Genomic DNA, 67675 nt, shown 5'->3' with positions numbered 1-67675 from the left:
TAGTATCACAACAAAAGAGAGTAAAGGAGGGACAGGAGAAAAAGAGAGGGGGAGGTATAATAACACTGTGAGTGTTTCATTTGTATGCAATTGTATAAGTCTGAACACACAGAGAGAAAGGAAGCAATTGCTACTTATGCTTATAAAACATCAACCAGTGCCATCAGGCCTCACCAATCACATAATTTTCTGCTTTCTTGAGGGCATGTGTATTTGAAAGATTAAGTATATGTGAGACCTCTTAGAGGAAAACAAACGTCTTTATGCTCCTTTGGACCATAGGAGGAAACTGGAGAACCTGGAGAAAACCTGTGCCAACATGGGGAGAGAATGCAAACTCCACACATATAAAGCCAGAGTCAGGATTCAAATGCATAACCTTGGAGGCCACTACTCATAATCTTATTTTAATCTGAAATTGAAGATGATTTTATTGTTAGACAGTACATAGACGAAACAATGTTTCTCCAGAACCTGATGCTACATGTAACATCTGAACAATTAAACAATGTTACATACTGACATAAAGTGCACGTGTGCGACACAGACAAACTGGGTAACATAAAGTGCAAATGGGATACAGGCAGTGCAAGATTAACATTTAACGAAAGCATGTAGACAACAATGAGACAGACGGTGCTGCCCCAATCTGATTTAAGAACTAGAATAAATTAGAATCAATAAAACATGGATTTGACTTTCTCTGTAGATTGCAAATTAAGAAATTGCCTTGCATGGATTTTTTTTAAATACCCAATAAATTAATATCTTTAATTGGTGTATTAGCAACAGGGGCAGTGGTGGCCTAGCGTGACCATAATCAGAAGGTTGCCAGTTTGAATCCCAATCCGCCACGCTGACACTGAGGTGCCACTGAGCAAAGCACCGTCCCCACACACTGCTCCCCGGGCGCCGGTCATGGCTGCCCACTGCTCACTCAGGGTGATGGGTTAAATGCAGAGGACAAATTTCACTGTGTGCACCATGTGCTGTCTGCTGGGTATGACAAGTGACAATCACTTCACTTTAGATTAATATTCTACATCTGAAAGCACACACAAGTCCTTCAAAAAATTGTTATTGTGTCAGAATGTCATTGTGTGTGCATGTGTGTGTGTTGCCTTTGTACCCGCGAGATTGTCTGACAGACTATATAAGGGGAGATCTGTTGAGGGGTCTGCAGGGTACAGCAATAGTTTTGGTGGCCTGACTAACACTCCTCCAATCAGAGTACTGTCCTGCAGCAGTCTGGTACTGTTAGAAGACTGCAGCAGACTAGTCCACAGGGCAGTAGGCACACATACACACACTTTCATTTTCAATTTGTCAGATGCAGATCACTTTCTTTCACACACAAAATAAAAGATGTGAGGATGAGGATATTTTCCTGCCTGAATATGACACACACAGATACATTGCCCCAAAGCATACTTAAGGATGTGTGCACTCACACAGACATCACACAGCTATCATCATTTGTCTCTCATTCTTGTGTAAGACCTTTAAAAAAAGCAGATTATAATGAGCTAGATAAAACCAAACTGAGTGCAAAATGTATAGCGTTACACAGGATCTGTGAACCTCTGCTGCCCCCAGTGGTGTGCATTGGTATTTCAAAATAATTTCCTAATGTGTCTGGAATGTATGTGATTTTTAAGAAATTTACCTCTTTGCCAGTGTTTATTACTATGCAAAATTAATGAAGATTCACACCTGTGAACTTTAGTTGTACCAACCATTGTTTTCTGGAGCAATCAATCGTAGCCAAGTGGTTACATCTCTTGTCTGTGGTGCGGGAAACTTTATGTTAGTATGTTACTTTCATAACTGCCCACTGCTCACCAAGGTGATGGATTAAATGCAGAGGACACATTTTGTTGTATACACGGTGTGCTGTGCTGCAGTGTTTTACAATGACAATCATTTGACTTTCACTTTTTTCACTTTATATAAGGTTGTTTGGTACAGTTGTATATGTATTTTGTTTTGTTTTAAGTCAGAGCTAAAATGACATTTTACTCATGAACACAGAGAATCATACCAAGACTCCTTCTGCAAATGGATCTGGAACTTTGGGTCTGTGACACCTGCACAGACACCTGCAGGACATTAAGTGACAGTAGTGGCTCCTCTCAGGGACGCATCTCAGTCCACAGTTGTTGTTACTACTGATGATTTACAACTGTTTTGCACCATTCTTAGTTACCTCTTTCATACAATTTTACATTCTATCTTCAATTAATTATGTAGAAATTGAGAGTTCTTAAGGAATTGCCTTCTACGTTACTGTCAGAAGAAAATTTCTTATTTAAATCTGTCATACACTAGGTGGCGATGTTTGCCAACTTTTACATTGAACTTTTACATTTTGTGAATTTTGTTTTGAATTTACATTTTGTTTACATTTTATGAGAAAAGATATTTAATTGTACAGTCTTTCAGCAGTTTTGCAATTAATTTATTCCTTGAAGTATGAATATAATTTTATCTAATTGCAATGCCTTGACAATAGTGAGGTAAGTACACACTGTCCCAGCAATAACAGCATTGGTACAAAAAATGGCTTAATACTTTCTTTTAATGTGTTTGGTGAAAACTGGATTTTCCATCCTGTTTGAACTGAAAACAAAGCAGCACAACCAAACTGATGTGGTCCCAGATATGAGGTTAAAACTGTCCAGAGTGAACCCAGACATTCATTCACTGATGCATCAGAAAAAGCAGCAGCATTCTTCTTAGTAAGATGCATCAGTTCCAGAGGTAAGACCAGTATTGCATTGGTGATCCTGCTCCTGGTGCTGATCGTTTCCAGTCTTGACCCCTATGAGGTGGAATGAACTTCCCCACAAGGTCAGAACCGAACAGCCACTGAGTATTATCAAACAGCAGTTTGAGACTTTCCTCCAGACTGGAGTTTTATATTCACTTTGCCTTGCGTTTCCTGATTGCACTGGCCATTTTCATCTGTTATTAGTAGTATCTGTTGGTTTTAGTTTCAAGGATAAATGTATCCTTGCTGCGTCCTGTCCGCATTCTGTCATTTGTGATTTAATTGTGTATCACATGGGTGTCTGTGTAAGGGACCCCATGTCTTGCTTATTTATTGAATCCTTGTGTTAGTGGGTCATGCACGTGCATCCTTTTCCTTCCCAGGTTCCTGACAGGCAATGAGGGATAAACTGCCAGTATGACATCCCAGAGTCTACTTCACATGATGTTTTCAAATATGTGAATTAAGGTCTCGTTCATCTTTGTGGATGCATTGATTTGCTAAAATGAGCAGAAAAACTGTCAATATTCATTCTGCGGTCACCTGACACCATTTATCAGACGCCCTTATTCAGAGTGACTTACAATCAGCAGTCACAGTGACAGTCTCTGTGGGGTAGTGGTGGCCTAGCGGTTAAGGAAGCGGCCCCGTAATCAGAAGGTTGCTGGTTCGAATCCCGATCTGATAAGGTACCACTGAGGTGCCACTGAGCAAAGCACCGTCACACTGCACACTGCTCCCTGGGCTGCCCACTGCTTACTCAGGGTGATGGGTTAAATGCAGAGGACAATTTCACTGTGTGCACTGTGTGCTGTGCTGCTGTGTATCACGTGTGACAATCACTTCACTTTCAGTCTCCCTGGAGCAACTCAGGGTTAAGTGTCTTGCTCAGGGACACAATGGTAGTCTGTAAGGTTTGATCCTGGGTCTTCTGGTTCATAGGCGAGTGTGTTACCCAATAAGTTACTAACACCCTACACCAGACACCAGAAAAACACCTGGTTCAGACGTGGCGTCAGGTCAGCATGGACTGAAGTGCTTCAGTTTTTCTCCACACTGGAAGTTCTTGCCATGATTGTGGGGCTCAGCACAAAAAAGCACGGTTTTCTAAACTCCTGATTAGACAATAATGTTGTGTTGCAGATCTCTGGACACTCAGCTTTTCCTCTCTTCTCGCTTTGTGCGTTTCGAAGGGGCAGATTAGCCCACTTTAATTCTATTTATTGCGCAAAAACATTTCTTGTGCCCCGAAATGACAAATTAAAGGAGTTTGAACTACAAATACAAGCTCTCCAGCTGTCAAGTGGTTTTAAACTTTGCAGGATCGGACAAGGACATCCAATTTTACACCAGGTAAATCATAATTAAGGAATTTTGAATCATCTGTTATCCAGAATGTAATTACTTCCGAACAACTGGGCCCATGACTACAAGGTTGATTTACTTCAGATAATCCCTTTAAGTCTTTTCTTCATATAAAACAAATGCAGTAAAAAGTGAGATGATTGACTATGTGTAACTTAATTAGTCTACCAAGACTGACAATGTAATTTTTGTGTGTTTTGTTTGAGTGGTTCCATTCTTATGACCACCTGATGGCATTCTGGAGACTTATTGAGCCAGCAACATCAAGGATCATCTCTGTGACAAAAGAGGCATTGGTCTCTGTGAATAGCACAAAGAATATAAAACAGATCAACTAAGTTGCTGCCCATATAGATGAGTTGTTTCTATTTCTAAAGTATCAACTGGATGCACACAGAGCTTGGCCACCAAATCATCATTACAACCTGGGCCAACTTTTTTTACTGTGTACTGGGCGCTGTGTGTATCTGGATGACACCTGAAGACATAGCAGCCACCAACCTTTTGAGTTCAAGGCATATGCAGACACAGAGCTGTGAAAACTCCATTATTCACTTGTGCTACAGAGTGATGTGTACTCACACTACAAATCGCACTGTACCTTCAAGGCCATGTTTGGCATGGCACCACATGGTCCTCTGACATTTGTTTCTGCGCTATATGTGAGTTCCATCAGTAACCGTGAGCTCTTTAGACTGTCAGGCATTGTTTTTTTACAAACAATACACTGATTCACACCACCTTTGACTTTTATTTTAATTCATAAATTATTTGTTTGAAATATCAACCGTATTTAAATGTCCCTCAAGTGGGCCTGAATAATTGATTATTAGTTTAAAATCTAGCAACACATTGGTGTGGGCTCACCTTTAAGTGGTCAGTGTTAGAACTCTGATTAACTCATATTTCCTGATTAGTAACTTAAATGAAATAAAAACATCCCACCAACAAGAACAAGGCAGTTCTTAGTTCATTGTTTACTAATAGACCTTCAAGGCATGGCACCACATGGTCCTCTGACATTTGTTTCTGCGCTATATGGGAGTTCCAATCAGTAACCATGAGCTCTTTAGACTGTCAGGACTTTCTTTTGGCTCAAAGACAACCCCATCTGGGGATATACCAGGGTGTACGATGAAGCCACAAGTGAAAAGTGAAAAAGTGAAGTGATTGTCAATGTGAAACACAGCACACGGTGCACACCATGAAATGTGTCCTCTGCTTTTAACCCATCACCCTTAGTGAGCAGTGGGCATGAAAGGACTCACTTTCATGACTCACTAAAGTGATAGTGCTGCAGGGTTTCACAATAACTTCACTTTCACTTTTTCGAAGGTGAGGGGTCACAGTGTTTTGGGTGATGAGGTAACGTGACTCCCATAAATTGGCCACTGCCAGCTGCTCAGTCATTGATTGGCATTTGTCAACTTGACTCGGCTCTTTTTCTACTCAAATTAACTAAGCTTTATCCTGTTCATCTCCTCACCTCTCAACTCTTCCATCGCATCCTGTCCCTTCCCCATTTCACCGTACAATGTGAACATCAACATCCGCGTGGTGTTTCGGCTCTCGTTCGCTGATTAAACGGGAGGAAACTTACCTGCCTCTTTGCATCCAATTACACCGGGGTTCCTCGTTTCCTCCAACACGTTTCTGTTATCCCTGCAGAATTCGCCGGTTATGTGATCAGGTGGCCTGGCAAGCTACCATAATTGAACGTTTGTCAGAGGAGGTCAGCCACCTAATGTGATTGTGATTATATGTGATTATATAAGAAATAAATGTTGTTTTTATTTTTGGTTGTAAGAGAAAGTGAAGTGATTGTCATGGTGCACACGGTGCCACAACAAAATGTGTCTTCTGCTTTTAACCCTCCGTAGTGAGCAGTGGGCAGCCATGACAGGCACCCGGGGAGCAGTTTTTTCAATGTTTTCATTTTATTGCCAGTAGTGTGTATAGATTCCTGTTGGAGTTTAGCTTGAGACTCCCTGAAGATTCTGTTATCCTATCCACTTGAAAGTCACTCTCAGAATCATTACAGTTTGCACTCTGTTTCCTTCTCCAGCTGCCTTAACATCAAACGTGCCTTATTACTATTAATTATTCCACTTGAACTAAGCATGTATAACGTGTAAAATGTGATAACTGTGTACATGAGCCGAATGCTTATTCTGTGTCTTTAACTGGGTGGTGTCCCTGCTTGCGTGTTTGGTGTAGCACAAGCTCTCGGTGGGAACTCATCACACTGCATGCCGACCTTCTATTTGTGAAAAAGAAAACCAATCCAACCAACTTTGAACAGGTTTCCTGCCGTGGCAGAGAGTTATTTTTGACGTTTACATTGTGAGGTGTTTTTGTAGTTTACAATGATTAGAACAGCACAAAATACACAAAAGATGGCCGGCAGTGACATCATGTGAAACTCACCTATTGGCATTTAAATGGCAAATATAATATCTGGTTGGTTTATGGTTTAAGGTATACCAGATGAATGTTCTAGAACAGAGATCATATGGTGAGGATCCTGAACTATTAGAAATTGTGTTACTTGTCTGGCCGAACACTGCTTTCACTCTTTTCACATGTGCATTGGATTGATGAATGGCATTCTTTTACTAAACAAACTACAGTTTAAAAGTTTGAAAACTCACTTATTAAGGGTAAAAAAAGATTGTGTAAAATAAAATAGTATTAACTAATACCTTTCTAGCCAAAAACATTTCTCACTGTAAAATTGACCTGGGAACTTTGGCCATGTAAACATTTATAATGAATATAAATATTTCCATGTAAAATAAATATTATTGCAGATGGCAGTATTTCAGGTGGAACAGACAATTGGAATAAGGAGCTGTGAATAATGAGTTAACTTCAGCCTCTTTGTGTACTCGTTGTGCCTGCTTACTATTGCTGCTGCTGGGCTGAAGTCTCACACCTTTCTAAAGGGAAGGGGGGCAGGGTGCTTCCAAATTAAGCACATTTCATTCATTCATAATATTGTCAATAAAAGCTCATTATGTCACAATTAATTTGAGTTGTGTGCACACCAAAGTGTCTATTAAGTGATTCTTAATATGTTTTATGTTTCTGTGTGTGTTCGCCCAGGGCAACAAAAACAAGCTAGGACCGCCCCTGCCTGGAGGTTAGGAACACTGAAACCTTCCACACGTGGCCATAGATGTAAACACTAGATGTCGCATTCAGCCTCTCAGCATGCGTCAATATCGCCGTCATATTTGGACGGGGTTCTAAGCGCATTCGAAGATGACGGGCTTTTGAGCTGCGTACGGCTATAGTTATTTTTCCCAATAAGCGGGTAAATAGATGTTCATTTTTCACATTAAATATAAAAATAAATTATTTCCTTGTCTGAAACGTTTTACATTGTCTATTGGTCTCTACAAATCCATACAAATGCCTGTTGTTTTGGAAAGTGTGTGTGTGTGTGTGTGTGTGTGTGTGTGTATATATATATATATATATATATATATATATATATATGAGTTGTCACGCTACAGGGCTCATTGTGAGGATTGCCAGGGTTTTTCATTGAACATTGCTGCCCTTTTTGTGGTATTTGTATTTGCATTGTTCTGCATGTGGTAGGAGTCTGCTTAAGGTTTATTTTGAATGAAAAAATCTCTATATGCAGAGAATATTTTGAACATGCCGGTTTATGGTTCTTTAATTCTGTATTCCACCTTGGCCCTGGCCCTGATAGACGTTCATTCATGTAAAAGGAGCGCTACCCCGTCCAAAGATGGCGGCTGTATTGACGCATTCGCTCCCATAGACGCCCCATTCAACGCGGCATCTAGTGTATATATCTATGACACGTTACACGTGGCAACATAGTCAGTGTCGTGAAAGGGTTAACTGCGAGGTGACGTCATCACTGGCGAGGACCCTTTGTAATCGCGCGTCTGCAATCGATGTTGCCAAGTGTGATTAAGATTAGTGATATAAGCATTTAATCGCTTAAAACGAAGCGTGTTTTTCGCTTTGTTTGAGTAGTTTAATCTATTTCAATAGTAAAAGTACTCTGCGCTTGAAGATGTATTATGGCTTTAGTTTTGAGCTCCTCTTCATAGACTGATACTCCTGTTTCTTGCGTGAAACCTGGCAACATTACTGCCTCGCACCAGAAACTGCGACTCGCGTATCTCCTTTTTTTAAAATAAGGTTCGCTCTGGGGCACCACCGGTACGTATTTCAAATATTTTCTCTCTCTCTTTCTCTCCAATATTTAATCGTACTGTTGCGTAGCATACGTGTCCGTTGTCGCAATTGCGAGATCAACGAAGCATGAAACGTGAACCGTATCGTGTAGCAAGACGCCAAGTTGCCTTCTTTGCTCGTAAAGATTCTCACTCTTTTTAAATGCAGTAGCCCGCCAAGCGTTTGCCGCTGCCGTGTAGAAACCGATCGCGGTTTACTGTTAGATCTCCGCCGCGACACTTGCAGGAGAGTCTACCTTAACTTGCAAGCGTCGCCGTGGATCGGAATACGGCGCTGCTGATGATGCTGATGATGCCGGTGCTTCCATAATAGGACAAAACGTGCATACAGATCGCGGGTAACTGGAATGCCGATGTCACAAAACTCGCAGAACAAACAGGACGAACCCAGCGGTCCACGTATATTGTTAATCATAATTATAGGTATTGAATAGTTTGAGGCTTCCGAATGGACCGCTCCCTTTGGGAGAACTCTGCCATTGTGAGAGAGAAGGTTACATTCTTGTTATGAAGTGAAGTGATTGTCATGTGCCAGACTTGTGAGTAGTATAACACAATGTTGTAGTGTTTTTACATTTATGCGGCTGTGTCCTATATCTGCCTCTGTCTGCGATAGGAAGAGGAGTCTGACAATGAACAGCTAATGGACAGGACTGTGGACCAATCAGAGGACAATGTTGGCGAGGAGCCGCTTCATCCTGCTGCTTTTATTTGGGGTGGTGCTGGCCATCCTGAGTTACAGCCTGCAGTACTGTGAGTATTCTGAGTGCACACACACACACACACACACCACCTTACACCATGGTTATACTGGTAATTGTGTGACTCTAAACCACTGAGACAAAAATATTTTGAATCGAATGAATGAATCAAATATTCTTTACAAAAAATATCTATGGAAATCAAATTTATCAACCTATGGAGGTCTGGAATTGGAGTCACACTAAATACTAAAGTGGAAAAACACACTACAGTCTGATCCAACTTGTGTGGCCTCCACGTGCCTGTATGACCTCCCTACTCCTCATGAGGTGGCAGATGGCCTCCTGATGGATCTCCTCCCAGACCTGGACTAAAGCATAAACAAACTCGTGGACAGTCTGTGGTGCAACTTGCCATTGGTGGACTGTGTGAGACATGATGTCCCAGATGTGCTTGCAGGAACTGCTTGTCTTGCAGGAACTGCTGACACACTCCAGCCACATTGTCTTGCAATAGGAGGAACCCAGGGCCAACCGGTCTCACAAGGGGTTTGAGGATCTCATCTCGGTACCTAATGGCAGTCAGGCCTCTGGCGAGCACATGGAGGGCTGTGTGAAATGTTGTGTGTGGCTGTGTGTACCACCCCACACTATTTGTGACCCACTGCCAAACCCGCCATGCTGGAGGATGTTGCAGGCAGCAGAACGTTCTCCGTGCTGTCTCCAGACCCTGTCACGACCCACTTAATGGGGGCAGGAGGAGCTGCCAGGGCGGGGCTCCCCCTGCATTTGTTTCACTTAACGAGCCTATTCAAGGCGGGAGTGAGGTGAAACCAACCTGGAGGATAAATTTGTGGGCACAAACCAACTTCCCTCAGATAGACAAAGTTCTGTGGATGCAGACCCTTGGTGCAGAATTACAGCTACTTTGAACCAGTCCCACTATGATATTTCCCCATTTCAATGTTTGGTACAGACAGGGAAAAAAATCTTGTGACTACATAATGGTACAGCATGCTTTACACCTATTGCAATTCCTAGCCACTGCAGGACCATAGACAGGCTAGGGGAATCTCACAAAGCAAATTTTTAATGTAAGGGGACCGCCTGCTCGCTCCTGTAGCTCCTGCTTGTTCACTTTCTCAAAGCCTTGTTCACAACGCTAATAATAGCGTTGTGTGAGACTGTGTGGTGTGCGGCTTGTATACATCTTCTGTGCCACTGAATCTAGTGCTCTACAAAAGGACCTTTGTACAGGCTTGCTTTTTTTCTGAGCCAGTCTGTGATTGGCTAAGAAATCCAAGGTGTTTTCTGATTGGTCGTAATGTGTGCGCCAGTTGCACTGACTGTCTGAACAGTCTGTTCTCAGTCTGACGCCCACCCACGCTCCCTTGCTGACTGGCCTGCTGTTTTTCCGACTGCCCTTTTTCATTTTCATCATGCAGTTCCATGTACAGATGTTTCTTCTGCTTGTTGTTGCTATTTTTGGTGAGTTAACATTTTTGCACTGGTTGCTAAGTTACTCTTTCTTACTCTTCCTTAGGAGGTTCTAGGGTTCCTTCCATCCAAGATATTTTAGTTTATCAGGTAAATCAGCTGCAGAGCAGAGCAGTGTGCACCAATATGACTATAGTATTTCCACACCAGAGGCATAAAAAGAGATTAATTTAATGTTAATATTTTTATTACTTGCTTGCACTAATAACTGAATATTGAGTAATGTACAGATGGTACCACAACTCTGAATTTCTCAAATATCAGGAACAAGCAGTCAGTTAAGAAATTTTCACTGTTCCACATATTTTTACTTGGCAACGGTGATGCTGCCTCTGTTGGTTGCACCCGGTGGTCATGGTCATTTCTTTATTTTGTACAGAACCAGTTATGAAATGTGTTTATTTAAACATGCAGTGTGTCATCAGACACGTTGTTACTGTAATGTGAAGTCTGGCCTCAGTTCTGCATGAAACAAGAAGTAGAACTTATTAACAGCATGAGTGGAGCAATTAAATGTCAGAGGTCACAGAGAATTTGGATATCAGTACTTACCATATTATTGGCAGTTTGATTAATCTTATTTTTGTTCCTACAGAATGGATCGGTGGCACATTTGATACCATGTTTTTTGTATATATTACAGTATACATTCACCAGATGGTTAAAAACTTCAAACGTGCACACGCCCTTCCATAAAGTTTTCTTCTGTTCTGAACCACCGTGGTTATTTCCACTTGACTGAAAACCTATCACTTCCAGTATTTACTTAATGATGTCTTCTGTGGAAATTTGGAGAGAGAGAGAGACAGAGAGAGAATTTCTCATGTGTTTGAGAGAGACAAAAATGGTGGTGGGGAAAAAAACACACACAAACTGCTTCTGTGTGTGTTGTAGTCACACGGCAGGATGACACAAGAAGAGCTGTAATGTTTACTCAGCTGTAATCGTACCCTTAAGCAAAATAACACAGTCAGGATATTGGGGTGGGGTAGGGTGTGTTTTTTCCTTTTAACTATGTGTAGTGTTGAGCTGACAATGTATTTCTTTAATTAAACACAACTTAATTTGCTTTTTTTTTTTTTCATCAAATATTGCTATAGAAACATATATTTGTAAAGAATACTTATCTGTCCAATCCCTGTCAGGATTTGGTGGACCTCACCAGAAACAAAACATTTCTGAACATAAATAAAAAAAAATTTTTTTTGTAGTTTAATTTCAAACTACAAGACACAGAATATTTGGTAGGCTTGGCATCTTCAGCCCTTGTGGGGTGTTCCCAATCCACAGAGGTCAGGACCTAACAGAATTGGTCCAAGTGGTCCGTAGTGGCCATTGTCAAATAGCTGGAAATGTTCAAGCTGGTTCTGATAACAAGTTCTAGTGCAATATTCTATCTCATTTAAAATGCAACATTGAAAACGTTCCAGCCTGTTATGCATTAGTACCTGTAGATTTGGTATATAGCACAAATGCAAAAACGCCTTCAATTCTGTAGTGTGTATACACTGGCAATATACAGTTCCCATCCAGATGACATATTTTTTCAGACAAAGCTGAAGTTATTCTATTACCACAGTATAGCTTTTTGGTAGGGGTGTAGTCCATACCTTTCAGTATCTGAAAACATTTGCAGCATTTTGAAACTACAAAGACTTCTAGAAGAACGGGACAACATTCCGCTTCAAAACCTCAACAACGGGTCTCCTCAGTTCATAGACATGTATATGGCTGTTGTTAAAATATTGGGGGTGTACAAACTTTTTTCATACATCAAATTCAGCATGAACAAATTCTTTTACATTGTCTGCATTTAATTAAATGACAACATTTCTGTTATACTGTGAATAAATAAATAAAATATGGGTTTTAAGGTTTTATTTCTTAGATTACCAAGTGTAATATTTTGTCTTGTTTGATTATTATTGTGTCTTCTGTTGCACCTCCAGTATGGGGTCTCACAGGGTTCTATTCTTGGGCCTTTCCTTTTTTCAATGTATCTACTTTCCCGTCATACTATCTTGAGAAAACATGTTATTGCTTTTCATTGTTATGTGGATGACTGCCAGATTTATGACTCCTACTCCATCCAACTACTCTTAGAATGTCTTACGGACATTAAAGAATGGTTGTCATTAAGTTTTGATGAAAATAAATCAGATTTAATTTTTTTCAAATCCTCTGAAAAAACAAGTGTGCCGCATTTAAACCATGGTCCCCTGAGCAGGTATGGACACATCACACCAATTTTAGAAGGGCCAGTGGTGGCCTAGCGGATAAGGAAGCGGCCCCGATCCCGATCTGCCAAGGTGCCACTGAGCAAAGTACCGTCCCCACACACTGCTCCCCAGGCACCTGTCATGGCGGCCCACTGCTCACTAAGGGTGATTGGTTAAAAGCACAGGACACATTTCGTTGTGTGCACTGTGCTGCAGTGTATCACTATGACAATCACTTCACTTTCACTTTTAACTTTGGTTGTCCCGGAAGCTAGGCTGAAGCTTTGTGAGGATCATGCTTTTTCAGTTGTGGAAAGCCCTGGTATGAGCTTCTATTAAATATTATGTGGGCTCCTTCCCTTTTAATAGTTTTTTTAAATATGTAAAATTATTTTATAACTGATTTTATGTTTTTCCCATTGTTTTTATTTTTATGTTTGTATGGCACTTTGGCCTTGTTTAAATTGTTTTATAAATAAAATGGATTGGATTGTTTAATATTTTTTTTTTCCCACATTGAGTATAGCAATCTGATTGTGTATTTGTAGTTCTGAATGGATCCAACTTATTCACGGCTCTTATTATATCCCTCCAGTGCAGCTGGTGCCGGTGAGTCCGGCAGGTGGGGAGAGGTCTGGGGGTAAAAACAGGAAGAGGCTAAACCCAGTCCTCCTTACTGCACCCCCAGAACCAGACCCCGTTGCTGAGTCCTACCACTACTGCAATCTCCCCAACCGTACACAGCACTCATGGGAAGGTGAGGAGCATCAGACACCCTGCTTAAATCTTGAACACACTTCATACACGCTATGTCCATCTTCAGTAGTGAGTACAGACGTTTGGCATGTATAGAGTACACAGAGAATTTTAGCTAGGGGCCTTCAGAAGATCCTAGATGGAGACACTTCAAGTTAAATTAAGGGAACACCTATGTTGTAATGTGGATTTCGTGTGACTTTTGTTCATGTTTTGTAGCTGTAACATTTTTTTGTGTGCAATGTACATGATACATTGTAATGTTTAATTTAATTTGGTTTTGTCATAGGACACAGCCCTGTCAATCACAAGCTCCTGTCCATTCACGTGATGATCCGCCATGGTGACCGCTACCCACTCTATTCAATCCCAATGACCAAGAGACCTGCCATCGACTGCACTTTGTCACCAAAGAAGTGTGGCATGCCTCATACACACACATCTCATCCGTGTCTTCCCTCTGACCCTTTATACTTCTGACATTCTCAGCATAATGAAAACCTGTCACTAAATTTCACAATGTTTTAAACTGCTGCTTGAAGACCTGCACCTTTTTGTTTGATGTAAATGCCTTGCAGTTGGTGGCATTTTCCTGAATTGCAGCATATTACATAACAGATTAGTCTGTTGCTATTTAAAAAGCTGAAATCTGAAACATATTGAATAATCTCTCACATCTGCTGAACAGCAGATCGGATAGACCTGACGTCATCAAGTTCACATGCCCCACACACACATCATCAGTCTTATGACATTTCTGCTTCTCTATTGTACCATATATTTATGATGACATCTTGAAACGTATTTTTGGATGAGTGAAAATCAGTATGTGCAAGTGATGTCTTTAATGCAGTGAAATGTGGTGAACAGTGTCTGTTCTGGTGCAGCTATTTTTTGCCAGGCATTGCCCCTGACACAAAAACCCCACTCCAAACTAATCTTAAATCTATTGGGGGAGGGGTGGGGTTAAGGACCAGTCAGAATAATCCTGATCATCTTTAACTTATTAAATCCCCCTGCCGTATCCAAATATGAACTCACAGACCCAGATATTGACCGCACATTCGAAATGAAAGCCTTGAGTGGTTGTACTGCTCTCTAGTGGTGTAACAATTTTACCAGCACAATCAGAATCAGAAGAATCAGAAAATCTTTATTGTCATTGTAACAAGAACAATGAAATTAGGTGCAGTCCCTGAACCGGAGAGATATCTTAAATACTTTGTAAATATTATATACAAAAATATGATGCTAAATATCTATCGTGAGGTAGAAACCTTATTGCACATGAAAAAGAAATTGAATTAGCGGTGGAAAAATAGATAAAATAATGTTCATTATTTGATTGGATGGTCTGTCAGATGTCTGTAGATATTGGGGCATCCTTCTAAATTCTAGCATTACATAAGATTTTTTAATTTTTTTTTTCTACCAGGAACCCATCTCACCCTCTCCTGTCCTCCTTCATCAATCATATGTCTCAAAGTGGACGGGCCCACTGGGATGCTTCTCTCTCATCTCTGCCCCGCCTGCCCAATCACAGCACTTGTGAGATGGGGGAGTTAACACAAACAGGTAACCTTAAACACTTAACCATCACCGCTGCGGCACTCTACTACCCACCCACCGTTACAGTACTGCCCTTTCTTTCCATAATGTGTAGACTGGAGATGTGTGTCCATATCTAATGTAAATATTTGGTTGGAACCAATTCTGTCAATTTTGAACAATGTTTTGAAGAAAGTTTTTTTATTTTTTTATATATAATATATAGATTTTAGCTTTTTTTTTTTTTCCACGTTTAGTTTGTTACATAGTTTACGTTTAATTTTGAAGTTTACATTTAACATCCACACAACAGTATGACTATCTCATAGGGACATTAAATGTTAAAATGGCATTTTTTTTAAACGAATGTGACCACAATCAATATTTCCAACATTTCATTTAATGTCGATATTCAGTCTCAGCATGGCACAACTTTTTTTCCTGTTAAAAGCATTCCAAATCTGTTTCCAAAAAGAAAATCCAAAACAAAACATACCCCACAATCTGCAGTACTCAAAAACTGGTGTCATTTAGACACCAGTAGGCACCAGTAATTAAAAAATATATATAAACGACAATAGTCTTTAATCTTGAAATATCCTTGAAAATAAAGTAAATAAGAAATGTTTTATTCCTTTGTATCTGTGCAGGTGTGGTTCAGCACTTGCGTAATGGTGCGGTTATGCACCAGGCCTACTTCAGCAGCCAGCAGGTGGCGTCGTCTGTGGTGTCACAGGGGCAACTGTGGTTAGAGAGCACTGGGAAGAGTCGCACCCTGCAGAGTGCTTTGGCCCTGCTGTACGGGCTGCTGCCAGACTTCTCCTGGCCACGCCTGTCTGTCCGACAGCAGTGGAACACGCTCTTCTGTGGCGCTGCCTGCGACTGCCCCGCCCGCAACCGCTACCTGGAACTGGAGCAGCGGCGGCAGTACCATCAGCGCGCAGCGGACACCGAACTGGACCAGACCTATGTTGCCATGGCCGCTGCTTTGGGTGTGACTCCCCGTGTGCTTCGGGCATCCAATCCTGTGGACGCCCTTTTGTGCCATCTGTGCCACAACCTGGCTTTTCCTTGTGCTGCGGGTGCCCGTGGAAACGCCTCTTGCCTGACACTGCAACATCTTGCCGTGATCCGGCGGCAGCAGGGCGAGGACGAACGGGCACGCCGCGCAGCAGGGCTGTACCACCGCTACGCCGTGTTGGCGGCGCACCCCTACCTCAACACAACCGCCGCCCGCATGGAGCGTGCCACCCGCGCTGCCAGGCAGCCCTTCGTCTTCATGGCCTCAGCTCATGACATCACCATGGCGCCGCTGCTCAGCGCTCTGGGACTGGAGGAGGCGGGGTTTCCCAGCTTTGCAGCACGTCTGGTGTTCGAACTATGGAGGGGGCCGGAGGACAAAAGGGCTAAAGAGAGGGGAAGGGGTTCAGACAGAGGTCCAGGAGAGAGGAAGAAGGTGGAGCCAGCGTTTTTTGTGCGAGTGCTCTATGACGGCGAGGACCTCACTTTCAAGACCTCGTTCTGCAGAGCGCATGACCGCCACGGAGACACGCCCATGTGTCCTCTAGGGAAGTTCCTCTCCTTCGTTCGTAAAGACATCTTTCGTGTCATCAACGCCACCAGCTACCAGCAAGCCTGCCATGCTCGAGTACTGTAGAGTCAGATTGGAGGGTACTGATGATATTTGTTGGTACTAAAATTTGTTGGAACACATTCCTGTCACCACTGACACACAACAAAATGACTTGCCTTGAACAATCACAGAATATTTAAAGACCCCAGAATAACTTTAATGTGTATATTATTGTTTATTAAGCTTTTTCAATGTGAGTATGAAGACAATGCATTTTGAGCACTTGACCACTTTATCTGCACATTTTTTGGACTATTAGGACATTCCATTATCTTTGCCAGAATACTGGAGCATTTTCCGTACTATATTGATTTTGTGAAATGATGAAAGGTTTTAATAATTGTTTTACTAAAAAGGTTTAACTGTATTGTCATTCTCTGTATCATGATTAATGTTGTTTGTATAATTAGTTTTGCATTTTCATCATACTGATGAACTTGTTGGTTATTTGCATTTTACAAGGTTTACACAAGCACATTTGAGACAAAATAAATAAATGAACTTTGTGAGAATTGTGTTTCAGATGTGGAGGCTTTATTTTTGTTGATACAGTCTTTAGCTGTCAGTATTATCAACCAGTGATTCACCCAATCCAGTCAACTCGCCAAAAGCATATGAAAATCTGCAATAATCTCAGTTTGAAGTTTCCAGGAAGTAAAATTTTAGTTCAGTTGTGAGACTGCAGGTACTGGTGCATACTGGCTGTATGAATCTGGTTGTTATTCTAACAAAAATGGCATACGTGAATGCGGCTTCATCTGATTAATACAATCACTGGCTAAATGGCAGAAATCAATTTGATCTACCCCTCGAACCATTTGAGAATGAACTTGTGTTTGTAGCACATCCTACATATGCATTGTCAATGATCCTGGAAAGTTGACAACTTGAAAGACACCACTTGCAATGTGGCCCAGTGTTATGCCTGAGTGTACATTTTTCCTAGTTATAATTCCTTATAATGTCCCTTAATTAGAATATAATTAATTAATTATCAGAAAGCATGAAAGAACAGATACAAGTAAGGTGATTTATGAGATTGTGTGACCATATGTCTGTGTCTCCCTTATAGTGCTAACTCGTGACTGCTTTGTTGTTCTAAGATGTGCATTTTTGAATTTGAATTTGAATGCCTTTGTAATAACAGAACTTGAAATGTAGAAGAAAAAAAAAAGAAGACAAAAGAAATCAAATGCCTGTCTGAGGCAAGCTATATTCCTGGTGGGAAGCCCTTTTATCTTAATTTTAGCGAGCAAGTAGAATGGTGACTGTCTATAATTTAATTGTCTGTATCATGTTGCCATGATATAGACAATTAAAATTGACAATGACATACAATGCCTGTAACTATTTGTTTGATTAATTTGTGTTGTTCTCACTTATTGAAATACAATAAATGTAGAATTACATTGCCACAGCAGAAATATACACTGCCTGTCCAAAAAAAAGTTTCCATCTGGATTTTAGGTAAGAGGCTCCCGTTGGATAATTACTACTATTGGGAAAATAATGTTTCACCTTGCAACAAGTTACAAGTAACCATAACTGATGCAGTGAGTAGCTTCTCATTTCTCAAACAACCATGAAGACACATCCTGTGGTTGTGGAAAAGATGTTAATCTGTTTCAGAAGGGGTCAAATCAAAGAAAACAGCTAAGGCGTTTAAGGAAACTACTAAAATTGGGTTAATGCGTACAAAGCATTATTAAAAATTGGAAGCATAGTGGGGAACATCATCTCCGCTAAAAATACCTTGAATGACTCATGAAGACTCTGGAGCAATGGAAGAAGGTCATGTGGTCTGATGAGTCCAGATTGACCCTGTTCCAGAGAGATGGCGCATCAGGGTACGAAGAGTAATGCATGAAATGATGCAGCCTTCATGCAATGTGAGAGAATGAAGGATAATGAACTTCTCGAACACATATCCACATCTCAAAACAAATATTTCAAGACTTCAGGGCAGATATCATTCATGTTCATCTAATTTAGGTTTTAGTAGGCTAGTTGCTTACAGTGAAATGAATCTTGCTAGAATGAGAACTGGACGTCTGTGTGTGTCGCTGACTGTCCTGCCATCCACTGCATCCTTCCAGCCATTATGTTATCACCAGAGCTGTTCTTAATTCAGCTGGTGTACTGGTTGGTTAGCTAAGCCTTGTGTAAACTTATGGAAATATTTATGACTATATAACATCAGAGTGTTTTAAGTAAACTTGATCTCACCCTCCAAGACTGGAGAGAAAGGCTACTTTGCATGCCTCAGAATTTCTACATGAAAATACTGGTAAGGGAGGGAGGGAGTGGGTGGGCAAAACAAACAGTCCAAAAGAAATCTCCTGTCTTGTAGCAACCTATTCAAAAACCAGACTTGGCTGATTTGACTTCTCTTCTCTCTCAAGGATCAGTTTGAGGAAGACAAGTGTGAACCTACAAAAAGCGTGAACCTGCAAAAAGATCAACCAGAGTTACCTGCCTAACCTGAGTCTAGAGTGAAGTGCACGTAAGATTTTAGTTTATTTCTTCTTCTTTTTTCATTACATGCTTAAGATGCTCATATTTTGTTCCTTTTATAAAAAGAACTGTGTTTTAGAATTTTCTATCATTAAATTAAACACTACAGAAACTGGTGTTACAGCAGCAATAGATTTCACATGAATTTGAATTAAAAAGCAGAATTAGACAACAGAAGAAGACATTGAACGTCAAATGAAAATGAGTACATTTGACACATTTCTGTTTCCAATACCTCAACTTCTATCCCAGTCGAATGGAAAGCTATGATTCCAACCTTCTGTGTGTAGAACATAGCTAGACTTGTTGTAGACATTCGAGTGCATTGTTTGTTTTAAGGTAACTGTCTGATGTCTCTGTAGTGACTATGTGGATCTCACAGCTGCTTCTCCTACTAGGTGAGAGCATACCTCACATATCCTGAATATCAAAACATCCATTCCGCAAAGCACATGGTGCTCTTTAATGCTCTAAAATAATTTTTAAAATGAATTTTCCAATTGTTTTATCAGGCATAGGAAGTGGTAGTGTTTTTGGAATTTAATATCCCATATTTAATGGGAATAATCTGTGTGATCCAGTTGAAACCAATATAAACTGTATAACTGTATGAATCTCTATGTTAGATCAGAAACAATTGTATGATTATGCCAAAATTGAGGAAATCATATCTAAAGGAATGATATCTGGTTGGTTGGTGCGTTCTGTAATTTCAGGGAAAACACATTAAAATATATTTATTATTGTTTCCTTACCTACTTCTTCCTAGTGTGCATCAGAACTGAGCTCTCTGATGGGCAAGGCAAGTAATCAACTCACAAATACACGGTAATACCAAGGGCTACATCTCTGTTTTTCTGCAATTTCCCAACATTATTTGTGAGGAGCGCCTTGTCCACATTTTACTAGGTGGTGGTGACAAAGGAAAAGATTTACAAAGATTATACTTAATGACAAATTCGTGTTATCATCTATGTTATTATTAGACTGTGACAAGTGGGGTTATATCAAGAAAAAGTTCTCACTTAAGTCATAGTTACTTCAGTCAAGCATAATGAAGACAACATCAGGCTAAATGAAATCTCCCATAACTAATATACCTTACACCGCTAATATAGAAACTATTATAATGTGGACCTTTTTATGTCAAAGTATCTTAAATTGTCCTCTTAGAATGGCCATATTTGCTTTTCACACACAACCTGCATTTCACTGAACGACCAAGCCCTATCACCTAGGAAATTAGGTTATTACAACTGGTTATTACAACAACAACAACAACATTTATTTCTTATATAGCCCAAAATCACATACAGTATGTCTCAATGGGCTTTGACAGGCCATACAGTTGACATCCCCCACACTTGACCCTGGTATGCACAAGTAAATGCTGTAAATTGTAGCTATTCTAATATAAAATGGTGTGTAATTACAATGTTCATTGACCTGTATGTTATAATTCCTCTTAGCTTGTGACCGTAGCCTCTTCATCGATACAGACTTCCCCGGAAAGGATTTTAAACAAATCATAACATCCAGCGCTCAAGAGTGCCAGCTAGCATGCACTCTTAATGAGTTATGCGTCACCTTTTCATATCTAACTCCACAATGGACCACGGATAGCAGGTAATATATTTGTTAAGTCTCCAAAGATGTTGTGTGTAAAAACTAGAAAAAAACATGTACAAAGAGTGCTCTGGCCGGTCTGATTCGCCTTTCAGAGAGCGGCTGCTTAGATGGTCTGATCTGGATGGTCTGATCAGGTTTGTAGCCTAGTGTGTAACAGACTCGCCTATGAACCACTTACTACCACTGAGCCCCTGAGCAAGACACCTAACCCTAAGTTGCTCCAGGGGGAACTGTCCCTGTAACTATGTATTGTAAGTCGCTCTGGATAAAGGTGTCTGATAGATGCTGTAAATGCTGTAAATGGAATGTCTCCCCTTATGTCATCATACGGGGAAAGGATACCTCCCCTTTCTTATGCTTTGTCCGCCTACCCCTCCTACCCCTCCCCTAAAAAAGTAAATGTAAATCTCCCCATGGCTGAATTTCAAAAAGAGACATCAGAGATAGTGTATTAGGGGACTACTAATACATATAAGCCAAAATAATAGGGGACATTTATGTAGTGGTTTCCATCTGGCAACTATTTTCTCCTCTGACCACACACTCTCCCTGACTAAGGTCCTTCTCCCCAGATCGATCAGTTTAGATGGCCAGCCAGCTCTAGGAAGAGTCCTGGTGGATTTGAACTTCTGTAGCCTTCCCCAGATTTGTGTCTACAGACAATTCCTTTGACTTCATTCTTGGTTTGTGCTTTGACATGAACAGTCAACTGTGGGATCTTATATAGACAGGCGTGTGTGCAAATCCAATCAAGATTTTTTTTTTACTGGTGGACAGAGAAACATCTCAAGGATGATCAGGGGAAACCGGATGCACCTGGGCTCAATTATGATTTTCATGGCAAAGGCTGTGAATACTTACAGTGGGTATGGAAAGTATTCAGACCCCTTTACATTTTTTACTCTTTGTTATATTGCAACCATTTGCTAAAATCATTTATGTTCATTTTTCCTCATTAATGTACACACAGCACCCCATTTTGGCAGAAAACACACATAAATGTTGACATTTCTGCAGATTTATTAACAAAGAAAAACTGAAATATCACATGGTCCTAAGTATTCAGTCGACACTCATATATTTAACTCAGGTGCTTTCCATTTCTTTTGACAATCCTAGAGATGTCCTAGAGCAATCCTAGAGATGTCCTAGAGCAAGACACTTAACCCTAAGTTGCTCCAGGGAGACTGTCCCTGTAACTACTGATTGTAAGTCGCTCTGGATAAGGGCGCCTGATAAATACTGTAAATGTAAATGCAGCCAAGTACAGAAAGCTTTTTCCAGAGTGCTCAGGACCTCAGACTGGCCCAAAAGTTTACCTTCCAACAAGACAATGGCCCTAAGCGCACAGCTAATATAACGAATGAGATTGTGACTGTTTTTGAATGGCCCAGCCAGAGACCTTACTTAAACCCAATTGAGCATCTCTGGAGAGACCTTAAAATTGCTGTTCACCAATGTTTACCATCCAACCTGCCAAATGCACTATATATGATTTTGCCTGTGTATTCCATGAGTATTCCTGTGGTATTGGCTTTATTTGATCTTTTTTCATTTTAATGTTTGAGTTGGACCATAAAACTCATCATTTGGTACCTTTTTGACCAACTGTGCTTAAAAAAGATGTATGGTTTAAAAAAGATTTATGTGCTTAAAAAAGATTTATACTTTTTTTTAGTAGATTTTTACTCCTCTTTACCTTTCAAATGTTGATCCAAGATGGTGAGAAATAAGATTCTCTGATCTGATGGCACCTTAATTCCAAGTGGTCACATCAGACACCTTAATTCCAAGTGGTCCTGTTTTACAGCTGCCACGGGCAAACATCAGGCTCTGATGTGCCACTCATTGAGTAAAGGGGTTCTTCTGGGACAATGGTCCTGAAGCTCGCAATGATTAAGTTCCCTCACAACTGTGTTGCTTGAAACATTGACTCCAGAAGAGTCAGGTCAGCAACAATCATCTTGGCAGATATTCGGGCTCCTTACTGACATTCTGACTATTTTCCTCTCCAGATTTCTTGAAATCTTGCACTTATGACCATGACCAGGTTTGTTTCTTACAGAAATGGTCTCCTTGTACTTGCAATTATGCAACGTACAGTAGTTCCAGACACTATGTATCAGAGATGGAAGTGTAACCTCCCTCCTTAACATGAGCCTCTACTATCTTCTTTCTGAGCTTATTATATCACATTTCACCAATGCTGCAAAGATTGGGAAGAAGTTAGGGAAAATGTTCCAGAATTTCTGGGGGTCTAGAAATTTTGGCCACAACTTTATGTTTCTGTTAACAGGCATACCTTCCAAATAACCTCCTGTCTTACAGCTGCCATTGGGTGGCACTCTGTTACAGTTGCGATACTTTTGTATTTACTGGTCCAAAGAGTGGTTTTTGACTGACAAGTTTCTATTTATTAGAGTTCCCCCACTTATGAAGGTAAATACATTTCTCCCTCATATTCCCTTTTCTTTCATGTGGACATAGATAAGAAATTTGACACATTTGATGTGTCATATTTGTACACCTGTTAATCAGGAAAACATGGATAATGGTTCATGGATCAGCTCCAAATTATACGTGTATCATTTGATTGAACAGTGCCAAATGTTGTCAAGTCAACTTGTGCATGTGTTATTGTTGAAAAGCATGATTTGTTTTCTATGAATACATTTATTTACATTAAATGTTTAATTTTTTTGTCTTGATTATTTTTGGGGGATGGGGAAGGGAACAAATTCTGAATCATTTAATAGCAGCTTTAAAAAGCATGACAATAATTGGTTTTGCTGTTTGCTAATTACGTACATTCTAGTTGCATTTTCTATGGCAATACTGCTAACTCTAAAACATTTTTTGTTTTATTTCAGGACAAACTTCTGCTATCTAAAGAACACGTCCCCATCGTCAAATACACTATTGAATATAATCTCAGGCAAAACCTTGAAGTTCTGTGATGGTAAACATAAAAATACTTATGCTTATTAGTGGGTATTGTTATTAAGACTTATTGCAATAATTCTTATAATGACTATGGTTTCAGGGGTTACTATGTCATATTCATATCTTTATTCCAATGCTGTGGATCATAAATATCAAGGAGTCCTGCAGAGTTTACAACTTTACTCTCTTTGTCTTTTGTCAACACATGCATTTTATTCAATCAGCTTGATGTTGATGGACAAAAGTATACTGAACATTACACCAACAAGGATTTTAATGAAATTGTTTCCAAACACAGACTTTCTGTTGCAGTTTGTGCTAATACAGTCAGGCACTGATGAGGGTGGGATGATTTTCACTTTTTTTCCACCCCATTCTATACTTGGTGTTGGTGATGTGAGGCTTGTGTGCAGATGCTAGGTTGAAACCCATTCCATGAAACCTCCACCACAAAGTTTGTGTGTTGTGTCTGTGATGGGAACTGAAAAGACGGGAAGTGGATGTCACCTCATAGTTGTACCACCTGCACCAAGGCACAGCCATCGTCAGCAAATTCACAATGGATTTCCGGATACTGGCAGCAAAGACTACACTGGATGTAACAGCCCTGTGCATGCTGTTTCTTGAGGAGCTGGCCACACAAGAAATACCAACCAATTCTGAGGTGCTGGTCCAGTTGGCGCAGATGGTGGATTCACACCTCCTGTCATGTCCTCAGCCAGCAGTCGCCACACCCACTCTTCCACCTTCTCAGCTCTCAATCAGCTCCTCATCACCTCCCATTCCTTCAGCACCTCATTCCACGCAGGTGCAGGGGGAAACTATGCTCAGTACCTATTGTGCCTCCCCTGATCATCATTATGCAATCTGCCCAGCACAACCCGGAAATGGGCATGCCAGGTGAGTAAGATGGTCTGCCGAATGCCATCACTTCCCACCTTAACTTTTTGGTCCAACTGTTCTTGGGGTACCAATACTTATTGATTCTGAGGCAGCCAGAAAATTGTATTGACACGGCTTCCAATCTCTCCCAATCATCATCATTCTGGCGTCAGATTCCATAAAACATCAAAGTTCACCATTATGCCTGTCCCCGGGTTCACATCAAGCTTTCTGCTTACCTCCATCACCACCTCACCTATAATCCTTTGTCGCCCCTGGGTGATTCAACACGTCTCATGGTCAGCTGGTCTTATTCTCCAGTGAGGGCCCCCGTACCAGAAGACCTGCCTCTATCCTCTACCATAGGTCCTTCCATCTATTCCACCAACAATCCCGTCCTCCCTCATCGGCATTTAACAAACAAAAAGCCATTCAATTACCACCTCATTCCCCCAGCAATATGGCCATTGTACTGCTTCTTGGCACAATTCTACCTAAGGGCCACCTCTTTTCCCTATCATGGAAAGCGACCTTATTCACCCAACTGGACATCATATCTATCAACAATCTCACCCACATCAGAGAGGAAGACAGTGGAAGTGAGTGGAAGACTTTATCACCCCAACAGGCCATAATGATAGTTTGCTAATTCACCAACTCACCAATCCCATGTCCAGCTTGTGAGAGGCTTGTTGAAGAGTTGGAAACAAGTTATTTATAGTGGTAAATCAAATGACTTTTTTAATATGTAGCCATGTGCTATATATTGTTCTGCACACCAAACCTCCAAAGCAGTGCATTTCACTTTGTTCATCATCCCGTTTGATGTGCGTATATTGTAATCTTTTTTCGGCATGCAATTTGTTCATACATTTTGAGCTGGGTGTTTACCCCAAGACAGGAAATGACCTGGAAAATGTTCAGGCAGGGAAGAACAAGGCTTAATGACTTCAATTGCTTGCCATCTACCCACCATTCGTAACACAAAGCAATTGAACCCACGTCAGGCAAGATGGGCACTGTTCTTTGAAGCTGTTCAATTTCACACTTTCCTACTGATCTGGAAGTAAGAACATCAAGGCAGATGTTCAAGGCCCTCTCACAACAACACTCACCTGACAATCCTGTACAGTCAACAATAGTCCCTATCCTGGCCCCCAATCACATCCTCTGTCCACTGTGTTAGTTCTTGGAAGACCAGATCCACACAAGCTTCCAGCCCCCCTATCAAACACCACACTTCAAGACATCTTCCCATTCCCTGATGACCCTCACCCAACATTGTACTGGTCTGCGTGAAGTCAATGGGAACAACACCACTCTGACCATTGTGAATCACTGCTCCAATCTGGTCCACCTTGTTGCCCCTCTGATGATCTGCAAAATCAAACTACTATTCCAGCATGTCATCCACCTGCATGGGTTCCCCCAGTACATTGGGTGTGACAATGGACCCCAGTTTACTTCTACTCTGTCCATCCATCAAGACCACCCGCAGCCTCTCCTCTGTGTATCATCCCAAGTCCAATGGCCAGGCAGAACAAACCAACCAACAACTTGGCCGCTTCGTTAGAAGTTTTGCCTCGACCCACCAATAAACCTGGCCCAAGGTTCTCCAGAAGTGGACCTCCCCTCAGTCTGGCTTTTCATTAGACAGTGTCATTGAGTCTGGCTGAAGGTATGGGCATAGGAAGAAGGAACATGGTGATAGGTAATTCCTTGCTTACTTAATCAGCATCGACCTGAGCCCATTGCTCAGTTATAGAGTTCATGTCTGACGAAGCTTTTCTCAACTCTATGCCTACTCAAAGTAAGCCCAATCTATTTTCATTCTCATTACAAAGTGTCTCACCTCATCTTTGTGTTTACTTACCCTTTCAAACCCAATCGCGAGTCAGTTTCTAAAACTTTCCATTTCACAGAATTTGCATTCGCGTATGACATTGTGTTTGCAATCAGCACACAAGGTTAAAAGTGTCTTCCTCTTGTAAGTTGTTTGGATAAAAGCATCTGCTAAGTAAAGTAAAGTAAAGTAAAAGTCCACAATGACTGGATGGGGATAAGACACAGCCATAATTTATACTTAACATGACAGGTGTACACAATCAGGGAATCAGGTACATGCACAATGAATATGTACATCCACATCTGCAGCCCAGAATGTGGAACCAGAGCACCAGAAAAGTCAGGATACAACAAAAATAGGTGACATTTTACAAACTGCAAGTTTGGCAACCTATCACTGTATCAATGCTCTTTGTTTATATGTTTGTGTGTAAAGGGATGCTGTATGGTTTAGGGTTTGAATTTAATAATTAAGGGGTGTATCTCAATATTTTTGTCCAGTATTGTCCATTATTTGTTCATATATTTTAGGTTTAAGGTTTAATACTCTGCATCCAGAAAGTAATGCACATTTTTATGTTACAGCCTTATTCCAAAATGAATTTTAAAAAATCTCTCAGAATTCTACACACAACAACCCATAATGACAATGTAAAAAAAGTTTACTTCAGGTTTTGACAAATTTATTAAAAAAGCCTTCACAGCCTTTTAAAATGGAGTCCACCTGTGAAAAAAATACTTTGGTTGATTCAGATGACATGTCTATATAAGGTTCCACAGTTAATAGTTAATGTCAAAACACAAAGCACGCATAAAGTCAAAGGAGTTGTCTTGAGCTCTACATGCTGTGGGGATGTTTTTCAGCTCCAGGAACTGGGAGACTAGATAGGATAGAGGAAAAATGACTGCAGCAATGTACAGAGACATCCTGCATAAAGACCTGCTCCAGAGCACTCAGAGACTGGGGCGACAGTTTATCTTTCAGGAGGACAACGACCCTAAGCACACAGCCAAGATATCAAAGGAGTGGCTTCAGGACAACTCTGTGAATATCCCTGAGTGGCCCAGCCAGAGCCCAGACTAGAATCCGATTGAACATCTCGGATCTTAAAATGGCAGTGCACTGATGCTTCCGTTCCAACCTGATGGAGATTGAGAGGTGCAGAAGAGGAATGGGTGAAACTGACCAAGGATGGGTGTGCCAAGCCTCTTTATTCAAAAAGCCTTGAGGCTCTAATTGCTGCCAAAGGTGCATCAACAAAGTATTGAGCAAAGGCTGTGAATACTTGTGTACATTTCTTCTTTTTAATACATTTGCCAAAACTTCTAGGAAACCTATTTTCATGTTGTCATTATGGGGTGTTGTGTGTATAATTCTGAAAACAAATGCATTTATTCCATTTTGGAATGTAAAATAAAAAATGTGGAAGAAGTGATGCACTGTGAATACTTTCCGGATGCTTTACATGTAACATGGCTTTGTTTTTAGGTGTTGTTAGTGACCCTCCCAAAACTTACACTGTGGTGTCGACACAGATGAGCTGGACAAGTGCTCTTTCTATCTGCAGAACGCAGTTCACTGACCTGGCCACCATTTACAGTGAAAATGACTGGAGTCAGCTCCTGCAGACTCCAGGTGTCACTAAAGGTGAATTTTGGATTGGACTTCATGAAGCTGCTGCAAATCAAGGCTGGAAATGGGTTGACAAGGATCTAGTTAATTATTTTAACTGGTTTGAGGGCTATGGAAATGCACTTGGAACTGATTGTACTACATTCTACTCAACTAATTGGAGGCCAGAGTTATGTTCTAATCCATTTACATTCATGTGCCACTATGGTGAGTGTTTTTGGTATTTTTATGAAAATGTGTGTAAGGTTGTTCAGTCCAGCAAAACAAACTGTGTGCCATAAAATTGTGTGTGTGTCTGTGTGTGTATGTGTGTGTGTGTGTGTGTGTGTGTGTGTGTGTGTGTGTGTGTGTGTGTATATATAAAGGGTTTAGGAAAAGAAATTGACAACTGATTTTATATACTGTGATCAATGATAAACACAAAATACCATACTTTTATATGAGTGACTTATTTTGTGTCTTATGTCTTATTTGTGCTCAAGTTTATCAAGGATCCAATGCAACATTGAAGACATATGAATATGTGAAGGATATGAAGAATTGGTCAGATGCTCAGACTGCCTGCAGAAGCAATGGAGGAGAGCTGGCCAGCATCATGAATGACAAAGAGCAGCAGGCCTTTGTCGTTATGGCCCCTGCCGGCTACAGCATATGGATTGGCCTCAGCAGAAACCCAGTCACGCAGTTGTGGGAATGGTCCAGTAACAACTCATTTACCACACTGTTTCCTCCAGTGAATCCAGGACAGAACTGTACCAAACTAGTTAATGCTAATCAGGGGAAAACAGATAGCTGCTCTGTGAATAAACAAGTTCTCTGCATCAGTGAGTTAGCACCAGTCATATGTTTCTGTTGGCCAGACTAGTTGATTAGCAGCTTATGGTGTCCTTTGTCCAGGAGGAGGCACTGCACTGCCTGTGACTGAAGTTGTGAGCAGAAATGTGGTGAGAGTGTCGATGCAGCTGGTGGGGCAAGTGGATCCCAATGATCCTGTATTTGCAAAACAGGTCCTGGACACGGTGAGTGAGGCTGGAGGAGATGCTTTAACAACAAGCACAACATTACTAAAAGAACCCCTAGCATTAGCTAGTTTTAGCTCTTTTGTTATAAACATTTCTTCTAAACTTTCTGCATGAAGTGAAGTGAAGTGATTGTCACGTGATACACAGCAGCACAGCACACGGTGCAAACAGTAAAATTTGTCCTCTGCATTTAACCCATCACCCCACACACTGCTCCCCGGGCGCCTGTCATGGCTGCCCACTGCTCACCAAGGGTGATGGGTTAAAAGCAGAGGACACATTTCATTGTGTGCACTGTATGCTGTGCTGCTGTGTATCACAATGACAATCACTTCACTTTCACTTTGCTGCAGTTTCAGCATTTCAGCAGGGTTTAGATTAATATGCATCACTCAAGACACTCGTTCAAAAGTCTTAAAACATGATAACTGTTCAATTAGAAATGAGTGTTATGTCACTCACTGAGTTGATGTCCCATGCATTTTGTTTTTCCTTTTTAAGTTGCAAAGAGCTCTCTCAAAACACACATCACACATTTTCAGATAAAAACATTTTAAGGGATATGGAAAAGTTTTGAAAAACACCTGATTCCAAATGATTTCACATATATACCAAATAAATTGAAAGCTTAGGTAGGGGTGCTACCTAAGAATTTTTGTAAGAATCAGTTTACCAAAAATTGTGTCAGCCACTATTTAGCGTTGAAAAAATTCATTTACTCTTGACTAGGGCAAGTTTAGTGGTAAAAAAAATAAAATCACAGCAAGCATTAATCCTTCATCAGGGTCACATTGGATTAATCCATTAAAAAAGAAATGTGGAAAGCATGTGGAAAGATGTTCTGTGGTCTGAAGAATCCAAGATTGAATGTCTTGGCCTCAATTCCAAAGGGTACATCTGGCAGAATACAACACATTGCATGACCAAAAGAACACCATTCCACAGTGAGGCATTGCTTTTCTTCAGCTGGATCTGGAGCTTTAGTTAGGGTGGAGGAAATAAAAATTCTAAATTCCAGTCCCTTTTGGTTCAAAACCTTCAGGCTAGAAAGGTGAAGATGAGGAGGAATTTCAACTTTCAACATGTCAAGCATACATACAAATCAACAAAAGAATGGCTTTACCAGAAGAAAAGTTTTGGAATGGCCCAGCCAGAGCCCCGACCTAAATCTATTAGAAAATCTGTGGGATGTTCAGACTGAATTATGTAGGTTATAGGTCATATTAAAGGTCAGAAAGGTTTTGAAATTATTTAGTATTTGCTAATTTTTTGAACATGGGTGTCTACATTTTCTTTATTTTTTTTAATTATATAAATTATTAAAATATATTTTTACCAAAACTAAACCACATGTTTTGTCCAATTTTCAAGAATGGATAGAATATGTTTGAGGTCCTCACATAGCTGATTAAGTCTCTCTACCATTTATAAAGCAGCAGCCAAAGCATAAATCTTCCTTGAATGCAGCTGCAGGTACAGTTGGCCATCAGGGGAACCTTCAATGGGAACCTAAACTGGACATACCAAGAAGATGATAAAGTATTCAGGGAAAAAGGTACTCAATGTAAAAATTTGGAAATCATTGTTACATCTTTTTGGAAATTATTTGAATGATGTTAACTTATCCCAATAGAGAGCTCCATGACCCAGCCATGACCCAGGATCATGCCAAGTGGCTGAAGACACACAAAGGGATGTTTTATTTATTTGTTTATTTTTTGTAATAGTAGTAGTAGTAGTAGTAGTAGTAATTATTTCTTTGATCTGTGGTTATATTGAAGTTGACATAATTAAAAAGTTACTTGATAGTACAGTATATGAGCATAGTAAAGCTAAAATCTTCCAGCACAGCACTGCCTTAAGTGCATAATGTTATTATAGTTTACTTACTTACTAACAGTAGATTTATCTATGGAATCACAATGAAGCTAAATCATACTTATAATGTTGAATACAAGCAATGATTTCTATTTTTATTTTTATATTTATTTACTCGTGGTGCTCCTGCTGGGAATGTATGTGTCCTGCCTCATTCCCATCCTCTTTAAACATTTTTTTTATTTGCTCTGTTGTTCACTCCACATTTCATGTCACCCTATTTGTTTAGGCAACTCTAGCTGTTGAGACCAATTAGAAAGTGTCCTTAGTGACACATTCTATATGTGACAGCTGTACTTTTATTGAAAATTACTCACAAGTGAACCCAAATCACTACTGTATGCTCCATGTATGGGAATTCAAATTGTGCTCAATTAAAGAAGGAAAAGAAATAAGTGTGTGTGTGTGTGTGTGTGTGTGTGTGTGTGTGTGTATGTTGAGTGAGAGAAAGAGAACACACATATAACATCTGTTTATTTCTACACTGAACTGAGTTGTTCTCATTCTGTCTCTCGATGGGCATTGTGTAAACTGAGGTTAAATATAGCAAAATTCCCTCATGTAACCAGTAATCTCTGTGTACCAGCCTCTGCCGTCAGACCAAACATATAATCAAAAGAGGTCGAAAAATATTATGGGATTGATCAGATCAGAGAATAATTCATTCACCCGCCCCAACTCTTTGCTGCTCTCACACATTCTCTAGACACATTATATGAAAGTTGGTAGTAGCCTAGTGAGTAACACACTCGACTACGAACCAGAAGAGCCAGGTTCAAATCCCACTTACTACCATCGTGTCCCTGAGCAACACACTTAACCCTAAAATGCTCCAGGGGGGACTGTCCCTGTAACTACTAACAGTAAATTGCTGTTAAGGGCATCTGATAAATGCCATAAATGTAAATGTAAAGTCATGCCACTGAGTGAATAACAATGCAGTGCGGTCCAGTGACTCATCATATTCCATTCCCGTGGTTTCAGTTTAACATTAAAGATCCATGGTGCCTGTTGGCACCTTCCATTCACAAGTGCGTGGTATCATGTTTTCAGGATTGGGATTAGAGTTAGGAAACGCAGTTTAGTGGGATTAGTGTTGTGAAACAAGAGGATTGATTGGCCAATTGAAGCATTCCATCACTGAGTCTTGACGGTGCCCCAGTTCACATGACGTGGCCGCCTCTAAACACGCACCACTTCACCACATCCAATCAGGGGTCTGAGCCCTGTAGACCACCACTCACCAAAAGCTGTGTGCTCCAGAAACCTACAGGTCAGGAATTCAGGATCAGGATTGGGAGCTGTGACCTGGAGTTCTGGTGAGTAGTGTGTGTTCAGTGTGTTTTAACAGCGTGTGTCTATCACAGCAAATGGACACATCTGACACTGCAAAATACAGATCCTGTACACCACTGCTAATGTTCCATTTATTAATTTCTTTTAGTCATCAAGAGTAGCCTTAACATGGTTTTATGGTTTGTGGTCCTGGAAAGGGTCATGCAATGTTTTCCTACAAAGAGAGGAAAAGGAATGCCAAAGTGCACGCTGTGAGGGTTTATCCATGTCCTTGAACCAAAAGTTGAGAATATGGAATATGGAGAATATGGAGATTCCTGGATTCTGGTGTGGATTTTCAGAAAATCTTCAGAAAACCTTCATGTTGTTGATAACAGTCATTTATTGATGACATGTTAACTTGGTTGTATCTTTAGGGTGAGTGATGCTTCCCAAAATTCAGTGTCCTCACACAACAACATCATTATTTGTTGTACTGATTTATTAATTTAATAAATACAATACTAAAGATGGCTTGTCTATGGTTCAGACTCCTGAGGTGCTTATGTTATTAAATATTTGGAGTTAGGGTTTGTCTTGGGTTGCCTTTCATGTCTGTACTAGTCAATCTTGGGTTGGGTTTTCAAACTGGTCTAAATGCTGCATTAGTAGTTGATTAGTAGATTGATTTGTGAAAAAAACAATTAACTGAATCAAGTCACCTATTTGCTTAAACTTTCGCCATGTATAAGAACTGCATATATGCATTAATATGACTTAATTAACATGGAGGTTCTATATGTGTACAAGGTAAAACAAGTCAATACAAAGACAAAATGATTACACAAGGTTTTGGAGTAGGGTTGTCTAAGTCTTGGAAGATCTCTGTGTGTATACCTGTGTGTTTGGGGGGCATTCAACACCATGGACAGCACAACTAAACCTTTATGTGCACACATGTGTGTGTATCTGTGCTACCACAGCAGATTCTGTGTGTGAGAATCAATTCTTCCAGGTAAATGGTGTTTCTCTCTATACACAGTAGACAGCCTGTGTTGGTGTATCTGGTCAAGATAATGATAATATATTACCATTTGATCTTATTTATAGCAGCATTTCTACACATTGATTCTAAATTATGGATTTATATTCAACTTTTTGGGGCGAACTAAGACAGAAGAACCATTACTGAATAAAATAAATTATTTTTACTGCAGGTGTGATAATCTGGGAAGTTTGGTTCCCACCATTGAATAAGGTGAGTATTCTGAGGAATGCCAAGGTGTTTCTGTGATTGACTGTGGTCAGGGATGAACTCTCCATTTCTCTGTGTGCAGTAAGACGGTTGCGATGGAGGAGGTGAACCCACTGGTCGAGGTGGTATTTAGACTGATGGTGTGGCTGTATTCGGCACTGTGTTTTTTGCCTTCATTGTTAAGAAGGGATTTGGGGCAAAAGTCTAGCTCTATGTCTCTGGAGGAGCAGATGAGCCAGCTGAAGGCTCGGTCAGTGGGTGGGACTCCAGATGGGCCGTATCGGGACCTGAAGTCCCAGCAGAAGCTGGCCTGCTTCCTGAAGGCTGGTGTGGATACGTTGGACAAGGTGTTTGAGACAGCAGCTCAGCATTACCATGGACAAGACTTCATTGGCACTCGAGAGTTCCTAAGAGAGGAAGATGAGCATCAGGCCAATGGAAAAGTTTTCAAGAAGGTGAATGTGTGACATATTTGTGTGTGCGTTTGTGTATTTTAATGTGTAAATTTTCTATCTCATCAGATTATCTACATGCCTCAATGGATTTGCAGTAGTCCTCAAATTAATTAAACTGACAAACCCCGACACTAATAAGTGATCGAGGTTATAGAAATAATACACTGCTCAAAAAATAAAAGGGACACAAAAATAAGTCATCCTAGATCTGAAAGGATTAAATATTCTTATTAAATACTTTGTTCTTTACATTGTTGAATGTGCTGATGAAAGTGATTGTCATTGTGAAACACTGCAGCACAGCACATGGTGCACACAATGAAATGTGTCCTCTGCTTTTAACCCATCACCCATATTCCATATTGGAATAAATGGACATTTTGTATTCAACATCAAGATTTGTTGTGTAGCTTATAATGGAACCAGAGAGTTTAGCAATGTTACATCAAGTGTGTCAGCCAGGCCACATCCTGTGTCAGGCACCTCAGTAGTTCCGTAATAGACCAAACTCCTTTAATAATAACAATATCACACAAAAATTATCAATGGAAATCAAATTTCTCAAGAGATAGAGGTCTGGTCCAACTCCTGCATGTGGTACAATGTGGCATTGGTGGATGGAGTGAGACATGATGTCACCCAGATATGGGTGGTAGTAGCTTAGTGGGTAACACAATCACTTATTAACCAGAAAACCCAGGTTCAAATACCACTTACTGCCACTGAGCAAGACACTAAACCCTAAAATTGCCCTGTAACTACTGATTGTAAATTGCTATGGAATAGGGCATCTAATAAATGCTCTAAATGTAAATGTCCCAGATGTGTTAAATTATATTCAGGTCTGGGGGACGGGCAGGCCATAGCATCAATGCCTTTGTTTTGCAGGAACTACTGAAACACCAGAGCCAACCACACTAGCATATGGTCTCACAAGGAGTCTGAGGATCTCATCTCGGTACCTTATCGCAGTCAGGCTACCTCTGGCGAGCACATGGAGGGCTGTTTGCCCCCCCCAGACACATGCACGTTTGTGGCTGGCTTTAGGTCATTTTGCAGGGCTCTGCCAGTGCTTCTCCTCTTCCTCTTTGCAGAAAGGCAGAGGTAGCGGCCCTGCTGCTGCATTGTTGCCCTCCTACAGCCTCCTCCACATTTCCTGATGTCTCCTGGTAGCACCTCCATTCACTGCACAGCAAACCTTCTTCCCACATTCAAAAGTGACCAAAACATCAGCAAACAGTTTGATTTCACAGATGTGTGACTGGCTAATATACAGTGTTCCCTTTATTTTTTTTTAGCAGTGTATATTAGGTGTGTTGAAATTAATCATAAAATAAATGCATTACAATGCACACCTGGACAATTCTGCATCGATGCAGTGCAGAACATCATTGAGTATCTCATAATGATGTTACTTGGTGGTTTTCTGGAGGCGGTAGAAAAATTCTCATTACAAAGTAGTGCCGGTAGTGTCTGTGGCTGCCTGATCTGACTACAGCGCCACCCCGACTAGGAGTTTCACGCTGCACGACCAATAAAATCTAAGCAGGCGAGTGTTCTTTCTGCCCCTTCAAAACACACACACAAAGCGGGAATGGAGGAAAAGCTGATCTTAAAGATCTCTAAGTGTCCAGAGATCTACAACACAACGTTATTATTTGGAAAACCATGCAAACCAGAAATACAACTGCTGAGTAAGCATGTGCTGAGTAGGCATGTATTTAAATGCATACTTACTTTTAATGCATCAATGTCTCAGAATTGTCATTGCAGTTATTATAAAGATACATAAGAGAAGAGGCCATTCAGCCAATTAAGCTTTTTTTGAGGGAGTTGAACTTTAACACTAGAAGTCCTAGAGAATTCTACCTATAAAACCCACAGGACAGTTGTTTGACTGGAAGACTTTTCACTAATATCCTTAATCACCTGTGAACAGATGCTTTTGTTACGTAAACAAGGCGGGGCCATGCTGAGCCACTTCAAGGACACTTGTGTTTCACTTTGATATCTTAGGGAGAAATTAACACACAGGGTTTTTTTTCCTTTGTTGAAGAGATTTATTGATAAAAACAGTACAAAATAAAATAAACAACAAACCAATCATTTGTACAAATATTTACAAATAATAATAAAAAGGATAAAGTTTAAAGGTATCCAGGATTTACTTTACAATACAACTTTTCAGTAAATTGTCATATACTTGTAAATTATTATATTCTCCAAGCTGCAAAAAAAAAGTCTCTGACTGTGACCACGGTTTCTTGAATGGATGGTCATTTCACCCCTTAGTTTCCTTTTCTTAAGGCTAAACTAATTCAACTCTGCTAACCTACTGATAAGTTATTGTCACAATGGCTGGACATGGTGTGGAAGGCGGACGCATACACAACATGTCACCAAACAAGGACTTGAAAGTGAACAGACGCAAACAGGGTAGCTTTATACAGGCAGACACAGGAGAAAACAATCAAAAACATAATAACACAGGACAAACATGAAACTCTGGTCTGAACTCCAAATACGGAGTAGCCCATTCCAGATCAGATCCTGACAGTTATTTCTTTAAGGCCAAGAATCATTCTTGTAGCCCACACCGCTATTAGACAAACAAATCAAGTCTTTTAATCTGGTTATGCATAGCGACTGCTATTAATATTACACTTTCTCTGTCTGGTTCTGTGTAGGTGGTCCTGGGGGAGTACAGGTGGATGTCATATGACGAAGCATACCGCTCTGCACTGTCTCTGGGGGCCAGTCTCATCGCTTTGGGGCAGAAACCCTGCCACAATATTGCCATCTTCTGTGAGACACGAGCAGAATGGATGATAACTGCACAAGCCTGCTTCCTCTACAACTTCCCATGTGAGTGGCCATTATTGTGTGTTTGTGCATGAGGTCAATTTTACCTGCACAAATCCCAAATGTTCTCAAAAATACTCAAAATACTTTAATAATGCTTTCTAGAAAGCAAAACTAGAAGCCTCTGCCCACAACCCTCAAAAGCTCCACAACATCTTCTTATCCCTACTCAACCCTCCGATTCCCCCTGCCCCGTCTTCCCTAACAGCTGATGATTTTGCCAACTTCTTCACAGGGAAGATTGAAAACATCTGTGAGACATTCTCCACAACAAATCCTAATCTACTCTCTGAAAATTCTACAACTACTCTAAATCAATTTTCTAAGCTCACATCTGATGAAATCATTCAGATTATATCTACAGGCAACCCTACCACCTGTCCACTAGATCCAATCCCTTCTGCAATGCTTCAAACCATCTCCCCTAATCTCATCCCTTTAATTTCTTATATCATAAACAGCTCAATGTCATCTGGCCATATACCATCCGCCTTTAAAACAGCCAGGGTTCTTCCAATCCTAAAGAAACCCACTGCTGATCCTACAGACATCAACAACTACAGACCAGTTTCCCTCCTCTCATTTCTGTCCAAAATCCTAACCCTAACCCTGACCTCTACAACTCATACAAAATGCAGCAGCACGACTGATCTTCAACCTTCCCAAGTTCTCCCACACCACCCCACTACGCTCCCTCCACTGGCTCCCAGTAGCTGCATGCATCAGATTCAAAATACTGATACTGGCCTACAAAGCCAAACATGGAGTATAGCCCCATCCTACCTCACAGTCCTTATTGCACCTCGTATACTTCGAGCCTCCAGTACTGCTCGCCTGGTCCCTCCATCGCTAAAGGTAAAAGGAAAACATTCATCTAGACTCTTCTCCATCTTGGCCCCTCGGTGGTGGAATGAACTTCCCCACGAGGTCAGAACAGCTCAGTCACGACAGCTCAAGACCTTCCTCTTTAAAGAATATTTAGATTAACTTGTAACTTTCTTATTGTCGAACTTGTGTACAGAATCTACAACAGAGTGAATAAAAAGTTGTATTCATAGTTGGGGTCCTAGTGAACCAGAACTGATCACTTCATTGATGGTAACTTGAAAGCACGTTGTAAGTCGCTCTGGATAAGGGCGTCTGCCAAATGACGTAAATGTAAATGTAATAATAATACAATCATGCAATGTATCTATCAGTCCTATGCTGGTTTTATCTTCATGACCTTTAAGCCACAGTTGACTGTCAGAAAAGGAAACAAAGTAGTAGTAAGGAGGACAGTTGATATGTCAGACTGTAGGTATGAAAGATTTAACTGGCACAGCCAACACTGTACAGCATGACCCAGGCTTTGTGTGTGTGTCCAATGTTGTGTTGATAGAGGTCAGTTTGTTCCTCAGTTTTGTTTATGTGTCCATCTCTGTCCCTCCCTTCCTCCTCTTTTTGCTCCCTATTTTTTCCCCTCTGACCAGTGAAGTGCGGACACAATCTTTATCTCTTTCCCTCTCACACACACACACACACACACACAATTACTCACTGAGGCCAGCTGTGTCTGAGTGTGACGGCATGACGTGAACTACGTGAGCAGTCCGTGTTTACAGATTCAGCAGGGTCAAGACCTTTTTGTGTGTGTATAGTGTTTGAGTGTGCATCTAGTTTAATAGGTATGCATACGTGCATCTGTTCTAAGAAGCGACAGTAATTCTTGTTTTATGTGTGCAACTGTATGTTTGGAAAGATTTTGTGAACTTTGACACTAATCCTTTCACAGTCCACCACAGCTACTGTTACACTGACACAAGCAGATTTAGGAAAAGGTCCCCAGGGTGGATTATAACTACAATAAACTGGTGGGGCCACAACAACTACCAACATCAATCAGTACTTTATTTTTAACAAAAACATTTTTTGTTATCAACATGTACAATTTCAAAATATATGCAATGTAACAATACTTTACATTATAGGGCATAGTCCTGATTGTGTTCTATTGGTCAACAAAGGTGGCCCCAAAATCTGTGACAAAAGACCTGACAGTCACAATATACAAACAGGGCAGTATATGTACAGGGGTGTACAGGTGAGTGACATGCTTTAGGTAGTCTGGGGACCCAACGTTCCAGCAGAAGGTATTTTGATAGTATAGTATTTAATAATACTATTACAACTATACTACTTGTAATACTATTCTTTATTTTAATACTTCAAGTTTTTGAGAAGTTTCAATAAATGAAAAAGGTGATGTGTTTTTCCTTTTTTATTGTATTTCACTGAGCTGTGTGCTATCCATCCTCAGTGGTGACTCTCTACTCTACGCTTGGTGGTCCAGCAATTGCTCACGGACTCAATGAGACAGAGGTGACTCACATCATCACCAGCAGTGAGCTGCTGGAGGCCAGACTCAAGGTTATTGGACTGGACTCTACTCTGTACCATACTGTACTCTCTACTCATTCTAACATAGATGCTTTTATTTTAAGATGAAGCTGGAAACAGGTCTGTTGGACCACTAAGATGAAAGTGAAACTGAAGTGATGGTCATTGTGATAGACAACATAGCACACTGTGCACACAACAAAATGTGTCCTCTGCTTATTACCCATAGTGAGCAGTGGGCAGCCATGACAGGCGCCCAGGGAGCATTGTTTGGGGACGGTGATTTACTCAATGCCATCTCTGTGGTACCTTGGCGGATCGGGATTCGAACCGGCAGCCTTCTGATTACAGGGCCACTTCCTTAACTGCTAGGCCACCACTGCCCCATATGGGGTTGTGGAGGGAATATTGCAGTAAAGGGAGAAATCTAAGCCATGGGACAATATGGACTATGTAAGACTGAGCACTATATGGCGAAAATATTGTATTTTCACAGATTGACCTATTACAATTTTTTTTGACCAGATACTGCTAGTTTGAGAGCATCTGGACTGAAACCAGAAGAACCCAGAGACAAGCTCTCATAGCATAGTTAACATGAGTTAACCAGATAGTAGAATCTGTGCATGTTATGGTGCTCCTTCTCTGACACTCCAAATAAGAGCATACTAGCACAATGAACAACTGAATTCACAGATTTAAGTGAAAGTGATTAGTTGTCACATGAGACAGCATAGTGGTCTCTGCATTTAACCTCCTGAGGGAGTAGTGGGCAGCCATGAAAGGTGCCCGTGGAGCAGTGTGTGGGCATGGTGCTTTGCTCAGTGGCACCTCAGTGGGATTCAAAATAGCAAACTTCTGATTACAAAATCAGCTTCCTTACCCGCTAGGCCACCACTGCCCAATAAAAAAAAGGGCCTACGTGTGCCTTGTCTCATTCATCTTCAATAATGATGCACAGGCAAACCTGCCATCACCTGCCAGACGTGCACATGGTGTGCACATGTGTCACACTGACAGAGTTCTGAACTTGACTCAGTCTTTCAGTGTTTACAGGCCTCCCCTTAGTGCCAAGCCCCCATCTGCCATACTTGTCCTGTTCATGTGATTTGTCATCATCGGAGTTCGGGGGCAGGGTGAGGGGTTCAACGAAAGGAGCAGGCTAGAGTCATGGTTGGTATACATGACAAGAGTTCGAGATTCAATAAGGCAATCAGGTTTAGAAGGCTAGCATCAAAGAAATCTCTATAAGCAGTCAGCTCATAGAGATTTGGCTGCCTGGCTTTTATTCAGAGCGTTGACCCTGTTCTCTTCTGTTTCTGGGTTGCCGCCGTCTGTCCTAGTCGTCTGCCCCCTGGAGGTCAGGTGGTGGGACGGCGGCCATGACAGCTTTTTAAAACACCGTTACATTTAGAGAGTCGTAATTTTTTGGAGAATAAATGGGTTTCAAATCTTTCCTGACTATTAGTAATAATAATGTGCCTACAATGACGACTAATGAAAAGGCCTGAATATGTTTAGATATGTATAGATCTCCTGGCAATGTTCTTATTATGCATGATATACCAGTATACCATTCTCAAGCCTTGTCCTACTAAGAGAAAAAGCTGCAGAAATGCCTTTGATTAGAAGTGATCAGCCTCCACCCAGAATCTATGCACACTGAGGTCATGAGAAGAGCTGACATCACCAGAGGCCAATGTGACGTGGGAGGGTTTTTCATTTTCAGCGGCATTTCAGGGAGGAGTTCAATAGATGCAAATTAAATCTTTAAAATGTATACCTCTTCTTAATATCTGTCTCTATGTCTCCCAATCCCCCAGTTGGTCCTGCTGGATGTTCCCCGGCTGAAGCACATCATCATTGTGGACTCTAAAGTGGGCAGTCATTACCCACGAGGCATCAGGGTGCACAGCATGACCACACTACAGGAAATGCAGGCCAGACCAGAAAATGGTGTGTGTTTATGTATACGCACATGTGTGTGTGTGTGTGTGCGGGTCTTACTGGGTCGTGTGAATGGTGAGACCCACATCTGTGTTGAATTCTCTTTTTTTCTTCCTCTCTAGTGTTCTTTATGTTTACAGTGACCCCCCCCCCCCCCCCCCCCCCCCCCCCCCCCCCCCCCCCCCCCCCCCCCATCAGTCATACAGTTTGACCCCGATCGCTACTGTTATTACAGTTAACATGAGCTGTAATAGGGCATATTGGAATAGCTGTGATATTCCTATGTTTCATATTCTCATTTTCTGCCTCCCCCTCCCCACCCTCCCTGTTTTCTTTTACATTCACTTTATGGATCATTCTTTTTCCTTAATGTATCTGCTTTCTGTCTCTGCCTTCATCTATTTTCTTTAACTGCTCTCTCTCTAATCAGATCACAATTCCATGGCAACCATAGGGAAACAGAAACCAGGAAGTGGACTGATTTCCCAGGATGGAAAGACAACTTCACTGACATTGTTTGTTAGATCAGACAATGTGTTTTGGCTGACTGAGGCTAGACTGTGTGTATGAGTGTGTGCCTCCTTCTTCATTTCCAATTTTTTTATCTATTCTCTCTATTTGTCAGTCATTACTCTTCATCCCTTCTCTCTGTCCTCATCAGTTTAATTGTGTCGTCCTCTTCTTCTATCTTGTGTTCCCTTTTCCTCACCTCATTTCACCCCAATTTCTCAATTATCTCTCTGCTTTTGCTGTAGTGAGCTGTAGAGACAGGAAGAGGCCACAACCATCTGATATCGCTGTCATCATGTACACCAGCGGCTCCACTGGCGTCCCCAAGGGTGTCATGATCACCCATAGCAACCTCATTGCCACCATGACCGGCATGGCTGAGAGGATACCAGGCCTCTGGTGTGTCTGTGTATGTGTGTTTGTTTGTGTGTGAGCATGGCCAAGTGAGTGATTTACAGAAGAGTTACAGTAAGTCTACTGATATCTGGGAAGGCTCCATCCTAGCCCTACCCATTTGAAATAAATACCTTTGATTATATAAGTCTTATTATGAGGTACATCACAACATCAGTGTGCACATCAGATTACAGGACAGTGGTCTTTTTTTTCTTTGTTGATTTGGTTGCCATTGACAGCACCAACAAAATACTTGAGCAAGGGGAGTGATGTCACAAGGTGGGGTCATCTTATTAGAAATGTCTCATGTCCGAACGGAACAGAAAACAGAAAGGCCTTCTATGTATTTTGGACTTAATGTGACTAACAAATTTCCAGTGAGAATAATTTTTGGAGGAGGCCCAGACTTCTGACAGTCAACAGTTTAAACAGTGTCCATCATTACATGTATGATCCTTGCAATGACCTTCTTCTCATGATGTGTGTCCTCTTTTTAATGTGTTGTGAATGTGCCTTGAAATTCCATCTCCTGGGCCTTGTGAGTTCTCTCTGCATGTTGTCTTTTGTACACAGTTTTCTGACAGAGCAAATACACTGCACAGCTTTTTGTGTGCCATGACAATGACACCGGTGTCTTTGATATTTATTTGTTCAGTGAAAATGACACCTATATAGGGTACCTGCCACTGGCCCATGTGCTGGAGCTGAGTGCTGAGATTGTGTGTGTGTCTTTTGGATGCCGTATTGGCTACTCCTCTCCTCAGACACTTGCTGATCAGGTAAATTCTATCCCATATTCATGTGCATCTCAAGACATTTTAGAATTTATATATTTACTACAAGCAATTAGCAATGTGTTTTTTCTTAGTAGCATTGTGTAGGCTACCTTCAGAATGTGATTTTTACAGCCAACACACAGAAAATGCATATGGAAACGTTATTTTAAAAAATATTCTAAATAATCTTTGGTAGCATACTCAAAGAGTCTTATTTAAGCATTTGGTCAAGCGTGCTGCAGTCTAGTTTTCAGGACAGGATTGTGTTTAGATGAAGGACATGTACTGTATGATAGATTTATAGCCATGGCAGGAAGAGTCAAAACACACACAAAAGATTTTATGGCTAGTTTGACTAACTTCAGTAAACTGCATTGTAAACTGTTGTACAGGCACTTGGCTCAGATAAGGTCCCTTTAGTACACATCAAAGAGCAGTTATGTTCAGAGCAGCAGATGTATTATGGCATCATAACGACTCTGGAGAACATCACTGATATTGGCCAAATTTTTCTCTGTCTCTCTTCGTCTGTTTTTCCATGCTTCTCTCAAGTCAACTAAGATTAAAAAAGGAAGTAAGGGAGATACCAGTGTTCTTCAGCCCACGTTGATGGCAGCTGTACCGGTGAGGATGTCTCCCTCTCTCCCTGTCCCTTCCTCTTCTCAGTGAGAAAGGCCTTTCTCTTGGTGAGACCCCAGAGATTTGGGGTGAGGGGTGATGGATCCTGACTGTCTGGAAGGATTCACAGCTGTAAACAGAACGTGAGAAAGCCCAGTGAAGTTCTCTCACACCCACACGCACACACACACACTGATGTATTTTCTGGCTCAAATTCTGGCTTAGTGTCATTCTAGTGAAGTACATTACTTGTATAATTTCTAACTTGCTCCACATTCTACCAGATGTTAAACATGTTCCTGGAGTACACAATGGTAGCTAACTTGATGTGTGAACAGTTACTCGTTGGCCTTTTTTTCATGGTGCAGGCTCAATTTAGTGGGCACTCATTTCAAATTTAAGTGCAGTATACAGTGGTATGAAAAAGTGTTTGCCCCTCTTTGATTTCTTACTTTTTCCATGTTAGTCACATCAGATCAACAAATTATTATATATATTAGTCAAAGACAACACAAGTAAACACCAATTGTGTTTTTTAAGTGAACAATCAAACCTGGAAATTCAAAGCCACACTAGAGGTGAGGAGGGAATCTCTTCAGCACAGTATTGCGATATTTTGCATGGTTATATTGTCTTAATACAGTGCCACATAATTTAGTGCTGTTTAGCCTTTTATTTAGTGAGATCAGCACAGGTGTGTGACTACAACCTCCATTCCTGTAGAAGGCGCTGTACGGCTGCGTACTTGAATTACCACTTGGCATTTCAAGCAGAGTGACATTGCAAAAACTGACAGACTGAGGAATTGTAATTATCACGACCCATTTAACATTGTAAAAATAAAACAGGTAGAATGGACTTGGATAAAGGAAACACAATTTGCAAGCTTTCACGCTTCACGTTTCTGTGAAATATTCAAGCAACACAACCAATTTATGAGCTCATTTGAGCAAGGACTATCCAGAGACAGTACAGCAATGTCAGGATTTCCACCACTATAATGCAATCTCTGCAAAAAGATACGTCATTAAAGTTAGAAGTGTGTTCCGTATTCGACAGGCATTCATAGATCTTTTATCTTACTTATTAGATAAAATCCTAGAAATCTCCACTCCCACAAAGTCATGTATGTCCCATAACTTACCCACACACATTGGCTTTTCAGTTTCTGAAGCCAATAAATTGTGAAAATGCAAAATAATAGAAATGTTTTTACATTTTCAGTGAACTGTAGAATATCGCAAAATATGTATCGCAGTATTGCACTATTGTTATATAATCATACTTGTACCAATATATCATGATAGTATGGTGTTGTGAGGTCCTTGCTAATTTCCACCACTAAGCCACACCCAGAACTGATTACTGGCACACCTGTTCTCAATCAAGAAATTACTTAAATAAGACCTTCTGATTACAGGGCCTCTTCCTTAACCACTATAACCCCTAATTACAAAAATTGAGATTATTTAACATTAATACATGTTCCCCTAGCCTGTCTATGGTCCTGTAGTGGCTTGAAATGCTGACATATATGAAGAGTGCTTTTGCCATTCAGAGAGCAGCAGCTCAGATGGTCGAATCTGAAATTTATCCCCTTATGCCATCATAAGGGGAAAGGTTATCTCCCCTTTATCATGCTTTGTCCAGCCAGAGAATTTCTCACCTCACCCCTAAACATTATCTCCACCAAGCATCATGACTTCCAAATGTGCAACGCATTGCAGTTGCTCTGTGATTGGATGTAAAAATTAGCACAATTTTTTTGGTTCTGTTATGCAAGACTCAACTATGGTTGAATTTGAACTTAAAACGCTGACACAACTTCCTGTGTATGCCAAGCATTGTGGTTGGTGAATGTGTTGATAAAGTCATTTCATGACATAACATAGGCCACTTTCCTCCTCTATAGCATTTACATTTTCAGCATTTATCAGACGCCCTTATCCAAAGCGACTTACAATCAGTACAGGGACAAGGAGCAACTTAGGGTTAAGTGTCTTGCTCAGGGACACAATGGTAGTAAGTGGGATTTGAACCTGGGTCTTCTGGTTCATAGGTGAGTGTGTTACTTACTAGGCTACTACCATCCATACCAGCATTTAAAGCTACACACACTGACATGGCCCTTCCTGGGGAAATCTCATTTTTCTGCACCAAGGCTGAATTTTGGAAAGAGACAGTATTAGGGGATCACTAAGACATATATGTAAGCAAAAACATTTCATTTAGGGCACATGGAATTGTAATATCTTTGTCATATGAATCAAGATTTGTGGAATCACTACTAGACTGTGATGGTATCTGCAGTAGTGCACAGTAACATGTAGCAAAATAAAACTGAATCATATAGAGTTACTACTTTCCATAAGGAAATTGAAAATGATCCCTTTCAGATACTATTTTCCATAATATGAAATATAAAATAGTCCTCTATGGAGTTAATGTCACTTTGTCCATTCCTCCTTGTGGAAAACAGCTTAAGCAGAACATTTCAAATGTCTTTATTTCAATTTCTTTCCACATGTCTCTCTTCCCCAACCCTACTCTGTGCAGGAGATCATGGACCGTATTTATAAGAATGTGATGGCAAAAGTGGAGGCAATGGGGCTGTTGCAGAGAATGCTGTTTTTTCTAGCCTACAATTACAAGCTGGAGCAACTTGAGAAGGGATTCTCTACTCCACTTTGTGACAAGTATGACACTCATGTTTTGTTTTGTTTTTTACCAGAAGAAAAATCAAAGATGCTGCAGTTTTCATTGTTAAAAGAAAACATACAGCTGGGGACTAACATTTAAGGTTATTAGTTTGAGAGTCATGTAGAAAAGCCACTATATATGCACATGCCAGCATATGTTTTCACCCCAGTCCCAAGTATGAGTAAATGGGGAGTTCTGCTATAGCAATTACTTGAACAACCAGACATGGAGATCTAGAGAAGGAGGGTTGCTATATTGTGTGTGCAGGAGACCAGTAAGGGCAGATGTATTGAAGGAGGTTTCAGACTTTTCTCTCGTGGGTTAAATGGTTGCAGAAATTGTTTTTGTGAAGGATGAGTGGTCTGAAGGTGAAAATAGTGTCAGACAGAGTAATCAGTATCTCACAACACAATCAACTACCTACAGTTGCACTAAGAAAGCATGGCCACCCACAAAAGCACAGGTGAGCATACCTAAAGCACATCCACTGATTATGAGACCCCCATTGAGGCCACTGTCGAGCATTGATTCAGTTCGTGTGCACTTTCCACTGCCACCTAGTGTTCTTTCACCACCACAAATCCCCACTGCAATGATTCAGTCAATGAGCATCACTGGCCTGGCTCCTCTACCCATATTCAATGGTAATTCAGCTGTATGCAGAGGCTTTGTCGCTTGGTGCAGCTTGTTTCTGTTTCTACAAGCCAGCTCTTCTGGAATAACAACACTCAGATTGTAAGGACATTCGATAATTTCTCTCCGCCATCAAACATGATTCGGGGGGACTCCACCCAATGCTCAGCGGCATCTCCTCACCATTTGCCATAGTCATTGACCATTGTTGGACTATGCTATCGAGTTTAATACCATCTCCAAACAGAGCAAATGACCAACCTTAGCCCTCACCATGGCATTCTATAATAACAACAACAACAACATTTATTTCTTATACAGCCCAAAATCACATACAGTATGTCTCAATGGGCTTTGACAGGCCCTACAGTTGACACCCCCCACACTTGACCCTTCTGCACACAAGGAAAAACTCCACACAAAAAAAACTCTAGGAGAGAGAAAAAAAGAAAGGAAGAAACCTTGGGAAGGAGTGATACAGAGAGGGACCCACTTCCAGGGTAGAGTGAGCCTGCAAATGGTGTCAGTGCAGGGTTGGGGATGATATAATAATAGGTTCTACAGTTGTAGGGTTGGAGAAGTCCAGGATGTAGTCAGTGTCATGGTCTAGATTATGTGTCCATAATGGTCCATTTGAAGATCCCTATAGCTGTAGTTGGAACGGTGGTGGTGGCTGTGGTGACCCTCTGGTTTGTTTCATGGTATGTCCTTGTTAAGCAGATGTCAGGAACCAGGATTTATTTGCTGGTCTCTTCACTGGGGTCTGCCAGTAGTCTGGGTGCTTGATTCCGTGTCTCGGAGAAAACAAACCGATACGACCGATACTGAAATATGTGGTGATAGGCCTGAGCATCAACTTACAGTTCTCACTCTCCTGGACTGCACCCTGGTCCATTAGCTATGCATTCCTTGTTATTGCTGCAATAATCAAAAGGCACAAGCTCTGGGTACCAAGCACCTGGAATATGTTATATCTCCTCTTCTCCATGACGACTCAGGAAATTCACCGTAAACTTGCACCTTCTATCTTTTGGATACACCACAAGACCCGGTTGTCCTATGTTACCAATGGCTAGCAGAGAACCAGCTGAACCTCGACTGGACTACTAGTGCCCTCATCCACTGAGGACCTGGTTTTAGGGACCATCTCAGCAAAATCAAAATGCCCGCAGTTCCCAACAACCTAATTGCCATTGCACATCCCTAATGCCATGCCTGACTCCACCCCAGAACCACCTGACCTATCTGCAGTCCCATTCAAATACCATGATCTTGCACTGGAGTTCAGCCCTCTGCTCTGCCTCCTTCACTGCCCATAAGATTGTGCCATTCAACCTACTTCCAGGTACTAAAGCTGTGTAGAAATACATTCAGAAGGTCCATCTACGTACCCTGTGGCAACCCCATTGAAAAAAAAAAAAACACTACACTACTTAAACTGCATTCAACCAACTCTATGGGGCTTTCATTTTCACCAAATAGGACCTCCACAATGTCTATGTCTATTGTCTCACCCAGATCTGAATGGAAAACAGGCTTCATAATCCCCAATGGCCACCACCTTGTAATGTTGTTCAGTTGCCCTGCCTTCTGCCAACTGCCCTGCCTCTTCCAGGAACTTTATGTGCTGTTGGAGTTCTTTGTCATAAAGCAGCAGTCCAGTTGCAGCAGTCCAAGCCTCTAGTCTTGATTTTGTGAATGAAATGTATAAGTAATATCATAAGGCTGAAACGAGACAAGACACAATGTAAGTTCTTGTCATAAAACAAAATATATCATGTAATATTGTTGATGAATAAATACGAGACTAAATATGGGTTACAAAATAATACTATACTAAAATATCTCTTCCATTTCGTTGATTAAAATGAGACGTTATTTTCTCTTATTTATTTGCATAATTATTTTTATGCAGTATTTCTGTTTCCCGTGTCTGTTGTCCAGTTGTGCAGATGACGTCACTTCTGCAATACGCATTCATGACATTTATTAGCTAAAATCTATATTTATGAACTTTGAACACTTTCTTTACAGTGAAGTGGAAAAAGAAAACAGAAAATGTGATCAAAAAACATGGAACAAATCACATCATCTTTTGTGTCTGTAACGGATGTAGTGTATTTCTTGAGTCTATATGGTAACAATAATATAATAATAAGATAACCTTGCTTTAATTGTGAAGTGGGTTTTCTAAAAGAAAATGTTGTTTTAGTCTATTCTACCTGGTACTACTGGGTTAAATAGAATTGCATTACTATTAAAAAACTAGACTAAAATAGCCTTGGATAATTCTGACTAAAATAAGACTAAATGGTCAGACTTTTAGTTGACAGAAATATGACTAAAATGAACATGGACATGACAGCTTGACGCAAAGACTAGAGTAAAACCAAAAAATAGACAGGCAGCCAAAAATAACTATACCAGCAACACAACACACCTCACGTTTGGCATTCAGGCTAAAAAAAAAAAAAAAGATTCAAGCTCAGGAACTTTTTTCACTAAGAACCCATTCAAACCTTGTTCTAGAACTGACATGAAGTCAAATTTGTGGTGAAAACTCTAAACCTGTCACGGGATCAGGAAACAGGTTGATCCATTCATAAAAACTGTCATTATGATCAGCTGCACTCAATCATTGAGTTCCAATCCAAGCCCCAACACCAATTTGCACTTTTTGCGTAAAGGTGCAATATGAAGCTAGCCGTGCCTGTGGCTCGTAGGCCTTGTTGACACATGGCACTCGAATTCATCACAGGTCTGCCAACTACCAAAGAAAAGGACATGATACTCAACAACAACAACAACATTTATTTCTTATATAGCCCAAAATCACATACAGTATGTCTCAATGGGCTTTGACAGGCCCTACAGTTGACACCCCCCACACTTGACCCTTCTGCACACAAGGAAAAACTCCACAGAAAAAAAACTGTAGGAGAGTGAAAAAATGAAAGGAAGAAACCTTGGGAAGGAGTGATACAGAGAGGGACCCCCTTCCAGGCTAGGTTGTGAGCCTTCAAATGGTGTCAGTGCAGGGCTGGTGATGATTTGTACAATATAATAATAAATCCTACAGTTGTAGGGTTGGAGAAGTCCAGAATGTAGTCCAGTGTCATGGTCTAGATTATATGTCCATAATGATGCTACTGGTCCACTTGAAGATCCCTGAAGCTGTAGTTGTAATGGTGGTGGTGGCTGTGGTGACCCTCTGGTTTGTTTCATGCTATGTCCTCGTTTAGCAGTTGTCAGGAACCAGGATTTATCTGCTGGTATCTTCACTGGAGTCTGCCAGTAGTCTGGGCGCTTGATTCCGTGTCTCGGAGAAAACAAACAGAAGCAGCGGCAGACGGTGGCACTGCATGATCGATATTGACATATGTGGTGATAGTAGTATATTGGTGCTACAGTGGCCCAGTACCCTAACTAGGACAGCCTAACTAGGGTGAATTTAACTTTGACTGTGTCTGCATCTAATAGGGGGACTCTGTGATAAACTGGACTTTATAATTGACACTGTGTCAAAGTGAAGGGAAATGAGTGTCTAGGACTTAAACAAAAAGCCAGAGAAAACAGATAGGTTTTGAGATTGGATTTAAACACTGAGACACAGTCCCAGACACTGACAGGCAAGCCGTTCCACAACTGCGGTGCTCTATAGGAGAAGGATCTGCTTCCAGCTGTGACCTTCTGTACTTTTGGTACCAGTAGTGACCCTGCACCCATTGATCGAAGGGGGCATGGCGGGTCGTAAAGAACTAAAAGTTCACTCAGGTATTGTGGGGCGAGACCATTTAGAGCTTTATAAGTCAAAAGTAGGATTTTGTAGTCAATCCTAAATTTGATGGGTAACCAGTGCAGTGATTATAAGACTGGGGTGATGTGGTCAAATTTCCTAGTTCTAGTTAGAACTCTGGCTGCAGCATTCTGTACTAGCTGGAGTTTACTCATGCACCTACTACAGCATCCAGACAGTAATGCATTGCAGTAATCTAACCTTGATGTAAAAATGCATGGACCAACTTTTCTGCATCATGCATTGAAATGATATTTCTTATTTTCGCAATATTTCTAAGGTGAAAGAATGCTATCCTAGTGACATTATGTACGTGCGAATTGAATGAGAGACCTGCATCAATGATGACACCTAGATCCTTCACTTCAATACTCGGTGAGATAGAAAGGCTATCCAGGTTTATTGTGTAGTCAGCCAGTTTATGCCTGGCTGCTTGAGGCCCAAGTACAAGCGCTTCTGTCTTGTCAGGGTTTAACAGGAGAAAGTTGGTGAGCATCCACCGTCTAATGTCCTTTAGACAATTCTCTATTTTGTTCAGCTGCTGCCTCTGATCTGGCATTGGACATTGGACCTAGGACAGAACCTTGTGGAACACCAAACTCTACTTTACTATGTGAAGATGAAACACCATTGAAATCCACAAACTGATATCGGTTGGTCGGATATGATCTGAACCATTCAAGGGCTGTTCCCTTAATCCCAATAACATTCTCTAACCTGGCAAGGAGAATAGCGTGATCGATAGTGTCAAATGCTGCACTCAGATCAAGCAGGACGAGCAGCGAGATGCATCCCTGATCAGAGGCCAACAGCAGGTCATTAACCACTTTAACCAGCGCTGTCTCAGTGCTATGATGAGGTCTAAATCCTGATTGATATACTTCGTGGATATTGCTGCTGTCTAGGTATGCGCTCAGCTGCTGGGCTATGACTTTTTCAAAGATTTTGGATATAAACGTAGGGTTGGATATCAGTCTATAATTTGAAAGCTGACTGCGATCAAGATCAGGCTTTTTAATCAGGGGTCTAATGAGTGCTACCTTGAACGAACTTGGTACGTGGCCGGTGCTAAGCGACGAGTTAACAATTTACAATATCGGGTGCTACTTGCTTAAGGAACCTTGTTGAAATTGAATCCAAAGCGCAAGTACATTGAATTAATTAATTCATGCTCTTTAATAAGGTTGAAGCGTTCTAATCGGTGATCAGCTATTTGAATATTATTTTCCATAGTAATATTGGCGGAGCTATTTGTTGTGCTTTTAATCTTATCTCAATTTGTGACTATTTTATTATTAAAGAAATTCATAAAATCATCGCTACTATGATGATATTGAGTGGTAGTATCCATTTCTGTCTCTTAGTTTGGCTATAGTTTTAAACAGGAATCCGGGATTGTTTTTGTTTTTGTCTATTAACGAGGACAGATACGTTGATCGAGCCGTGCTAAGTGCCTTCTTATAGTTAAGTAGGCTCTCCTTCCACGCTATTCTAAATACGTTTAATTTACTTCAACACCATTTACGTTCTAATTTCCGTGTGGGCTTCTTAAGCGAGTGCGTGTGATCATTATACCAAATAATTACGTTTTTATCTCTTACTATCTTCCTTTTGAGGGGAGCGACTATATTTAATGTACTAAGCAGTGTTAATTCTAGACATTTGGTTGTTTGATCGAGTTCAGAGGTCTGACGGTGAGTTTATCAGCGTTGATAAATCTGGTAAGGTATTAATAAACCTCTGTGCTGTACTTGATGTAATCGTCCATTTGTCTATATAACGAGGGGGGGTGAGTTTATTGTGTCTGAGACATATTTTAAAAGCGATGAGGTAATGATCTGAGATCATTTCAGATTGCGGAAGAGTAACTATATCTTCTATATTTAAACCGAAGGTCAACACAAGATCGAGCGTGTGACCACCTTCATGAGCAGGTTCTGTTATGTTGGTTAACTCCAACTGAGTCTAATAAAGACAGGAATGCTGTTCTTAGCTTTTAAGAAGCAGGTGAAAACCCTCTTGTTCAAAAAGTATTACAGACAAATCTAACACTTACACATGCACATGTGTGCACATTGCACAAAACAATACAAAAATGCATATATACATTATAATTTTTTTCTTCGTCTACCACTAAACAATCTCTGAGCATGCTCTTTGCTGACAAGTTTGAGCCTTATCAGGGCTCTTAGTTTGTAAACTCAATATTCTATAGAAATTGAATGAGAACTGCTGGTGTCTTCCTCTTGTAAGTCGCTTTGGATAAAAGCGTCTGCTAAATAAAGTAAAGTAAAGTAAAGATACAACTAAGTTGGAGACAAAATCTGTAAATTCAAGAAACTCAGAATACTCAGAATACTCATGAACAAGTGGACAGATTCTCCATGGCTGTCAACCTCATTTCCCTGTCTGGCCTACCTTTGGCAATGACCACTGCAGACTTGCTCAACCACACCATCCACTTGCAAGTTTAACATTAGGTGCCTAATGTGTCTCGTTGGCTCAGCAGTCGGTCCACTGTTGGGTAGGTTCGTGCTCGGTCTGCCATCACCACGTCCAACTGATGCTCTGCTACTCACCATCAGGAACGGTACCCCCCCAGGCCGTCTTTTCCACTAGGAGAATTCACCCAGTCACCTTCCATCTTCGTCTTCATCCAGATTTTCATGTCTCCCAATTGAAGCCCTTCCACACTTCTCTTCTTTAGCCATCTACCCCATCCTCCTGCTTGGTTGGTCAGCCGGGGTTCTGCCTATGCGGCGGAGCACTTTCTGGACTCCCACCAGCACGACCGGAGGGTCCATTAACTCATCCACTGGGAGGGTTATGGCCTAGAGAATCAGTCCTGGGTTCCATGGTGCTTCATTCTAGACCCTGCTCTAATCGCCGTGCCTCCTCAGCTCAGCAGAGGGAGGTCCTGTCATGGGACCAGGAAACAGCACTCAGTCATTGTTCTCAGTCATTCAGTTCCAATCCACTTCTGACAACGTGTTCTTCACCTTCAGAGAACCTGCATTCAACTCTACACCCCTAGCAACTCATCTTCTGCTAAGTTATTTCACTTACCCTTACTGAGTGCCTGCTTGAACACAAAGAGTTGTAGGGTTCTGTTTATTCAGTTTCACAGGTTTGTAGAATAAAGGCGAGATTCACCTACCTACTTTGCGCTATATCGCAATTGGGATCACCGATCTCTCAACAATCGTCTTCTGACATTTACACATAGGCACTATGCCCATCTTGCAGGGAACCTGTTGTTTTTTTGGTGGAATAATTTTTTTTCCTTTAACACAGATTGGTGTTCCATAATATCCGTGCATTGCTTGGAGGTTGTGTACGTGTGTTGCTGTCAGGAGGAGCCCCTCTGTCTGCAGCAACACAGCGCTTTATGAATGTTTGCCTCTGCTGTCCGGTGGGGCAGGGGTACGGGCTCACAGAGACCTGTGGTGCAGGCACCATTTGCCAGTGTGAGTCTTCCAGTAAAACTGCAATTGCTACCCCTAATAATGATGCTGTAATGTAAGTTACTGTTAACTAGATGATACAACTTAATATTTATTTACATTGCATTACATTTTTTTTCTAAATATATTCTTCTTTTTCATACCAATTAACCCAAAAAGTACTGCCTCTCAGTTATATCCCTCTGCAAATCTATTCAGTTTCAGATAGACAACCATCAGTGACAAGGACTTTTGACTGTGCATGTGTGCCAAAATAAAATAAATTCTCTAGTGGTTTTCAGATCATGTGAAGTCACACTGACCCAAAATCGTAATTCTTTAATCTTTGAGTTCAAACTCACATATACACATAAAAATAATTCTTGGCACATACTGAATTTCAGAATTATGCTGAATACAGATTAAGCAAATAATGTATTTTTTAACCACTTGTACTGTTTTTTAAGATCTTCATTCTGTGGCTATGTTTGTTTCAGCCTGGGACTACAGTACAGGACGTGTAGGAGCACCTCTCATCTGCTGTGAGATCCGTCTAAAGAACTGGGAAGAGGGTGAGTCATTTTAGACCCCTTCTCCTCCTTAAAAACATGGACTATCCTCATGTACACACATTTAAAACAACTTTATCACATGGTTTACCAGATAAGCATTTAGTTTCAGAAGATCTCAGATAAAACCCACTGACATTGGGTGCTGAGAGTGTGACCGTCTAAGGATATATTGTTGCAATGAAAAGAGAATGTACAATTTTACAATGGTTTTCCATCTCTCTCCCCCTCTCACTCACTCTTGTTTTCATTTACATTTACATTTACAGCATTTATCAGAGCGACTTACAATCAGTAGTTACAGGGACAGTTCCCCTGGAGCAACTCAGGGTGTCTTGCTCAGGGACACAATGGTAGTAAGTGGGATTTGAACCTGGGTCTTCTGGTTCATAGGCGAGTGTGTTACCCACTAGGCTACTTCCACCCTGACCCTGACCATTTCTCATTAGATTTTTTTGGTCTGTAATAAAATCATTATGATCTTTTTATATGTAGGTGTCAGCTTCTGGTTTTATTCTAAATATAATCTAGATGTAGTGTGTACTTTGATTCTGTTTTGATTTTACAAAATAATCTTATAAAATGCATTTATGATTTTCATGAGTTCATGACAGAAATATGATTTGGTGGCTGAAATAGAAGTTCTCTGATGGTCATTTAAAGGTGGCTATCGCTGCACAGACAAACCCCATCCAAGAGGTGAAATTCTAATTGGTGGGCCAAGTATAACCATGGGCTACTACAAAAACCAGCAGAAGACCCAGGAGGATTTCTTCACTGACAAGAATGGCCAGCGCTGGTTTTGCACTGGAGATATCGGCGAGTTCCACCCAGATGGTTGTTTGGCAATCATAGGTGATGGAGAGATGCGGAACACAAAATGCATGCTTTGCGTAGTTAGGCCATGATAAAATAAAATTGGGTTTGTGTAACTGCAGCCATGTGTGTGTAGATCGTAAGAAGGATCTAGTAAAGCTGCAGGCTGGAGAGTATGTGTCACTAGGAAAAGTGGAGGCCATTTTGAAAAACTGCCCACTCATTGACAACATTTGTGCCTATGCCGACAGGTAATCCAGCAATCCTGGTACATTTCATGCATCATACACAAAAATAAAATTACATCCTAATTTTCTGTAACCTGGTGTAATATCTGTGACAGTTACAATCTGTTGCTTGTGTCAATGATATTACAAGCCTTTCAGGAATTGTACTTTTCTCTGTTTCTGCAGTGGTGAGTCATACATAATTGCCTTTGTGGTGCCCAATCAGAAACATTTAATGTCTCTAGCCAAAGAGTGTGGCGTGTGTGGATCATGGGAACAGCTTTGTTACAGCAGCCACATGGAGGAGGAGGTGCTAAAGGTCATCACAGAAACAGCACTAAAAGGTGAGAGAACATGCATTCAATGAAAGACCCATGTGTAAGAGTTCAGTCACTAACTTACATTATTTATAATTGTTTTCATCCAGGAAAAAAATAATAGGTCAAATTAAAGGTAAAGGTAAAAAAAAGATTTTGTGAAAGAAATATTTAAATAAATATATATTTAGATACCACTACATACTCAAGACATCACCAATAAAGGAGTGGTTCTGTAGGTGGTGACCATCCACCAATGCCACGTTGCTCCACAGACTGGCAGATTTTTTAGTCCAGGTCTGGGCGGAGGATGCTCATCAGGAGCATGCTCAGGCATTGCAGGGAGGTCATACAGGCAAATGGAGGCCACACACTACTGAGACTCATTTTGACTTGTTTTAAGGACATTACATCAAAGTTGGATGTGCCTGTAGTGTGTTATTCCACTTTAATTTTGAGTGTCTCTCAGTATTGTGTTTCCATCTTGTGCAGCCCAACTGGAGCGCTTTGAAATACCACGTAAGATTTGTTTGAGCACAGAACCCTGGACCCCTGAGACCAGCCTGGTGACTGATGCCTTCAAGCTGAAACGTAAAGAACTGAAACGGCATTACCAAAATGAGATTGAACTTATGTACAATGACAAGTAGACTGTTGAAACTTGACCTGAGTAGGAAATGCAACACTTGATGCAGCCAAGTCAGTTCGTCAGTCCAAACCAAAAAGGCTGAGCACTGTGAGAATCACAGCATATCTACAGAAAAACACTATCCACCTGATAGTCATCATGTTTCACAGTGGTGATTCACACACCCTCGATTTAGCATAGGTTTAGGTTTATAGGTTTACTGGATTTATGTAATCTATTATTGAAGTAATGCCTTGTGGGATCTGTAAACATCTGATTAGTAGATCGACCTGCATTTTGATTCAATTTAAATGGTGATTCAAACTGGATTAGCCTACTGGACAATTCTATATGAATTTTGTTTTAATTTAGAATCAGGTGTTGAAGGTATTAGAGGTTTATAAGTACATCCTATAGCAGAGAGGGTTCGCATTTATTCAGAACAGAGTTGCTCTAAGGCAGACTCTGTGAAGTCCTGTGGTTAATACGTGTCATTCAATAGTCAGTATTCAATACCTGCTGGACAGGTAGTAATGTTTTTTCTTCTGAGCTAGCTGCACTACAGTAGTGCACTTCAGCTGTTGATCTATTTATGTTTGGGGCGAATGTGATTACTCTACTTCACCTTTGTCTGCACTATATATTAAATTGCCCAAGTTAATGTTTTACCAGTGCTGTCCAGTGCTGCTGCTATTTAATGCTCTAGAATTGGGTATGATTAGAAAAGCACCCAAAGACTTAAAATTGGCCTTTGTTGTGGGGTGAAAGGAAGGTAGGACATGAAATTTCATAGACATAATGTTTATTTATTAGAATAAATTCTGCTACGGTTTATGTCTACTACATCCACTTCACCTTTATTCTTTCTGTAACTTATGTTATAACTGAATGAGAATATTTCTGTTGCTTTAGCGTGCTTGTGTGAGCAGTCCTAAACAGACCTCTTTATATCTATTGTATGTAGGCTTAGGCCTGTGTGCCATAAAATTGTACTTAGAATACTTTTGTAATTACTGCTGCTGTATCCAAAATGAATTTATTATTGAACCTTGTAAGTTGAATGAGTATTCAATAAAAATATCTAAAAATTAGATTATACTTGATTTCTTACTGTGCTTGTATGTCTGATATTATCAATGTTTCTGGTGCATAGATAATACGATTAGTAAGCATTATTATTTTGGTCCATCACACCCTCCCCCTTTTTTCTGATTAACACATAATGTGGTTGCCAATTCAGTTCAGGAGAGTCTCATGCCAGGAGACTGTTCAAGTCATCAAGTCCAGATTGTAGTCTTCTTGGGGTGGTAGAGATGGACAATAAAGTAAGGGTGGTAGTATTCTAATGCAAGTGTCAATGAACCAGAAGACCACAGAGTCACAGGTTCAAACTTACTACCATTGTGTCGCTGAGCAAGACAGTTAACCCTGAGTGTCTCCAGGGGGACTGTCTCTGTCACTACTGACTACAGAAGTCCCTCTGGATAAGGGACGTCTGGTAAATTGTAAAGTCATTCACTATCCCAGGACTGTTGACCAATATGGACTACTTATTACATTTACAGCATTTATCAGACGCCCTTATCCAGAGAGACTTCCAATGAGTAGTTACAGGGACAGTCCCCCCATGGAGACACTCAGGGTTAAGTGTATTGCTCAGGGACACAATGGTTGTAAGTGGGATTTGAACCGGGGTCTTCTGGTTCATAGGCGAGCGTGTTCATAGGCGAGGTGGTAGTAGCCACTACAGACACACCACAGATCACAGCTACAATTTTGGCTTTTAATGTCTCATAAGAGCGATCAATAAAATATATAGATTATATATAGAAAAAACATATAGAAAATAGTTTTACATTTTAGATTCTTCAAACAACCTTTTGCTTTGATGACAGCCCTTTTGACATTCTCTCAGTGAATAGCCCTATTTAACTTGTGTTCTAATCCACATTATAACAAAAACCACTCAACTAAGTCAAGAGAAACAACAGTCCATTAATTTAACACATGAAGGTCAGTCAATCAAAATGTAATATAACTTTTAAAGACTTTAAGGCCATCAAACACTATGGTAAAAACTGGCTCTCATGAGGGCCGCTCCAAGAAAGAATCTGTAAAGTAACAGCAAATCATATAAGAGCCCGCATAAATACACAGTTCAAATACAGAAACATCTCAAAATCTACTGTTCAGAGGAGTGAATCAGTGAATCAAATTACTACAAAGAAGTCACTTCTGTGGAAGAAGAAGAAGAAGAGAATTGCTTGGAACAAGAAACACAAGGAATGATGTTAGACCAATGGTTCCACTGTTCCTTTGTGATATGTAGAGCAGGTGAGATTTTTTTCCATGTCTAGTTCCCACATTGAAGCTCGAGGAGGATGTTTGATGTATGGAGGTGCTTTGCTGGTGGCACTGTTGGAGATTTATTTAAAGTCCAATGCACACTTTCAATCCACTTTCAATCCACTGCATTCTGCAGTGACATGTCATCACACCTGGAGTCCTGCATCAGATGACCATGGGATGAGTTGAACTGGAGTAAAGACAAAGCAGCCAACAAGTGCTCAGCATCTATAGGGACTACTTCAAGCTCTGTTTGAAAACCATTCCAGGTGACAAACTCATGAGGCTGACTGAGAGAATGCGAAGAGCATGCAAAGCTGTTATCAAAGCAAAAGGTGTCTACTTTTAAAAATATAAAATATAAATAATTGTTCTTTCATATTTTGTTGTCTTTCATATGAATCTACCATGTAGAAAAATAACTGAAGAAAAACTACTGAATGATAAGGCTTGTCCAAACTTTTTACTTGTCCTGTACATGTCCATCCTTGTTCATTTCCTCTCAGTGAATGTCCTGTAGCTGGTCCTCTCACTGTGAATCCGCTGCGGGTTCTGTGAAGATCTTCATATTAGAACAACTCGTCACATGACTGCTGATGCTAAGAGGGTCGATACTTAAACCGGACACCCCAGTTAAACTTCAGACTTGTGGGCGCAGCAGTACATGCACTGAATCTTTAGAATCAGTTCACTAAAAAGATTTGTTCACCAAATCATTCAGTGCATGGCAGGAGGAGCCTGTGAACTCAACTTCCTGAACTGAGTGTTACGGCTGTGTTCCTTTAACAAACACCTTTGTAAAAACTAAATTTGTTTATAAAAGTGTCCTGTCCTCTTGTATGCTATTTAACTGGTCCATTACAAGGACTGTATAATTCACACCAAACACAACTCTGGTTTAATCTGCTCTAAAGAAGGTAATAAAAGTCATTATTCTCATTGTATAAGGACATTTTCCAACCCCCTGGATTCTGTAACATCTTATCTGTACTCACCTGCATTCTGTAAATCAAATATCCTTAAACAGTGATTTATTGGTACTAAATCAACATTATCCTAAAGTGACAATATTTCAATTGATATTGATAACTGTTCCGTCTCCCCCTCTCAGCAGGTTAAGAGTCTGGGTGTCATCCTCGACAGTAATTCTTCGTTTCAATCTCATATCAATATCTGTCTGCATGATCTCCTCTATCCCTCCCTCACCCACCATTCTACTGCCATTCTGGTTCACAATCTTGTCACTTCTAATGTGGATTATTGTAACTCCTTTTTTATTGTCTCCCTCACAAAATTCTCCAAAAACTTCAACTGGTTGACAATTCAGTCACCCACATCATAGAACTAGAACTCCTTCTATCCATCATATAACTCCTATTTTGCAGCAACTCCACTGGCTCCCAGTTAAGTCTTGGGTTGAATTCAAAATTATTCTGTTTGCATTTAAGGACATTCACGACCTTCTCCAGGTTGAAATTATGCTCAGATCATCCCCTTCCATCCATTCGAATGTCCCTTCTTTAACTGCTCAGCACCCAGGCTCTGGAACTCACTATCACCCAAGCTCAGAAATATAAATTCACTCTTGTCCTTTAAATCCTCACTCAGAACCCATTTGTTCAAGTGCACTTTCTCTCTTCGAGTCATTTGCACTGTCTAACTGATTTGTAGAATATATGCCTTTTAACCTGGTTTATTATGCCTTATAATCTTGTCTTTTATTGTAATTTGGCTGTATGTTGTATTGTTGATTGTACGATGTCCTTGTGTGTCAGAATGCCACCTATAAATAAATTGTTTACCCCACAGTACATTCAGTAAATGAATCACACTGAACATGCATTATGTGTTCCCTTGCACATAAGAGCAATGCATTTTCTCAAAACTATGGGTTTTACACACTACTTACTACCTGCTGTGTGGTACTGTCACTGTTGTTGTAGTGGCAAAGTAACAAAGTTAGAGCATGCCACCACACCTCACACCCTGACCATGTGAATGATACTGTTCTTGACTATCCTGCAATTTGTTACTGCAACACTGGTCATTGCACAATGCACTTAAGCAGATTCCGTAGCCCCTACCCAATAATGTCTGATTCCCTTCCTCCCTCCAGACAACTCAACTGAACTGAGAAACGAACAAATCATTTGAGAAAGTGATTCAGTTCAGTAAGTTCCTTTAAAAGATTCGTTCTTTTGAACGAATTGTTCGCGAACTACACAACACAACTTCAGAGACCATCGAAACTGTGAGAGTTCAGCCAGCCATCCCAGAGCTGTTTTACTGGAGGTAGGTCTGTTCGTTTCAACATGCTTATTACAGCGTGGCCATCATAAACGAGTTCCGCTATAAAACAAAATCCCGAACTTTTACGTTTAGTATAAATATAAACCATATGTCCTTCTACGTTTCATTTCGCGTATTAATGATCATGAGGCGCTTAATGAGGCGTTTAATTTCGTTCTAATGAACGAAATTAAACAAATGCTTTACTTGTGAACACAAGTAATATAAATAACCTTAATATACGTTTAGTGTGCTTTTTCGGGGGAAATGTGGTCAGAAATATCAGCTGGGTTGGGAATGCTTGTTTATTTTACAGATTTTATTCGGGCTGGGAATGGAAAGGGCGCCTAATGGCAGCACGCACGAACCCCTTCTACTCCAAACGGCACCAGGCGCGTCCCCGGGAGTCGGCAGTGACGGGAGCGCGCATCTCTACATCGTCATCGTCGTCTCCTTCTACGGCGTCTTCCTCGTCGGGATCCTGATCGGCTACGCGCGCTCCAAGCGGCGCGAGAAGAGGCGGGTCAACGTCTTCACGCGCCTGCTGCACGAGGAGGAGCAGCGGGGCTGGGGCGCGGGCTTCCCGCGCAAACACAGCGGCTCCAGCCTCACCTTTCCCGCCTTCCCCGCCCTGCGCGACGCGCACGTGGCCCGGCTCGCGTGCGCGCTGTGCTCCGTGGAGCAGAGCAGCGTCAGCTCCCTCTGCTCCTCCAGCGACGCGCGTCTCGCCATCGAGGAGGAGGAGGCCGACGGCGCGGCAAACGCACATGCGCATGCGCAGGCGCGGGAAGGATGACGAACCTGGAACCAGAACACTGTACTCGTGCGCTCTGTCCGTGGACAGAACTAATCTGTTAAATATTTATGCTGTTCATGCTGAAATAAAAGTTTTTCACATAACCTCAGCCATGGTAGTCTTAATAAACATTTTGTTCGAGCAAATATTTGGCCAGCACTGTGACCTTGCAGCTCTATTTCACCAATAATCAGCAGTGGCCATGACAACTGCACGTTTCTAGGAAAGAATCCACCCAGGGGAATTATGGGATATTACTGTCTTTGCACACACCCACATTGGTCAGCTCTCCTTAAGCAGGGAGTTTACTTCATGATCACGCTCATGTTGAATGAAGCCTTAATTAAATATCAGTAATTATGTGTGTGTGAGGGAAGGAGAGTCCTTGTGGTATCAATAGAATGAAAAAAAAAAATAGAGCAGTGTACTGATAATTTTTCTTCAACAACAGACTACAAACATAGCCTGATGACGTCATTCTGCTAATATGTCTGTGAATTATGACGTAATTCTGCTAATATTCAGATGGTCCCCAAAACAGCCCTGATCTAGCCCTGATTCCGTTAGACAAAATATTATGTCTCCATTGATCAGACTTGCGTTAGAATACTCGATATCTAAATTTGCCATTGTGTTACCCTACAGTGTTACAGGATGTATTATTTTACCTGAAAGAGGGAACTGCCATCAGGGAATATTGTTCTCAAAGAGAGGTGTGCTTGGTCATCAACGATTATTAGGTAGTATTTTTTAGGGGGTGTTGAAATTAATCAAATAATCGATGCAACCGTGCATTGATATTGCATCGATGCAGTGCAGAACATAATCGATCATATCATAATGACGTTGCTTGGTTATTTTCATCTTGCTGACACTAGATGGCGCTGTGCCGCGAAAGATGGTTAGGATCCTACTTACAGCATGGTCACAATATCTGACAGCGCCTGAAATGTGACCTCTTGTCCCTGGTTCCGTTTCATGATTAGAATGGTAAATGTTGTAGTTACAGGTATTAGAGGATGAAAGAAGTTACCTGAAATGGTTTGGTGTGTGTGGCATTTCTCTATTTAACCTCGTTAAAATAATGAGCGCTCCTGGACAATAACAAGGCTGCATGTTTCACTTAGTTGTTTATTGCTCTCAAAGTACACATTTAACACTCAACAATCAATTAATTCAGCCAACAATTATCGTGTATTAGAATTTTTTGACGTTCATCAGTCACAGCGCCATCTATTGTCACGGAATTCGACGGGTCCCGTTAAAAAGTAGTGCCGGTAGCGACTGTGGCGGCCTGATCTACAGAGTACAGCGCCGGGTCGGAGTTTCACAAGTTTTCTCTTTACCAATTTGAAACTCACACTCGAAGCAGGAATGGAGGAAAATCTGATCTTTCTCTGAGTGTCCAGAGATCTACAACACGACATTATCGTCTTACCGGGATTTTAGAAAAACTCGCATAATTAAACGCGCATCATTTTTTCGCGCTGAGCCCCGCTGAACCCAACTTTCTACAATGAGCCGGAAAAAGTTCAGTCCGCGCTCACCTGACGCCACGGACGTCTGAACTAGACGGATTTCCAGCGTTTGTGGCGTCAGGTGAGCGCGGACTGAATACAGATCATATATCTGCTCGTTGTAGCATATCAAAGCGTCCACACAGTGTACAGTTCTCAATCTACACAATCTATATAGTCCCACCAGGGTCATGTGAAATGGCCTGTTCATTTTTAATTCAGTTGGATTAAAAAATTCAGTATTGCAGTTCATTGTTTATATTTGAGTAAAGGTTTTGACATGCAACTGTTTACCAATTCCTTCCTGAATTAATAATAAAATAATGCAAAATGCAAATACAAATGTTATTTAATTTAATCTTGACAATAGAGGCCTTGAATTGATTATTTGTATTGTTCTCTTTCAAAGTGATTGTCTGTAACCTTTTTCAAAAGAAAATTTATCATTTCTATGCTGTGACTGAGTTGATTAAACACTGAAAAGCTGTCATTAAATTAATCGAATTCCAATTCACTGTTGATTTGTATTATAGTAAAACAATAATTTTAGAAGTTACTAGTGGTTACAAGCATCTTTGGACAAACATTCTTCTGGTCATTGTAGCAAATCAAAGCGTCCACACAGGTGTACAAGACCTTAACTCTTGTATTTGAAATACCACGTGACCAAAATGTATGGCATGCATTGTGATGCATCGATATTGTGGCACTGATAATTGTAATCTAATCAAGTCCTGAGACCAGTGAAGGTTCACATCTCTAATATTTGTCAAAATTGCAGGTTTCTCATCAGAACATTTCATGAAGCATCACACTACTCAAGCGTTCCCTAAGTGAGCAACATACATCAGACCAGGTCACCTTCTTCCATTGTTATGTGGTCCATATCTGAGGCTCATATGATGCCTATTCTTGGAACATTTGGAACACAAGTCAGCATGCGCACCTACACAGACCAATACGCAATAAGCTGTCATGTGTACTGACACAATTGTACAGGAAGCAGCATTTACTTTGCATTTCAACAATTTGAGCATCAGAAATCACAGGCCAGACTACGTTTATCAGCGTACCATAACCAATGTCTAAATTTAAACTGCATTAAGAGTCCTGAACCTCTGAGAGGAGCATTCAGGTCCTTGGACAAAGGAAAGGCCTAATGCATACAACTGCCAGGCACTAAACAACTGGAACAGCACTAGGCATTGCTAATGGGGAAGGGGATGAATTAATTATGGAATAAGAAAAAAGAGAGAATAGTGCACTGTGTGCAGTGGTGATGACTCACCAGAGTATTTATAGATGACTCCTGTCAGAAAGCGAGAGAGCATAGAGGGGATCCACGCTCTAAGAAGGAAGGTTTTTACCATCACCCTGCACACCCTTTCAAATTATAAAACTGCTTTGAATTATTTCATACCAGTGTTCAGACCTTTTAGGCTTACAGATGAACAGGAGATAAGAACAGTAATTACATTTACATTTACATTTATGGCATTTGGCAGACACCCTTATCCAGAGCGACTTACAACGTGCTTAAGTTACCATCGATGAAGAGATCAATTCCGGTTCACTAGGACCCCAACTATGAATACATCTATTTTATTCACTCTGTTGTAGATTCTATACACAAGTTCGACAACAAGAAAATTACAATTTAATCTAAATATTCTTTAAAGAGGAAGGTCCTGATCTGTCGTTTGAAGGTGCTCAGTGACTGTGCTGTTCTGACCTTGAGGGGAACTTCATTCCACCATCGAGGGGCCAAGACGGAGAAGAGTCTAGATGAGTATCTTCCTTTTACCTTCAGACATGGAGGGACCAGGCGAGCAGTACTGGATGCTCGGAGTATATGAGGTGCAGTGCGAGGTGTAATAAGGGCTGTGAGGTAGGATGGTGCTACTCCATGTTTGGCTTTGTAGGCCAGCATCAGTATTTTGAACCTGATGCATGCAGCTACTGGGAGCCAGTGGAGGGAGCGTAGCAGAGGGGTGGTGTGGGAGAATTTGGGAAGGTTGAAGATTAGTCGTGTATTTTGTATGAGTTGTAGAGGTCGGATGGTACATAGTAGTAGACCAGCTAGAAGGGAGCACTTCTGTACAAATATTTTATTATTCAAAGGTATCAAATATATTCAAAATTCAGAATAGTCTCAATGTCAGACTGAAAAATGCAGTGATTGGTTGCCATCTAGTGGTAAAACCAATCAGACATGTGGAGCCAGTTTTTCCAATTGCTAACACTAAAATGACATGCATAGCAATTATGTAAATTGAACACAGAGAGCAGAACCTCTTCTCTGATCTCCAAACTCTAAACACATGTTCTGCTTTACACACATTTTGTGTAAAAGGTTAATATTTACAGAGGTTTGTGACCTTAATTAGCTTGTTTGCTCACATTCATTGATAGTTAATGGCAGGCAATGCCATTTAAAAGTTTTATATGTTGGCTGACTCTTCAGACTCCTCAAATCAACATTTGTAATGATGTTTGTAATGTAAATGTTATGTTTTGTCATTTCCATATTTTTTGTTCTCAGCAGAAAACATAAATTGGTAACCTTTAACCCGTTTATGAATGATTCGGTCTGTAAATTCATAAAATAAGAACATTTCTTGGTTTCAACAATGCTCTCTTAAATGCTCTCTGAATGTGTGAAAATCTGCCATCACAAAGACTATTAGCAGACCCCAAGCTGTGGACTGTTAGTAAGTATAGACCCTCCCCTCTCATGTGCCCCCTGATTTCAGTCTCTTGACTGTTTCCCTCTGTTTTCTCTCCCTTCAGTTTTTCAGTTGTTGTTGATGCCCCATAATTATTGATGCCCCATAATTACCAATTTTGTTTAAAAAACCTCCCAGCAACATATTAGAAAAGTTGACCAGTCATTTTAAGATAAGAAACAGTTGTGCATTTATATTTCCATATTATAAATATGTTATAACTGAAAAAGAGTGACAGACCAAAATACACATGCAAGGGGTTGAGGGGTCAGATATTTTGATCCCTGCTTGATAATCTGTTTTTTATGGGGCAGTGGTGACTTAGCAGTTTAGGAAGCACTCTTTTAATCAGAAGGTTGCCGGTCCAAATCCCGATCTGCCAAGGTGCCACTGAGGTGCCACTGAGCAAAGGATCATGCCCACACACTGCGCCTTTCATGGCTCACCAAGGGTGATGGGTTAAAAGCAGAGGACACATTTCGTTGTGTGCACTGTGTGCTGTGCTGTGTATCACAATGACAATCACTTCACTTTCATCATGGATATAATTGATCTGATAGACAAAAGTTATGAGAAATATTCAAAATGTGCTCAAGATAGCAACACAGTGCTTTTCATTGTCTATGGGGGAAAATCTAGTTTTTGAAAAATAAAAAATTTGAAAAATATGTTGAATTGATCAACCAAAACAAAAAGATGCAAAGAAAAATCATGTATCCAAGGACAAAAGAAAAAAAATGTGAAAAGTGAAGCATTGTGGGTTATGGCTCTGCTTTAGTTTTGTTTAGCAATACAAAAATATGACCGAGTCAACAATTAACAGATCTAATCTTTATCAGAGAACAGATTCAATGCATCAAAAAAACACACAAACACATTACAGACATGCAACTAGACACACACCACACACAGATGTACGAAGTCTCAGAGTCTACCAGTGATTACAACTCATCTCTTCTCCCTGTCTCTTTCCACACAAAGTGAGGAAATCGGTGGGATGGAAGTGTTTAACCGAAAACAGAAAACCGTGTGTTTATATGTTAGTATTGTAAAAACCCTACCCTGGACCCTACTACCCACAGATCCTGGTGGGTGTGTTTGTGTGCTCATTCTTGACAGACCACATTGTGGGTGTAAGTGTGTCACACTTAATTGACCACATTCTAATCCAATCTCAGTTTGCATGGGTATGAAAATACAGCACGTGACATTTGCAGCAGAAAAGTGTTTGTGACTAAAATTAATGCAGAATTAGTGTCAGTGTAATTATTTAAATGTGTCTTTGAATCACAGCACTCAGTGACACCACGAAATGTTTCCTCTGCA

The 67675-nt window shown here is 40.8% G+C and overlaps 5 protein-coding genes across 11 annotated transcripts; all 5 read left to right on the top strand.

The window, feature by feature from the left end:
• Positions 1 to 8047: 8047 nt before the first annotated feature.
• Positions 8048 to 17239, top strand: pxylp1 (2-phosphoxylose phosphatase 1). Of its 4 annotated transcripts, none has more exons than XM_028963074.1 (6): positions 8048 to 8338; positions 8990 to 9126; positions 13386 to 13547; positions 13836 to 13962; positions 14982 to 15121; positions 15745 to 17239. In XM_028963074.1, the coding sequence occupies exons 2-6, from the start codon at positions 9048 to 9050 to the stop codon at positions 16749 to 16751; spliced, it is 1515 nt and encodes a 504-aa protein (XP_028818907.1). In that variant the 5' UTR covers positions 8048 to 8338; positions 8990 to 9047; the 3' UTR covers positions 16752 to 17239. The 4 variants fall into 4 exon arrangements, with proteins under 4 accessions (XP_028818907.1, XP_028818908.1, XP_028818910.1 ...); XM_028963075.1 differs by lacking the exon at positions 8048 to 8338 and adding an exon at positions 8672 to 8912; XM_028963077.1 differs by lacking the exons at positions 8048 to 8338; positions 8990 to 9126 and adding an exon at positions 9985 to 10562 and having other exon boundaries at positions 13391 to 13547.
• A 1863-nt stretch (positions 17240 to 19102) lies between these two features.
• On the top strand, positions 19103 to 28306 carry LOC114769594 (plasma kallikrein-like). Its single transcript, XM_028962781.1, has 7 exons — positions 19103 to 19230; positions 19604 to 19639; positions 20011 to 20043; positions 20711 to 20867; positions 23741 to 23829; positions 28030 to 28188; positions 28281 to 28306. The coding sequence occupies exons 2-7, from the start codon at positions 19609 to 19611 to the stop codon at positions 28304 to 28306; spliced, it is 495 nt and encodes a 164-aa protein (XP_028818614.1). The 5' UTR covers positions 19103 to 19230; positions 19604 to 19608.
• On the top strand, positions 28230 to 31269 carry LOC114769646 (regenerating islet-derived protein 4-like). 2 transcript variants are annotated; one of them, XM_028962841.1, is made up of 5 exons: positions 28230 to 28380; positions 28656 to 28997; positions 29074 to 29192; positions 30663 to 30750; positions 30829 to 31269. In XM_028962841.1, exons 1-5 carry the CDS (start codon positions 28368 to 28370, stop codon positions 30849 to 30851), a joined length of 585 nt encoding a protein of 194 aa, XP_028818674.1. In that variant the 5' UTR covers positions 28230 to 28367; the 3' UTR covers positions 30852 to 31269. The 2 variants fall into 2 exon arrangements, with proteins under 2 accessions (XP_028818674.1, XP_028818673.1); XM_028962840.1 differs by having other exon boundaries at positions 29071 to 29192.
• A 1023-nt stretch (positions 31270 to 32292) lies between these two features.
• acsl3a (acyl-CoA synthetase long chain family member 3a) lies at positions 32293 to 57766 on the top strand. Of its 3 annotated transcripts, XM_028962336.1 has the most exons (16): positions 32293 to 32392; positions 33566 to 33606; positions 33686 to 34058; positions 36746 to 36923; positions 39220 to 39329; positions 41123 to 41255; positions 42002 to 42155; positions 42808 to 42931; positions 43481 to 43552; positions 46103 to 46242; positions 53970 to 54142; positions 54616 to 54690; positions 55351 to 55542; positions 55640 to 55754; positions 55917 to 56074; positions 56540 to 57766. In XM_028962336.1, exons 3-16 carry the CDS (start codon positions 33699 to 33701, stop codon positions 56695 to 56697), a joined length of 2142 nt encoding a protein of 713 aa, XP_028818169.1. In that variant the 5' UTR covers positions 32293 to 32392; positions 33566 to 33606; positions 33686 to 33698; the 3' UTR covers positions 56698 to 57766. The 3 variants fall into 3 exon arrangements, with proteins under 3 accessions (XP_028818169.1, XP_028818168.1, XP_028818170.1); XM_028962335.1 differs by having other exon boundaries at positions 32297 to 32392; positions 33566 to 34058; XM_028962337.1 differs by lacking the exons at positions 55917 to 56074; positions 56540 to 57766 and having other exon boundaries at positions 32297 to 32392; positions 33566 to 34058; positions 55626 to 55752.
• Positions 57767 to 61231: 3465 nt separating this feature from the next.
• kcne4 (potassium voltage-gated channel, Isk-related family, member 4) lies at positions 61232 to 62131 on the top strand. Its single transcript, XM_028962703.1, has 2 exons — positions 61232 to 61313; positions 61627 to 62131. The coding sequence occupies exon 2, from the start codon at positions 61645 to 61647 to the stop codon at positions 62104 to 62106; it is 462 nt and encodes a 153-aa protein (XP_028818536.1). The 5' UTR covers positions 61232 to 61313; positions 61627 to 61644; the 3' UTR covers positions 62107 to 62131.
• Positions 62132 to 67675: the final 5544 nt, after the last annotated feature.

This window comes from Denticeps clupeoides, chromosome 19, assembly GCF_900700375.1.
Source record: "Denticeps clupeoides chromosome 19, fDenClu1.1, whole genome shotgun sequence".
Lineage (NCBI taxonomy): Eukaryota > Metazoa > Chordata > Actinopteri > Clupeiformes > Denticipitidae > Denticeps > Denticeps clupeoides.
The sequence above is the reverse complement of the archived record's forward strand: the minus strand, read 5'-3'. Positions and strand labels throughout refer to the sequence as shown.

Coding starts and splice junctions, on each gene's coding strand:
- pxylp1 (XM_028963074.1), top strand. CDS start 9,048: ATGTTGGCGAGGAGCCGCTTCATCCTGCTGCTTTTATTTGGGGTGGTG. Junction 9,127..13,385: donor GAGTTACAGCCTGCAGTACT/GTGAGTATTCTG, acceptor ATATCCCTCCAG/TGCAGCTGGTGCCGGTGAGT. Junction 13,548..13,835: donor TACACAGCACTCATGGGAAG/GTGAGGAGCATC, acceptor GTTTTGTCATAG/GACACAGCCCTGTCAATCAC.
- LOC114769594 (XM_028962781.1), top strand. CDS start 19,609: ATGTGGATCTCACAGCTGCTTCTCCTACTAG. Junction 20,044..20,710: donor TGAGCTCTCTGATGGGCAAG/GCAAGTAATCAA, acceptor AATTCCTCTTAG/CTTGTGACCGTAGCCTCTTC. Junction 20,868..23,740: donor CAATGGACCACGGATAGCAG/GTAATATATTTG, acceptor GTTTTATTTCAG/GACAAACTTCTGCTATCTAA.
- LOC114769646 (XM_028962840.1), top strand. Junction 28,998..29,070: donor TAAACAAGTTCTCTGCATCA/GTGAGTTAGCAC, acceptor TCCTTTGTCCAG/GAGGAGGCACTGCACTGCCT. Junction 29,193..30,662: donor CAAAACAGGTCCTGGACACG/GTGAGTGAGGCT, acceptor CCTTGAATGCAG/CTGCAGGTACAGTTGGCCAT.
- acsl3a (XM_028962336.1), top strand. CDS start 33,699: ATGGAGGAGGTGAACCCACTGGTCGAGGTGGTATTTAGACTGATGGTG. Junction 36,924..39,219: donor CTTCCTCTACAACTTCCCAT/GTGAGTGGCCAT, acceptor ATCCATCCTCAG/TGGTGACTCTCTACTCTACG. Junction 46,243..53,969: donor TCTACTCCACTTTGTGACAA/GTATGACACTCA, acceptor CCTTTAACACAG/ATTGGTGTTCCATAATATCC.
- kcne4 (XM_028962703.1), top strand. CDS start 61,645: ATGGAAAGGGCGCCTAATGGCAGCACGCACGAACCCCTTCTACTCCAA.